The sequence below is a fragment of the Rhipicephalus microplus genome, chromosome 10 (genome assembly GCF_043290135.1).
Source record: "Rhipicephalus microplus isolate Deutch F79 chromosome 10, USDA_Rmic, whole genome shotgun sequence".
Taxonomy (NCBI): Eukaryota; Metazoa; Arthropoda; class Arachnida; order Ixodida; family Ixodidae; genus Rhipicephalus; species Rhipicephalus microplus.
Window position 1 is genome coordinate 23,898,146 of NC_134709.1, and position 72,089 is coordinate 23,970,234.

At 45.3% G+C, this 72,089-nt stretch overlaps 1 protein-coding gene across 1 annotated transcript; it reads left to right on the forward strand.

Annotated features, from left to right (window-relative positions):
- Positions 1-11,415: 11,415 nt before the first annotated feature.
- On the forward strand, positions 11,416-33,053 carry LOC142774638 (lysosomal protective protein-like). The gene is made up of 11 exons (XM_075875236.1): positions 11,416-11,556; positions 12,854-13,043; positions 14,277-14,439; positions 22,879-23,124; positions 26,602-26,693; positions 27,694-27,790; positions 29,190-29,363; positions 30,022-30,143; positions 31,240-31,399; positions 32,087-32,179; positions 32,911-33,053. Exons 2-11 carry the CDS (start codon positions 12,862-12,864, stop codon positions 32,992-32,994), a joined length of 1,413 nt encoding a protein of 470 aa, XP_075731351.1. The 5' UTR covers positions 11,416-11,556; positions 12,854-12,861; the 3' UTR covers positions 32,995-33,053.
- The last annotated feature ends 39,036 nt before the right edge of the window (positions 33,054-72,089 follow it).

Here is a 72,089-nt window from a genome sequence, read left to right on the forward strand (position 1 = left end):
CCAAGCGACTCTATAAAAGATAAAATTACCATAATAAAGACGGCTGATGGCCATGAAATCCACAATTGAGAACGTGTCTATTGCCGAAAAACAGCGCCTTCAAATACGTAGGCGACTAATACGACGTCGAAAACCACATTTGTGCAATGCTCGCTTTTTCGCGTAGAGCGCCTCTACAAAATCGCGAGAAAGCAGAACCCAAATGAGGTGGTATAAATCTGCTTCGCGTAACTCTTGACAATGTGGGCATCGAGGAAAGAAACCTCAGAATAAAAGACGCCCTCCATTCCTGGTATTGCAGTACGCCTGTAATTCACATGTGCAACAGAGCAATGATAGACGATTTCCGTTCGAAGCATACGCTCTTTTACGCTGATAATACAAACACTAATCATACTATGAATTATAAATTCGTCGTCTCTTGTTGAAATGCTACGTTTGGCTGAAAGTGAAGTCAGAATTTTCAGTGAAATCCGCCAAGTAAAAATTGGCGATCGAAGACTATCGAAATAAACACGCACCTGTACGACCAAGTCATATGCCTGATATACGTGAAAGGTCCCGAAGTCACGTAAATAAGCGATTGGAATTAGTGGGATATTTATAAAAATTCGGCTTGGATGGAACGGTGACCACTGTGGGGGGAGCTTTCATTTATTCCTATAGGCTATAATAGCACACTCGAAATGTCCATATAACCTTTTCTGAGAATGATGGCTGCGATTAAATGTGCGAAAAGCAAATATTCCCTTCAGTTAACTTGCTCATGGAAATATGAGAAAGCGTTTACTCAAGGAATCGTGAAAAGGATGCCTACCCAGAGATCTGCCTCTATGGCACAGGGTGTCTGATGACCGGCGGCGCTGCTAGGCAGAAGTAAATAAAATTTTTCTTGAAGCGCAACCCACTCATATGGATGCGAAATTTTTTTTTTCGCCAGTTCATGGGGCTAGTAGCCCTAAAAGAACCAGGTAACAGTGCGGAACTATACGGCAAGTATTCACGTTGAAAGACTGCTCATGCGAGCACACACATAAGAAGAGAAGACACCATAAAAGTCGATTGTAATACAACACGTCATTGGAAAGTAAGGATGAGTTGAACATTCTGCGTAATCACTATTTTTACTGTTACCTCAAGTGCTACACGTAAGTGCAGTCAACCACTTAAATTTATTTATTTAAAAGATGTTGCAGACCCAGTAAGGGTCCAAGCAAGAGGGGCAGAAGAACACAATGTAAACAGATATAAAAATAAAAAAGCGCTAACATTGAAAAGTTTAAATCAACCAATAACTGGGTATAAAATACATTGCGAAAATGAACAGCTTGAAGCAGAAAATAAGGCAACAGTTTAAATGCGCAACAATACTATAGGTGTAAATATGTTAGAGTAACAAGAGATTCCCAAAAAGGAACGACATCCAACAACTATAAAGCATCTATTGCGTTAGTGCTGCCTAAATTAGGTACAGATGAGTCTTTCCAATCAGCTATGGTACGGGGAAAAGGTATTTGAATAAGTTACTTTTCGAGAGGTACGGCATTAAATATTCTGTAGTTCTGTAAACCATTGGAGGCACTACTTCGTTCGTTGCCACGTTCTAAGGCTAATGTCAGTAGTATAGTTACTGTTTGCACTAAATACAACCATAAAAATAGCAGATGCATCTGGAATTTATAAGATTTGAATTTTATGTACACATGAAACAACGAACGACTGTTCCATAATTAAATATTTACACAGACTAATTAGATATATTCACCTGAACTAGAAGCAACCAAATTGACTTTGCTGTAATGTTGTTTGCAAATGCTTAGAATTGTTTGCACTGCTTCGAAATAAATCAGAAGACTATCACAATTTGTGCATGAAGAAGGTTAAAAAAAAAGTCAAAAACATTCTCACAAAATAGAGACAACATCACTACTACTGCATCAAGACTCCTTAGTAAGAAACAAATCATGAAAGAACGATGCGGCCGATGTCACCTTCAATTTCCCACAAAAAGTGCCAAGACACAAATTTTCATCATATCTGGTGAGTGCAATGTAGTTTGCAAACAGTAAAAAAAAAGTACGTCGTCCTCTGATATGGTCAGAGTTGAGATAGCAAGGTAGAAGAAATGCCCCGCCGTGGTGGTCTAGTGGCTAAGGTACTCGGCTGCTGACCCGCAGGGCGCGGGTTCGAATCCCGGCTGCGGCGGCTGCATTTTCGATGGAGGCGGAAATGTTGTAGGCCCGTGTGCTCAGATTTGGGTGCACGTTAAAGAACCCCAGGTGGTCTAAATTTTCGGAGCCCTCCACTACGGCGTCTCTCATAATCATATAGTGGTTTTGGGACGTTAAACCCCACATATCAATCATCAATCAAGGTAGAAGAAATGTCTCTGGAACTCCGCGACGTCACATGAACCATTTGGCGGGAAACTTAAAATGAGTGACCGAGATTCGCTCCTCGAATAGACATAATTGTGAAATCAATGGCGTAAGAGTTTCCAGAGTAGAATTTATCACTCTAAGTGCATTGATCATTTCACGTTAGTGACCCTTAATTTAAAACTCACGAGTGAATTTAAAGCTGTGCTATGAAACAGCATTATAACAGCCTACCGCCTGTTAAAACTATTAACAGCCTTACCACCTCTTATAACAGGCAGTTAGGCTTCCGCGTGTTCAATTTTACACCAGCCTGTTATCTAAGAAGTCCACCAAGCCTATCTAAATAAAGAACTGTATTAGGATTCTTTCCAATTTCCGAATGAAAAAAAAAAACGCTTAAGACTCCTTAAGGCCACATGACTTCCGCTAATGAGCCAAGTGGTAAAAGGTTTTTTTTAGATCGCTAGGACTTTGAAATACCATGGACAGACACTGTTTCAACTTTGTCTCGTTGGCACAACAGCTAAGGGACCAGCGCAGATATTGACGAGGACGAAAGGCGCGCAGCGAACAAATGCCGCGCAGACGACACACATCGTTTACTATGCATGTGCGCGGACAATTGTACCGATGACTTGACAAACCAAACAGGTGTCTGTGCAAATGCATAATAAACATTACTTTGAGTTTGTGGCGCATTTATTTACTGCGTGATTTTCGTCCTCATCAATATGTGCGCCGGTCCCCTCACCACGGTCAAAGTGAGGAGCACACAAAACGTGCCGTTTGTACACATGTCGGCGCCGCCATGACGTCACGTGTGGAACACTTTACCTGCGGGCGTCACGAAGCAAGTGATCTCTTTTTGAGCTGGCGGCTGACGAATAATCACTTGTGTACTACCATAACGCACCCAGTGACAGGACGAGACGAAGTGGCTTCGACTAAGCAAAATAAGAGAAAACAGCCGCACCGCAACTGTCTATTATATATGGCGCTGCAGTTTTCTCTTTTTCTAATTCCAATCCACTTCGTCTGGTTCTATGAATGAACAAAATCGAAGGGGAAACTCAAGGGCCGGACGTGCTATGTTAGGTACAGAAATAATTAGAACTAGCTGACTAAGTGTCCCGAAAAACTTTAAGGGCAACACGTATCTGAAGAGCCATGAATTAGAGGAATTGACTTGTGACACCTCGATTCTGATACATTACTATTAGCATTCCTGAGCCCCACAGTGTAACAAAAAACTCATTCTAACACAAGAAAACCTTGGCGAGTGTGAAGTTTTTATAAGGGTAGCCAATTTCAACTTCAGTGAGTACACTAACTAATAGTGTTTGCTACCGCTGCAGTGTGTCTTTGTGTATGCCGCTGCAGTGTATGACTATGTGTATGCCGCTGCAGTGTAAGTGGTCTCTAAAAGCTAGCAACAGTTTGAAGTGTGGTAACAGATCGGCAGAAATAAAACGGGTAAATTAACGTGTTTTAAAAAGTACCACGCGCACCAGCAAGTGTTAACCAAATCCGTGCGTCTACCATGGCGGGCAACGATAACCTCAGGGCGTAAGTGGCAGCTTATCAATGCAACGAGTCAGCAGCCAAGCCACTATATGCAGTGAGTGGTTGAATTGTGACAAGACCGTATTAACCCTTAAGAGAATAATTGCTGCGACAAGCTTTACGCAAGGTGGCCCTACGCGTTTAATGTGCTTACGGTGAAATGTTAAACTATAGTGCGCGAGCAGAGACTGTCAGCGCCGTACGACTGAGCCGAGTCGCAAACAGCGCGAGGGTAAGCGCATGCCCCCAAATTGTGTTCCACTAGGCCCTACAGCATGCGCAGACGAATACTTTGTCTTATTTTCTTTTCAGGAAATGAAAGTTGCAGCGATGCATCGAGGAAATGACATTGCAAGATACGCCCACGCACGAATTGACAAGATAAGCAGCAGAACGTGGTTCATCTGCTGCAGTGCGCTGGTAAGTAGGAAGAGCGTGACAGACGACGTGCCGAGCTGAGCGCAGTTTGTGGGTGTGCGCTTGTTCTCGTCCAATATCATTCGGTTCCGCCGTACTCGCTCAATCGGTAAGGATATGCATGGTCACCTGTACTATTGAAATACGAAAGGCACGCTTACTCGATGCAATGCCGGCAGCACGTCCGCACCAGACTCGGTCCGCGATGGCGCGGAAGGAACGCCAGAGCGGCATGGGGCCTGTCAGTACGCACTACGTCGACGCTCCTAGAACGAAAACTTGTTAGAAGATGAGAACACGTGTAAAAAATAAGTGTGGTCTTGCAAATAACGCTTGAGCACGAAGCCATGGCTGGTCGATGTGCACTCTTATGAAGCAGCTAAGTTGAAGCTACAAAAGAAGGGAAAGGAAGGGCAAAGGTTAACACTGCAAAGTGACCATGCAAACCGTGAAAAAGATTCCAGCTACAATGAGTGGTACCAACTCCAACACATGTGTTAGAAAAGGAAAACACCTGCGCTCCATCTGTAGGAGGTTTCCCCATCCCCCTCCAATGCGCAGGGTAGCAAACCGGCTGCCTATAGGCTGGTTGACCTGCCTGTCGTTGTTTTTCTCGTATTTTCCTTCATTTTTTCTTCTCAACGCGACGCATTGTGCAGATCACTGTGTTAGCTAGGTGCCGACAAAGTTCAAACGTTGCCATTTCCTCCAAGTGTGGGGACAAAACGACGCTAAACACCTACACGTCACATTGCGACCCTCGAAAACCAAGTTACGCCCCAGCAAAACAAATCTGACACGAAAGGATGGCCGCAAGTAATAAACGGGCATTCCCGGTCGGGTTCATCTCCCGTCATAGCTCACGGTAGGGCACGTAGGTAGCTTTGTTAGGCCTAAGCCCTGCCTGTGTCTGCACGAGTTAAACCCACGGTGTTGTTGTTCAAGGAACGTGCTCGCTGAAGTTCCAGGCCACCTTAAACTTTGGTTGAACTGGGAATCTATGGTGAGCGATGTTCGGTGAACAAGCTCCCAGACCTCACCGGCCTGTAAAAAGGGGCTTATCCAATTTTTTTTGACGCCGAAGACGAAGCTCGCAGTGGTCATCGAACACCAGGCGACATGGTTCGTGGTACGCAGCTTCATGAGTCCAGGCAAAGTCCACGCAAAGAAAAAAATCGAAAGGCTACTCGCTCATGCTAGAACTTTTGCACGCCCCGTGCCTGCAGCAAGCCTTCCCTTATGGCGCCAACGAACTGCCGTCTACGGAATGTTCTGCGTGACAGGCAGCGCATGAAAAAATGGAGACGTGCAGCCCAGCCCACATGTAACATTTCTAACGCCAATTCTCTGATATTCGCACATGCGCTGTGGCAGCCAAATCTCGTGGCGCCATTACGTCACGAAATTGTTCTTCGTAGTCTTATCACCGAGGTCTACGCGTGGCGTTTACTGCGAAGGCAAGAACCATCAACCGGCAGATAAAGAAAGCGCGGCCAATTTTCGCCTCATACAATAGCAAACGAATCAAGCCACGATCATCGGACAAGCGTTGCTAAATTGTGCTCCCGCTGTGGTCTCGCAACGGGTGATGCCGCCAAAAGCAGACGCGCTGTCTTTGTCGGCTGATGATGCTGTATGCAGCCGCCGCAGAGCACAGGCCACGCGCTCGCGCGTTCCCTTTCATAAAAATGGATACTGTAAAAAATCGCGATCTCCCGCTAAAGAGAACTGTACGTATAGGCGGAGCAGCAGGCGCTAACGCTTACACTGGCGCCAACGTTGACGCTGACGTTCATCACGGCGTCGCGCAAGAGGGAAAACTGGGGTGGCGCAAAGCACGCAGTGATGGACCAGTGTTTCATACTGGAACACTGATATTGGGCAGTCAGAGACAGAAGACTCCGATTGGACTTGGAGACCTGCACTCCACTTTTAGTTAACGCGCACGCTACAACTTTTTATTCAACAACGTAGACGAGAAATCTGCCACCGGAACTACCTTGGATGTCAAAATCCATTCTTCACTCTATATACGGGGTGGCCAGTGAACGCTTGTTCAGTGCGAGCAGTCCATGTTTTAGGTGCGAATGCATTTCTTAGTTAGGGTTTGTCAGGCGTCTGTCGGTGTCCGCGCTCCGGCAGGTGTTATCTCTTCACTCTCATTCCCTCTCCCATAGCAACAGCCGTGGGCGCACACGCTCATGCTCACCCCTAGCAACCAGTGGAGGGGATGCGGGCGGGGTAGCGGATAGTGAGGGGAGAGAAGGAGAGCGCTCTTGCGTGTGAGGGCGCTCGCATCGCGGAAGCGGGGTGAAGCCTTCGTGATCCCTATTCTTTCATCCACTTGCTCGTACGTGCATATATAAATGGAGTGAAGCGCGCGCCTCAGTCTCGACCGTTCGTTGCCCGATGAATGTGCAAATAATTGGTTACGGTAAAGATCCTCGTCTTGTCATTATTTTTCGCCATCGAAAACACTGCGCCGTGTATTCTCGGCGCAAGAAATGCATTTGCATTTCCTCACGATTCCCTTCGGGGAGGTGGTGGACATTTTTTTCTAATCAAGAAGCTTGCAAGCAGACGCCGCCTGCATCGGCACTGTGAGGTGAGTTATGGGAAGAGTAGGAGGCTATACATAGCCTTCATAGATTACGAGAAGGCGTTTGATTCAGTAGAAATATCAGCCGTCATGCAGACACTGCGAAATCAGGGCGCAGATGAAGTATATATAAACATTCTGGAAGAAATCTACAGGGGATCCACTGCTACCATAGTGCTTCATAAAGAAAGCAATAGAATACCAATCAAGAAGGGTGTAAGGCAGGGGGACACAATCTCCCCGATGCTATTTACCGCGTGCTTACAGGAGGTTTTCAGAAGCCTAGAATGGGAACAGTTCGGGAGAAGAGTTAATGGAGAGTACCTTAGTAACCTGTGCTTTGCCGATGACATTGCATTGCTGAGTAAGTCAGGGGACGAATTGCAACTCATGATTACGGAGTTGGACAAGGAGAGCAGAAAGGTGGGTCTTAAAATTAATCTCCAGAAAACGAAAGTAATGTACAACAACCTCGGCAAGGAGCAGCGCTTCGAGATAGGTAATAGTGCACTTGAAGTTGTAAAAGACTATGTCTACTTAGGGCAGGTAATAACCGCGGAGCCAAACCACGAGATTGAAGTAACTAGAAGAATAAGAATGGGGTGGAGCACATTTCGCAAGCACTCTTAAATTATGACAGGTAGATTGCCACTATCCCCTAAGAGGAAGGTATATAACAGCTGTATCTTGACGGTGCTTAGCTATGGAGCAGAAACCTGGAGACTTACAACGAGGGTTCAGCTTAAGTTGAGGACGACGCAGCGAGCGATGGAAAGGAAAATGGCAGGTGTAACCTTAAAAGACAAGAAGTGAGCGGAGTGGATTAGGGAACAAACGGGGGTTAAGGATATTATAGCTGAAATCAAGAAGAGGAAATGGACATGGGCTGGGCATGTAGCGCGTAGACAGGATAACCGCTGGTCATTAAGGGTAGCTGACTGGATTCCCAGAGAAGGCAAGCTGGTTAGGGGGAGACAGAAGGTTGGGTGGGCAGATGAGATTAAGAAGTTAGCGGGTATAAATTGGCAGCAGCAAGCACAGGACCGGGTTAACTGGCGGAACATGGAAGAGGCCTTTGTCCTGCAGTGGACGTAGTCAGGCTGATGATGATGATGATGATGATGATGATGAGGAGGAGGAGGAGGAGGAGGAGGAGGAGGAGGAGGAGGAGGAGAGAGACTGAGGGGACGCGCATGTGCAGTGGTGGTGTAAACGCCGTGGGGAAGAATGCATAGAGGAGAGGGTGAGGGGGAGCGAGCGCAGGTTAGCAGACGCTCCCTGCGCCAGCGTTGCGAGGCGAGGGGCATAGGAGAGAATATAGAGGGGAGGGGAGTATAGAGGGGAGGTGTTGGTTAACGCCACTGGGAGGGATGCTTAAAGGAAAGAAGGGAAGAGCGAGTGTGAGCAGGTGAAGGAAGGGTAAGAGCGCACTCAATACGAATACACAAAGAAAGGACACACACATACACACACATAGCGTATGTGTGTTCTTTCTTTGTGTATTCGTATTCAGTGCGCTCTTACCCTTCTTAAACGCGGAATACCAACATGCCCACCTTTCCACCTAGGTGGAAGGAGAGAAGTGAAGAAAGTTACTCGCAGCTGTTGGAGAGTGGGAAGGAGGAGAGGTGCGCATGCGTGGTGAGTGGGGACGCTGCTGACGCCACGGAACATAGGCCCGAGTAAGAGATGCTTCGCATATAAAACGGAATCGCACAGGACATGGCCCAGCCGGTGCGTGATTTTCGGGCTCGGAAAATGGCCAAAAGCGCCTAAACCAAGAGGGCGGAAACTCCCTATACCTCCCATGTATTCGCTCTCGGCTGCGGCGGCGCCGCGTTTACCACTGGCGGTTGCCGGACGTCTTACTAGAAATAAATCACAAACATAAAACTTTCTTCATGACGTCGCTGGTGACGCCTCGAGATTGAGGGAAAGGGTAAAAATTTAGAGTAGGAGGGCAGCTGTCAAGCCCTCCTTTCCCGTGCACTTCGCTATCAAGCGGAATGCGTTGGTGCCTTCTTACAGGTCCGCTGGAACTTTTTTTTTGATACAGAACGTGTAATAAATAGTTTATAATATTTTTACCGATAGAGCTCCGTCTTACTGCGAAATCAGGTACCTTAACTTTTGCCTCTTCAGAAAACATGAATAAAGTTTAAAAAGAAAAGATTAGCAAAATGGCCGCATTACCCAAGCGGCCAGCGTACCTGGTGATGGTTAGAGGAAGAATAGGCGTCTCATTTTTCCTCTAACCACCCCTAGGTCCACTGGCTGAAATTGGCCGAAACAGCAATTAAAATATCATCATCATCATCATCATCATCATCATCATCATCATCATCATCATCATCATCAGCCTGTCTATGTCCACTGCAGGACAAAGGCCTCTCCCATATTCCGCCAGTTAACTCAGACCTGTGCTTGCTTCTGCCAATTTATACCCGCAAACTTCTTAATCTCATCTGCCCACCTAACCTTCTGTCTCCCCCTAACCCGCTTGCCTTCTCTGGGAATCCAGTTAGTTACCCTTAATTACCAGCGGTTATCCTGTCTACGCGCTACATGCCCGGCCCACGCCCATTTCCTCTTCTTGATTTCAACTATGATATCCTTCACCTCCGTTTGTTCCCTAATCCACTCTGCTCTCTTCTTGTCTCTTAAGGTGACACCTACCATTTTTCTTTCCATTGCTCGCTGCGTCGTCCTCAATTTAAGCTGAACCCTCTTTGTAAGTCTCCAGGTCTCTGCTCCGTAGCTAAGTACCGGCAAGATGCAGCTGTTATAGACCTTCCTCTTGAGAGATAGGGGTAATCTACCTGTCATGATCTGAGAGTGCTTGCCAAGTGTGCTCCACCCCATTCTTATTCTTCTAGTTAGTTCAATCTCGTGGTTTGGCCCCATGGCTATTACCTGCCCTAAGTAGACATAGTCTTTTACAACTTAGTTTTTTCATGTTTTCTGAAGACGCGAAAGTTAAGGTGAGTGATTCCGCAGTAAGACGAAGCTTTGTCGGCCAAAATAAAATAAATTTTTTTATGCGTTCTGCAATTGAAATATAGCTGGATTATTTTTGCGTGATTTAGGTTTTACTGGAACGCCTTAACTAGAACATCGAAGTCAACAATTCCGCCATGTTTGAAAGCGGGAGAACATGGCACTCACTGCAGAATGCTTTTTTTCATTGCGGGCCACATGACTCCACATGATCGAGAATGCTAGGGCACCAAAAATGGTGGCTCTAATAGTAGCGAGAATCTTTAAAACTATAAAAACAAACGTGCATTTTAACGCACACGAGCTTCGAAGGGAATATAGAAGCTTTGTCGTCATCTACATGCCAAGCTCTCCTACACGCCAAGGTAATGCCAAGCTCTCTTCTCCGCCGTATACAATAAACCTACGACAGAAAGGCAATAAAAACCTTCATGAAATCTCTTCGCAATTTTTTTTACTCTTCTTTCTTGCTTGCGATACACGATATGCCCAGGATTTGCAACTAACGTAGCCGTGTGCAAGTTTACAACTAGATGGAATGGAATTGAAAAACTTTATTTCGGTCCTGCAGGACGCGCTTAGCGCGTAGCGGGCGTCTCCCACGTAGGGACCGACAGGGAGTACCTGGCGGCCGCTTCGTGGGCCTGCTGGATAACTTATTTTTTTCTCTTTCTAATTTTTTTTTACCTGTTCTTGACTTCGCACTGCCGAGAAATGACTCACTGGCAGATAGCGCGCTGAGCAAGACATTTGACGTCGCGGTAAACGCTGATACGCTGATATTTCCTTCTCGTCCTGCGTGCGGCATTGGCTGGAATCGGAGATAGGGAGCAAAATCAGGAGCACCCGCTTACGATAGCAGTTATGTGACCGCTCAGTTCCATTACGAGAACGTACAGTCACCGATTTCGTCATGACATGCGCAATTAGATATTTTAAACGGTTTCGGAGGGTGGCTGTGCAAGCACAAAGGAAAAAAAAAGTACGGACGCAGGGAATACTGCGGCGTGGAGAGTCTTAGGCAAGCTCAGCGATCGTAGGAGTGCGGTCGCCCATTCAGACAGCAGATTACCGTGTTATTTCAGCTTGTGCAAGCGTGCTATTCTGTTTTTATTTCGCTGATTGTTGATTTAAAACAGCTTTCGTTATTTTATTTCAGTTCGCTTCGGAGCATATCGGTTTGGAGTTGCCGAGGTACTATGGACCTGAACCTCTCCACTGCGTAACGAGGGAACAGAACAGACAGGCCAGCGCTAACGCTGGCACTTTTATGCGGCATTGCCCTATACTCCGGTTGAAGTTCAACGAGTGTAGGGTTGCATGCTGATGCACGCGATAGGGTTTCTCAGACACACGAGGTTTCCGTCTCAGCTGTCCTCCTTTCCAGCAAACCTATCGTTGTGTTCCCTCTTGTTGCGCTCAAGCAGCCATGTTATCGCCGCACCTCTAAAGACGCTTATCAATAAGAGCGTCGCGATTCGTGCAGCCTTGTACTAGTATCTTCGAGTGTGCTGTTTGCCGGCTGCGTCGCTCCTCATTCATTTGGCTACGGTTGCACGTCGGGGCTGCGCATATCGGCTGAGATACTTACCTGAGCAGGTAGTCCTCTTATTTACAAGCTTTCATGCCCTGGTTTCACAAAACCGTTTCCTGGCCCTTTTACAAGCTTTATTACTTGTAATTTTTATGAATAAGAATATGTATTTGGTATATATACATCACAAATTATTTTTTTTAGTTTGTTATCGCAAGTTTGCTTTAATGAACATTTACTTCTTGCCTTGCACTCGTTTTCTTGCACGATAATTCAATACTTTAAATTTTTTTTACTTCTGAAAAGCATCAATGTTTAAAGCTAAAATTGTCGAACGATGTCTATATGAAATGGCGTATATTTTCAATGCGGATGTTGCTTTTCCCGTTGTCTAAAGAGTAACGAAGATTTCATTGTGGATGTGTTACGAAATTTTTGTGGAATCATAATCGTTCTTGCAAGTTTAACGGGTCACGAAACGTTTCATTTTTTTAATGGCGTTCTGCGCCGAAAGGTGCTGACGAGATGACAAGTCGTCAAAAGTAATTCCTGCAATGTGGCCATTTTTCTTTCTGTCAATTCGGTATTACACAATCGCTGCTAAATCGACCATATAACGCCATTACAGCGGCAATATTGACAAGCTTATTCTCACCCGAGCCAAGGTTAAAAACAAGAGAAACGTAAGTTTTGCTTAAGCTTTCCTCGAACGAAGTCTAGGTGATAAGAAAATACAAACAAAACATGGTGCCCTTCTTTTCTTTTCAACCTCTTTTGTAGCTTACCTCTAGATAGCAGTGAACTTTTGCAAGTTTCACACAAACTTTTCATTTCGCACACACTGTTAAGGTAAAAGGAACTTGTCTTCAAATGAGCAGGTCGGTATGGTCTGGGTGAAGTTTTTTTTCTTTTCAAAACTTTGGTTCTGGCAATATCTGCTGCTCGAGCACTGCTTTCAATCTTGTGCATGTGCGTGTGCAGGGATCCCCGTAAATAGAGGGCGGGACGCAATTAACATTTGATCAATATCAGCGTCTCCACACACCTCCCACATGTGTAACATGTAGATTCAGGCCAATTTTTGTCTTTGTATTTGTTTCATTTTGATAATGACTGCTCGTTACAACTATGCAATGGTGCTGCAAACATGGCCGCTCAAGGTAATCCGCCTCAGATGCGAGTGATGGGGTTAAAACTACGCCGATATGATACGAGTTGTAAACGCTTGAACTGAGAGTATGGACAGTAATTATTAGACCCGGATTAAAATGTTAAAAAAGTTAAGGTTGTGCGTGATTGTCACACAGGCTGCCTTATTCTATATTTTTCTTTTTTTTTCTTTGCTCAATGGTGACGACGAAGCCACCAGGATGCAGCCGCTCATAGGGACCGTAGTTGTCCTCACAGTTGTCCTGGCCGTGCCAGTGGCGATCGCCCAAGGACCACCCGAGGACGAAGTGACGCACCTGCCGGGTTTGGCCAATCAAACAACGTCTTTCAAACAGTACTCGGGCTTTATTCAAGCGGGAGGAACGCGACGTCTGCACTACTGGTGAGAGAAACGGCAAAAAAAAAAAAGGTCCCCACCACTTGTGCCTTCAAGCTGACTATATTTGTCCGGCTTTAATGGCAGTTGTTTGGTCTGTTCTTCCAATTGAATGAATATAAGGCCCCTGTATTTCCTTTCGTTATATTGTAGTCACTTTACTAGGCTTTTATTCACAGTGACATATTCTATTGTATTTACTCGTGAGAAAATACGTATGTCACAAATTTATCACGCATCCAAAATCTTTAAAACCAAGCATTGAGAATAATAACGTTCAGTAGCTTCACGTCCAATACATCATCCTTACTCTGTTTACATGGAATTTCATCCGTTTAGAAGCTAAGTAAATATTTTCTCGCCATTCTTCTCTATAATTATGTCAATGGAATACTTCCCATTCCTTTACTACACTAAAGTCAGTTTACCCAGGTGTCACCTACTCGTTTTGCAAAGGCTATATAATAACTTCCTTTTACCCACACTCAGGACCAATTATGGCAGAATTAGCGTAAAATATTCGTCTAAGTAGATTCCTTGTAATGTTTAAAGAAGTCTTGCGGGGACACTTACTGAATTCTTAGTTGTGACTATTATACAGAGTATGTTATTGTATTGTTTTGTTCTTTTGTGCTTATCTGCATTTTTCGTACCTATGGCGCTTACCTGTATTTTATATATCTCAGTTTATTTTCCTCACCATGATAATGCTTAATATTATACTGAGTGATTGTTATTGCATTTCTTATTAGTTTCATTGTACTAATCTACACATTTCGTATATATTATACTCGCTATTATGTACTTATCTGTACATTTATACATTCTTATTTTTGTATTCTTATCACTGTTTACTGTTGCGTTGTAACTCAGATGAATGATTTTTCAGGATGTCTCAGGCACAGTCTCGTCACTTTGAGACCTCCTTCTGTATTTGTAATCATTACATAGAATTTATCCTTGTATTTCAATTTCAAATGAAATTTCAAATTTTATTCACACGAAATGTTGAGTAAGTAACAGCCACCTACATAACGTTCTTTTGACTTCAGTTCTTGTTTAACGTAATTAGCTTTAAAGAAAAGCTTGCCTTTCATACATCCTACTACAGTATCAACATTCCTTTCTTTTTTTCGCTTTCACGCTGTGATGCTCATTCTTGTATTCAAACGTTCCCTTTTCAATGACTCCGTTTTAGATGACATCCATTCGAAGTCCTCCTCACGTGTAACGTTTCAGGTTCATCGCTAGTGAAGGCAACCCCGAGACTGACCCGGTCATTCTATGGATGAACGGAGGGCCTGGTTGCAGCTCTCTGCTGGGACTGATGTCGGAGCAGGGACCTTTTCGAGCGGTCAGGAGGGGAACAAAACTCATTGTGAATCCCTACAGATGGAACAAGGCGAGTACGAAGCGAATCTGTGTGTTTAGCTGTTTATTTCGTCGTGGTACGTAACAAACTTTAGGAAACAGCGTCTATACATTGAAAAAAAAAACGCCAGGCCTGCATGCGTGGAAGGAGCACCACAGTCACAGCGAAAGCTAGAAAAGCGGCCTTCTAGAGCTTTTTCTAAACGGTCATTGGGTAACTACTTCAAGCACACTTGCTGATACCCACTAGGGCATTATTAATAAAATTTTTGGGTATTACGCCGACATTCAGTATGCTATTTTTCATTATTCTTTTGACAAGCGTGGTATCCACTAAAGACTTGCAAGTATTCTTTGCCAATTGTTCATGCAGTGGCTGACGATGAGAAAGTATGGCTGAAGTAGGTATGCACCCCAGTAATAAGGGAACAAGAAGAAGATTGTGTAATGTGTTATAGCATTGGACGACCAATTCGTTACGCTATTCGCATTGTGCGACAACTGGTTGTTCTTTCGCTCCTTTAAAATGCTTGATCAGTCGTATTAACATGACTGCTTTCCCGACATCAAGCCTGCCTAAGTCAAGTTTGCCAACAAGTCCCAAGCACCACAGTGGCTCAGTAGAAGAATACTGGGCTGGCACTCAGCGGATCCGGGTTTGAGCTCCAGTGTGTTATTGGTGCTAGGTTTTTTTTTTTCTAAACTAGCGCGATGTGACTACAGACAACAGCGGTGGGGGCGGCGGCGGACAACTGCGCGTGACCCGAGTTGTGATCTCATAACAGCTTTTGCTGTGTGTTTAGAAAAAAGTTCATTCTATTGTGGGACGCAACAAACCTATGGAACGAGCGTCTATACAACAAGCACAATAGCCAACAAATGGCAAAGCAGAACATACATGACACACTTAAACAATAGTGTCCTTAACCGTAGGGTGTCCCTAACCCATTTTGCTAAGGCATACATATATACACTACATATATACAGTAATCACAATATGGACAATGTACGTGATCATATATGTACAGAATGTACAAGACTTGGGGAAGATGTTAGTAAGTATATAGCACAGGTATCAAGATTCGTGAAATTTACCATTGACAGGGTTAGAATGAAGTGCATATGTACAAGAACTCACACCTATATGGGGTGCACACAAACACATATAAATAGTAAACACATACAGTGACATGCACTAATCAGACACTGACAGGTGACCTCCATCTGGCCTGGCTATAGGAACTAGGCCAGATGTAAGGCTAATCAATCACGTTTGTCAACTACGGACAGAAAGTGGCACAACCATTGTCGTAGAAATTCTTCCTCCCCAAGGAAGAACAATTCCTCTGACAGAAACAATAGAAGTTCAGAGTATAAGCGTTCCAGAATCAGAAAGAGAGCACGACGACGATGACCTGCCGCAACAGCCTCGCACCTATTACGCCACAAACAAAAAGCGCCCGCAGCTATTAGAAGGCGTGTAAAGCGACTACGCGAGCAGTGATCAGATGTGACAAAGCGTTTAACACCTAGGCCACATAAACTAGTGTTAACAGCCTTCGCAATGACACATTGCTGCAGCATATGATGGTTAGAGTGTGTGAGTACATGGTACTCTGCTGTGGGGGTGCATAAAGTTGTGCACTACTGAGTGCATGGAAATGCGTCCTAGAGACGTGCGCTGGTGACATAGTTTTTATATGCGTGATAGTGCAATAACTGATGGTATATCTCGATCAATGACTTGTCAGTGTGTCACAGGTCCCATTAATTCGGGAGGCGATCGCCGGGCTAATTCCAAGGGCCGAAGTATCGGCCCTCCGAACCGCACCACGAAAGCATGGACAATTTAGAAGTGGTCCTTTTTGGCGCGCCAGCGGACGCCGGCTGTGGCCCAAAGAACAAGTCAGAGCCGAGAGTTGATAAACAAACAAAATTATATTCTCAATAGTGGCAGATAGAAAATAATACACAAGCATGCACACTCCACAATAGATGAGTACAATATGTCACCAATCAAACAACGTACTACACAGCACAATCAGCCACACTCGAAACAACGGACACAGACAACAATACGCACTACAATGCAGTCGCATGCATTGAACAACCAAGACACTTAAAGACTAAAGAGATAGAAAACCTATTCAGTCCAAAGTTCTTGGAACAAAAGTCTGGATGATACTCTTCCGAGAATCACTCACTCAAAGTCCAGCGTTGTTGTCGTTCCGCTGCCCCCGAAGTTTCTCTTCCAGGAAACCTCGCCGAAGTTTCTCTTCCAGGAAACCTCGCGTCTTCAATTGGCCACTCTCCAAGCTTCAAACTTCTTCGCCGGAAACACGTCGGCTTCACACACGCAGCTGTGTCCACGCGTCTTCGCTCAATAGCGGTAAACACACACTCTTGCCTGTAGCTCGAGTCGTCACCCTTCAGGTGGAAATCATCTTCTTCTCCTGCTTTGTCTCCACGGACAAAACCTTCGCCGACTACACGGAGGAAACCCTACGCGCTCTGGCGCTACTTCCGTCTTCTCCTGATCTCTCGTCTCGGCTGCTCGATTAAATACCTTCCGCGCGAGATTCCAGAAAGTTCTCATCATTTCGTCGGCGCGATGCGCAGCGAAGGCTGGGGGAAAGGTCGAGACGATACGAGGGCCGTCCCCGACGGATGACTCAACCCGGCATCACCACGCCCCTTTCCATCTAGAAATTTCGAGTGCTTGCTCGGCCGCCGATGTGAGGAGGTTCGTCGGTGAATCCACGCTTCCGAGGGGCGAGGGACGCGCGCCCGGGGGAGGGGGTTTCTGGATGCTTGTTTTCTTTCTTTTTTTTCTCGTTGACCTCTCGGCGCTTCCTCGCGAGAATTTGGCGGCGCGCCCTTTTTTAGCGCTCGTTTTGTGACACAGTGATCATTTGTGTCCAATGTGATAAGCTGAACTTTTATCTAGATTACGCGTCATCCTACGTTGTCGTTGCCCAAATGGGAACGCAGTACCAGAATTGTTGCTGGTAGCCACCTAAATTTCGCTCTGACAAGCACGTGCATATAAGTGAAAAAGCACAAAGGAAGGAAAGTTAGGAGAGAACAATGTGTGATTCTAAAGAAATAAACAACCCACCACGGTGGTCCATTATAGTTGTTATGGAGTTTCACTGCGAACCCACATGTCGCGGTATGGTATAACGACCTCTGTGGCGGCCTTTTCGATGGAGGCGAAAAAGCTTGAGGCCACTGTACTTACATTTAGGCGCACAATAAAGAACCCCGCTTGGTCTAAATTTCCAGAGTTCTCCACTACGGAATCCCTCGTAATGGTTATAAGACGTTAAACCCCGACAAATACTATTGACCAGTCAAGATCTTTGAAGATGTAGCGTGTACCTACGCTGGTGGATTGGCCCAGAACCGGATAATTTTCATGAAAGACGCAACTATAGCCTTAAAAGAAAGCTTACATTGCATACGCCCTACTATACTATCAACATTCCTTTATTTTTTTTGTTTTCACGCTGTGATGATCCTTCTTGTATTCGAACGTCACATTTTCAACGACTTCGTTTTGGATGTGATCCAGTTAGAAACGTTGCTTGTTGGGAGATTTGGAACAAGTCAATCATAATGTAGTGCAGCGCATAAAGCAGACAACAAACGAGCGAGGGGACAAGGACACGTCCCCTCCTTATTTGTTGTCTGCTTTTTTTGCGCTGCACTACATTATGATTAGGCTAGAAAGAAGTACTACAGGAACAAACACGCCAAGCTTCCTTTGCCTCCGTTTTAACGCGATAGCGTGAAGGAGATCATATCGCAGACATTCTGTTGCCGATGTCAGTGGCTGTGAGTGAGAAATGAGTGTTTCTGTGAGCGATAAATTGATTGTGTAAGAATTTAGCGCAACCTTGACTCTCGCGAGCACTCACACAAGCACTCACACATCCACCCGGGTAACACACATACCGATAGTGGGGACTTCGTTGATTCATGAAAAGATTTATGATGTAGTTGGCACTAAGCGACTGTGTTTTCAATGTGCATTATATAGGATAGTTCTAAACGCACAGTTTACGCGTGCAGACGTTCGTTTCTAAGCGCCATGGTTGAAACCAAGACCTGCTCCTGACCTGCCCAGAGAGCCCCTCTCCAGCGCCCACGTTCTAGTTCATATCTTCTGCCACCAGGGCTGTAACCTAGGAGCGGCGTGGCGCTAGCCAGCACCTGTTCGCTGAGTTGACTTTCAGCGTTTGTGGTCATATTTTGGCCAACAGAGAACTTATAGTACCTATTTATTATACACAAAAAATAATTCAGGAATAAATCTACTAAAGATACTTCAGAATATTTTAGCAATTAAAAGGACGTGACACCACATAGGTTGTCCTACATCATGTAAGTCTACGAGTTCCCACGTTTGTCAACCAGTGTGCAATAAACAGTTAGGCGCACACAACAGCTTACTTGACCCACCACCTAAGTAAAGAAATAGTCCCATATATGTCAGCTGTTCACCACAAAATGCAGGCATTTTTACCCCAGTGCCGTAAAAACAACCATAAAATTCAACTACCAATGGTGAGTGGTTGAACGAGAGCGGGTACATGCGCTTCCATAGGAACCCTGTTATCTAGGCAGGTCAGGAGTACAGTAGGTCGTGGTTGAGACATGCTTCGAGCAGGGGTGGTTCTAGTCCTTTCGTTTTAGGAGGGGTGGTCACTTGAAGCAACACCGGAGAGGGGGCGTGCTCCGGACTTTTTGTTTTTGGCAGAACTAAAACACCATCATACACTCTTAAAAAAAGGGCAGTGATATTTACTAACTTTGAGGTAGTAAATTGTTGTCCCCACATTCACTACCTAAGCAGTAACTGCAGGTAGTATACTACAGAGGTCTACTACCCTAGGAGCAACCAGAGGTAGTAAATGTCTGTGGTCTACTACCTGCAGTTACTACTGATGTAGTAAATGTTGTGACAACAATTTAACAACCTCGAAGTTAGTAAGTAGCACTGCCTTTTTTTTAAGAGTGTAGCATTTATACTGTTAATTTGTGCTCACAGTGGTCTCACACATGTGTCTGAACTGGTGATAGGAGGCGGACTACAAGCATTGAAGTGTGGGGGGCGGGGGGTGCCGACACATTATCTGAGGGGTAGGGGTGATCGCCCCTATCCCCCCTCTTGATCCACCATTGGCTCCGAGAAGCAAAGCTGCGCTAGTGATTGAGAACTCACACGATGCGCATGGGCCACTGTTACGTCATTACGTCATCACGTCATTACGTCATCACTTTCTACTCTTGAACGCGAAGCTCAAGTGTCCCATGTTTTTCGCGATAGAGCGATGACTCCTGATTTTTCTTTTTTTTGCTATTTCTTTCCCCAATGAAACAGCTAAAAAGAGAGAGAAGGGGGATTTCAACAAACGTGTGGCGAAGTCCTGTAACTTCTGCACCGCAGTGGGGGTTAGAAGGTAGAGCGTCTGCATTCATGTACAGGGTTCGATGAGCTCAGACATGTTTTTGCAAAAGTTGCAAAATGAAGGTTCACCTTTACCTTCTTCGAGAAGCACCCTGTCCTAGTCGAGCCCACACTGACCAGTTTTTTTTTTCTTATTAGCACCCGGTAGTGGTGCGACCCATCTTGCAAAGTCGGTCCTTCTAAGTTCATTCACCTACACTGATGGATTGATTTTGTTAACGTCGTTCTCACAGCATATCGGGGGTACACACAGCTTATAGTGGGTATGGTGGCAATGTAATACATAGAGAGAACAACAAACTTCATAGGATTCAGTCGCAGGAGCACCTCAACATTTAACAGTGTCTCAAAGTTAGGAGCAGCACAGAATAAGTGGTCAAAAAGTATGCGTAAAAATAACTCGGTAATAAAGTAATAAAGCTTAGATACTAAGCTTTAAAAAGAAGGTGTACTATATGCCTAAGGTAACATAAAATATTTTATTACAAACACTTAAGCTAATAATACAATTGTGTTAACAGAAAACAGCCTGAATTCGCAAGAATGACTACGCAAGGACAATTATTTGACGAATGAAAAAAAAAACTTCATCAGATAGGGCAATTGCTACAGGCCACCCAATGAATTACATTCACGTAATTTTTATGAACTGCTTCCCCCTCCTTTTTTCTTACCATCGAACCTCCGTCGTATCCTCTTGTGAGTTGGAGAAATTAGCCTATTTCCCAACTTCAAACGGCTCTCTTTTGCAGCTTTGGTGGCGAAACCTTTGAGAGAGACAATATACTGCATCTGCGCTTTGCTCCCTTTTCATAGAGAGGGTTCCTCTTTATCTACCGTTCCTTCGATATAGTGAGATTGATTGATGTCTTGGGTTTAAAGTCCCAAAGCCACCAGATCATGAGAGACGCCGTAGTAAAGAAATCCGTAAATTTCGACCACCTGTGGTTCTTTAACATGCACTGATATCTGAGCACACGGGCCTACAGCATTTTCGCCTCCATTGAAAATGCAGCCGCTGCAGTCGCGATTCGATCCCGTGACCTGCGGGTCAGCAGCCGAGTACCTTATCCACCGCGGCGGGGTGACATAGTGAGAGTTTAGCCGATGCTTTACAGTAACTGCCCCAGATTTGCGCTTGATGACCCCTTTAGTGGACACAAAACAATGCCTTTAGAGATAACCATTCATTGTTCCCGAAGCATGCTCTGTTGAAGGTTTATCCGCATTCTAGAGATATATAGTATTGTTCTCCAGTGAATGGAGAAATGATGAAGCGCAACCTATTTGTAATACAGGATGGCCCGGATAACTTGAACAAAGATCGAAAAAACTTGCCGAACCTTATCTACGTGAATGGCGTTATGAGCACGCACCCACATATCGTGAAGAGGAAGTAACACTACATTTGTGCATGAACGACAGCAAGGGGCCGGTTTGAAGGAATGTTTTTTTGTATTTGCTTAATATTGAGACACAGCCCAATGAATCGGAGAAAAGCAAGGAAAATATATTAAGTTGCTTCAGCTGTATTGAAGTGATTATAAGAGAAATGAAAATCAATTACAACCTACGTACAAACAAGTTTGACATTTGTTCCCGAGTCTACAACTTTAAAGTAAAAAAAGTCACACTTCTCGTGTACAGCTTCCAGCTTAACTAGTCCGGATTTTCTCTACCTGACTTCTCTTTTATGGAAAGAAACTTGCGCTGACCAATTTGTCGAGTGATCAAACAAATACATTTAGCCACTTCTACCTTGGTGCTTGCGTACCCTAAGTTTTTATTTGCATTTTTATTTTTTATTTCCTGAATTTTATTACCACGCAAACAAATGTGCCGTACTCGCTGGTATTCCGCATCTCTGTTAAACTCAAATGCGTCACGTATGAAAAAATAAATAAATTACGCACTGCTGCTATATTGTCTGCTGGTCGTGGCGTCGGTGAAGGCCACAGTCGGCGTGTCAAAGATGAAACTCTTTATTTGGCCGAACTCGGGGCCGGGAAACTGAAGGTCATACTATAGCAATTCACACTGGCACCGAGAGCGGCGAACAGAGCGTCGGCCGATGATCAACTGACAAGGGGTGACGCAATTAGGCATTTATGCATGTGCCGTTGAATATTCCAGCGTTATCGCTAACGGGCACAAGGGGTGACGCGATTAGGCATTTATGTATGTGCCATTGAATATTCCAGCGTTATTGCTAACAGCCACGTAAGCTTCAGAAGAATCTGAAATGTTCGCGTTGTGCGCGTAATCGCATCGGGCGTTTCTAAGATTATCTCGATGGTGCTTAGTTAATTGGTATGATTGCGCAAGGCAGCACTTACACATGACGTATAATGAGACGATAACAAACTTGAGAAAGGAGCGTGGCAGGAATTTTAAGCGTGAACGGATAGATAGACAGCAGGGGCGACGCCAGGGGAGGGGTCTGTAATGGGGAGGGGGGTCATGAAAATTTTTACCTGCCCCCTTTGCACCCTACCTGGCAACAGAGCAAGCATAGTCAAAACACAACACTTAAGTCCCCACTTCCTGCCCTCACCCCTTCTATCCTTAAGTAGCTCGTCGTAGCCCCCCCCCCCCCCCAGTAAAATAAAGGTAGCGCCACCTTTGAGAGAGACAATAGACTGCATTTGCGCTTTGCTCGCTTTTCATAGAGAGGGTTCCTCTGACAAAAAAAGAAAAACATGGTCACGTGTCCTGTCTCATCTTTTCAGTCACTTGCAATAAAGTAATTTGCCTGTCCCACTTCCATGCTGCATCAAATTTTGTCGACAAAATCACTTTTCCTCTGGAACTAGGTCTAAATCACACCGAAATGGTGAAAAAGTATCTTTGAATATGTTATGTTCCACGCCATTACAATAGACGACATGCTCGCTTTTGTACACTGCGGTTTTCTGTGATGTTGTTTTTACTTCGATTGATGCGACCTTGTTCCATCTTAATCACATATGTCATTATAGAGTGGGTTGATTTCTCCAGATCGCGAACATCATCTTTCTGGAAGCGCCCGCCGGCGTCGGTTTCTCTTACGATCCGAGCGGAGACTACTCGACCAACGATGATCAGACGGCGGACGACAACTACCTGGCCCTCCAGGACTTCTTCTCGAAGTTCCCCAGTCTCAAGAACAACGACTTCTATATCGCGGGCGAGAGCTACGGAGGCATCTACGTGCCCATGTTGACGCAGCGAGTGCTCAAGAATCCAAAGGGCATCCAGCTCAAGGTAAGCGTAATATGAAACGTTTATAAGGGCAGGAGGTTGGGCCGTACTCGGTGAAGACTCATCTCGTCTACGGGGACGTGGCTTTCGCAAGTTCGTGCCACTCAGCTTCAGGGGTGTAGCCAAAATCTAGTTCGGAGGGGGGGGGGGGGGGTCGACTATATTTTATGCACGTTCGCTAGTGCGTGTGTGTGTGGGTGTGTACGCAAGTAATTTTGAAAAATTTTGGGTCGAAAGTGAACCCCCCCACCCCTTCCTCTCCAAATGTTTTCACTACTTTGTTAAAGGTGGTCTCATTTCTAGTTGAGCTTTTGCTTGCTCGCCGTGCTAACGTGGTTAGAAAAACATACACTTGAATAGTGCGAAGGGTAGAGGTACATTTAGGTTACGTAGCGTACGTTTCGAAGTACCATTTCAGGAATTTTTTGTTTGTAGAACTGACACTGAGCGTTTGGTTCACGGTTGCAAGCGGATCAACGCACGTCAGGTGCTCCATGTCTCGGTCTGAAAACAAGCCCGAACAAAATGGGGTGCTGCCTAAGGAATGAAAAGTGCATCTTGCAAAGTTATTCACATATATATATAAGCTTAATTTTACCCACCACTTCCCGTTAGATTTCTAGTCGAAAAAAATAGAGCTACATTTCTTTGAGTAATGGAAATAAAGAAACTACTATTAACTGCTATTTATTAGTATGCTAGTAGTCAAGCTTTTTGGTTCTGTGACTTCCGCAGCACTGCCGTCAAATGTCCGCGAGTGTAGTCGTTGGCGACTCGTTATGAACAAAGCCAAGGCGGGCAAGCGTGAATGCAAGAGACCAGACGAACGTCGCGGCCTTAAACGCAGATAGTTTTCTATTGCCATGTCAGTTTCTTTTTTTTTTGTGTACCATTGACACACTCGAAGTCGTGGGGGATGGTTTTCCGAACTAATCCCCGTATTCTAGAACGTCCCTTCGCTCAACGCTTCTTCTTCACTTGATAAAGCCGATGGGAGCGCCGTCTCTTGGCACGGCAAGTCACTGCAAATCAGCGATAAGCTGCGGCGACTATTGAGTAGCGCAGCGTCATTTTCAGCCGAGCGGTGGCGCAGTGCACAACTCTGTCAAATGAAGGGTGGAAGTCGATTCGAGGAGCGTTTGTGAATACGGGGGTTAGTTTTCCGAGTGGCTGTCACAATTCACGAAGCACTTGCAATACTTTTCTTGAGAAGTTAGGGACATACTTCAGTTGGATGATTATTACATCAGTTAGGTGCGTGTTATCGGTGCGCTGTTTGCAACGATTGTACGGGGCCGGACAATTTATCGATACACGAGTGTCATGTAAGTATCTTGAAGATACTGTGAGCATCGACATGCAAAATCCATTTGTCTCTCAGTAGTGAAATACTTTTACGATGTGTCGATCACATTGTTGCACAGTGCAAGACAGGGGTATCTCGTGAACTTTTTGCTTGAAATGAGCAGACGTCTTTAAAGAGGGAGAGAAGACTTCTCGTAGCGCTAGCTACACTAGCCGAGCCAAAGCAATTTCGCGTGTGCGTACAAGAGCCGAGCCGTGTTGCTCATGTGTGAGGAGCAGTGACTGCGCCCGCCTCACCGGTGTGCACAGTCCAGAGGAGTGACGTCATAGCCGTGGCAGACGCGTCGTCATCGTACGCCGTGGCTCTTGCATCTCGAGCCACGCTGCTCTCTTAAGTCGCGTCTGCCACAATTCCACCGGACTTATGTCCCGAAAATGCGGCGGCGCTATATTGGTAGGCAAAAGACGCTTTTCCTACCACAGTTTCTGCTGGGTTTTCAATGGTGCATGTGGTGTTCTCAGTCAAGCAGCGAGAAAAAAAAATAGTAAGCCGACGAGCTGCGTCGCGGTTGGATGTGAGTCGCGTCTCACAACTTAATTTTATTTGTTGGCGCAGCACATCGTAGCCCTCAGCGCTTATGGCTTTCGCAACGCTTATGGCGTCTCACAACGTTGTTTTGTTGGCGCACATCGCAGCCCTCAGCTAGAGTTATATATATGCTACCTTTGGCTACCTAAAGGTAGCGTATACAGCAACTCTACCCTCAGCGCTTATGGCGGAAGTTACGTGTGGACGTCGCTATAATTTTACCCTTAATGTCGACGACGGCCTACCTATGTTTACAAACATGGAATGGGTCTATAGCGGGATGTTTGCCCGTATGATATAGCCATAAAGAAGGAAAGTGAAATTGCTGCTCAGCGGCGCAGGAGAGCGGAGAAGCTCAATTTGTCGGATCCCGAAGGATTTGCCTGGCAATCAGCGGTTGAGTGTGCGAAGAGCGAACAGAAGAAGGCTACTACACGTGCTGCGTATGCACCGGAGCAAAGGCAGGAACGTCTATAGCAAAGCGGCGTTGGCGGGAGGTCGATTGACAGACTATACGGTGAAGCTTAGTGGAAGCGTCAGTGAGACTCGAACCTTCGACTTCGTTAACAACTAATTTGTATATGTGGTTGACGTACGTGAAAGACTGTGGCACATGAAAAACTTGACGCTGGTAAGTAATGCCATGCGTGAAATGTTGAGTTTATTGGCGCCTCTGCAGCTCACGCTACTTATATCCTGGCATAGCCAAGCTAATCCACTGCTAGATTTTTTTCCCTATTCCAAGGAAAGGTGCGCTGCCGTTCGTCGACACAGTGAGGGCAAAGTATGGTTTCACGCACTCAAGCAAGGGTCCATGCGGTGATGTGCCCGACACCACTGACGACGAAACCGCAGGAGCTAGGTTGTCATTCTCGGCCGACGAAAGTAGCTGTTTGTCATTGTGGGTGCCACAATCCCGAATTTTTTTGTGGCGCGAAGCCGCTTCTGAAGCTTGCGAGTATTATAGTGAGGCCGAGCGGATGATACGTAAATTACAGCCTAATTGAGAAGCCTTATTATTGTTTCAGTGCTATTCACGCAATAATATACTACAAACCTAACATATCTACGCATTAAAAAAAATGCTGCTTTTAGCTAGACATGCCAGCGATATGCTTGTCTCGGAACATTGAATGCACTGGATCTTTAATCACAGTCTTGTCGGCACCTGATAGATGCATCACAGAGCATCAGTATCGTCGAATAAAACGAAGAACACATTTCAGTATCTGTAGTTTGGTTCCCTTAACTGTATTCTGGGATACTGTCCGTGGTTTTGCAAAATAATAATAATAATAACTCCAAAGTATCCTGTTCAATCAAAATCAACTATATCTCAGTATGTCTGTTTTATGCTTACAGCACAGGTATTTCGGTATTAAACACTCTTCCGCGCACCGGTGTTCAGACCCACATATATATAAAAAAATTTTTTTTAAAAAATCAGGCGTTATGTACTGAGTTGCAGTACTCAAATAAAAATGAGACTAATAAATTTGAAACTTTCAAAAGCTTTAGCGAAATGTGAATAAAGTTAGGGAGCATTACCAGCGCGCTACAATTTAATGTACCCGTTTTTTATCAAGGGTTACGCCGTTGGCAACGGCGCTCTTGACCTGAACATCTTGGGCAACGCCTTGGTCTTCTTCGGATACTACCATGGACTCTACGGACTAAGGTAAAAACAGGCATATACATAGTTATTATTTTTTTTTGCAGGCCACAGGTACAGGAGGCGTGGTTACCATTCCGCTGCATGAACAGTTGAAAAATTGATACAATATTTGAGATCGATTTGGATGAGCGTCAGAGTTAAGTGCGTAATGCCAATATGAGCAGAATAATCCGACACAATCGTGTTACATTTTGTTCGAATATTTTAGTGCACTTATTTTGTAGCATATTTCTCTTAAAAAAGTTGCCGTGCGTGCAACTTATTATATTTCGTGACAAATATTCCATCAATTGCATTTCGCCATCGCCTTCACAGCATGTTTGATTGAAAAGCTCCCGGAATTTCTAAAAACCAAAACTCGTTGATTGAATCATTATATACGCATTGAGGATGCATAGCTTCAGGATATTTGGATTTCAATGACAATTTATAGGTTTGTATGATGTGTTGTGATTGCGATCAGCCGGTAATTGTTATATATTTTAGTATTAAACTGCTGTTTCCATTTGTTACTTTGTTTCTGCCTCGAAAACTGGGGTCATTGACTTAGTCAAACGTTGTCGCCTTTTCATGATCTTCAGCATTGTGCGAATGCTGAAATAGGTTTTATTTGGTTTTATTTAAAAACAGACTACGTAAAAGCTAGCCTTGCTTGTTGATCAAGGTTAAATTATTCAACAGGAATTGCTTGCAACAGACAGTTTCAATTAGGAAGGGTTCCTGTGTATTGCTTAACCAAAGCTACTATGTAGCAAGAGCGCTCACAAACGCTGTTATATCGCTTTCACGACTTCAACAAACGTTTTAATCTTTACTAGTGTTCGTCGAAAAGGCAATATGCCACTCCGGAGTAGTGAATTCACTAATCAAATTTTAGTTGCGTTTAGCGTCGTCCAGCAGTCCACGAGTAGTAGGTGTGTTGTCGACGAAAGCTCATTTGCTCTTCGCTGCGATTGGGTGAATTTCGCTTTGTTTAACGTTTCGGTTTGTTATTGTGTTTCAGTCTTTGGACCAGGCTGACGAGTAACTGCTGCCACGGAAGCGTCTCCCAGCAGTCGTGCGACTTTGTGGAACGTGAGACGCTGGAGTGCGAGGCAGCGGTGAGCAAGTCTCATTTGCGTCTATGACGTATGTGAGCCTTATCAGCGTGAACACGTCAGCGCTTCACAAATATAATCCAGCCTCGTTATAACGAACACTGATATATAGTATAACTGCTTATAGCGAAATAATGGTAACATTGATTTGTCACGCTTCATTTTAGTTACATTAATTCCTGTTATCATAGAACCAAAAACGTGAGAGCGGGCGTAATATCGGCTATAACGAAGAAAAGTTTGGTTGTGAATTGCCTGCCCGCATTCATTTGGCCTTTTATGCCAAATATTGAGTTTAAAGCCAGGCGGAAACTATGTTTTTTTCTTTTTTTGAAGTGCACATGTGTTTATGAATTGCTGTAAAAAGCCCTCACACGCAGAACACAACTTTCATCAAGTAAATGTGAACGGAAGTTTGTTTCGTCAAACGAACTTTGTTTTGTTGTAATTTGGCTTACTCATACTTTATTGTATTTGATTTGAACAGCCACAATTAGACAGGTAAGGATTATGTCCTTTATAGGTGGGTTTGAAGCTCTGAATAATGCGATACGTACCTACGATGCTTGCGGGAGCCAGGCTGCCAACTTTTTTGCTCCGTTTTAACTTCAATAATACAACAAATATCGGTTATAACAGACTGATCGATCGTTTTGACTAAAATCGACGTAGTTTTGAACCCTAGGTGCCATGATTTGCTGTGAACACTGCGGCATGTGAAGCAAGACGGGCGCCATGGTTTGGGTAGAGGCTTGTTGCCGCTTATCACCACAATATTTTCTTGTTATGATTGCGAACGATAAACCAGCCGGTGGCACATGTTGTTCAGCTACCATCTTGTAATAGTACTAGAATACAGAGAGTGTGAGCATTAGCGCTTAACGAGGAAATAGCAGTTATTTCGGCAGGCCAATAGGGAGCATGGTGCAGTGTCAGGGAAAGGGAAGCGGGAAACAAAGGGGAAAGTAGAAGGAAGAAACATAGCTGAAACATGGAAGGATAAGGAGCCGGGGTCTCGTCTATTCATGAACGAGACCGGAGGTGAAGTCAGTGTCCAACAAGTCGTGTGTGCCTAACGGTAGATGGCGATTCCTACCGTTATAAGCACTACATCATATTTTGCAACGTTCTATCCGTGACGGAAGTGCGTCAGTGGGGCCGTGGTAAATCTCGGCATAAAACACTTGCGTGCTAAAAGCTAATTTGCTACTCCACAGTTAGATCTCAGTTGCTCCAGAAGCTGCACCAGGATGGCTTCCATCAATTACGTCACTACATACATTCCACAATTTGCTTTAAGCAACCATGTCCCAGGAAATTCACTATTGGCAATCAACATCAATGTTGCGAAAAGGAATCTAGGTAGGCTTTAATTGATTATTTTTTCCTCCGCTTGTTTCAGGTCCAGGATGCCTTGGAGGTCATATACGACGAGCATCTGAACGTGTACAACCTGTACGACAAGTGCGAAGACGAAAGCGGCAGAAGGCTTCTTGGTTCCCGGGCAAGTCCCTCGTCTCGCTACCACCGGTCGAGACAGCTGATTGCGCACAGCGTCAACGTCACACGTGACCTGGTACGTACTCATACAGCTCCAGTGCCAGGCATTGCCTTAACATGCCCAAACAGCTATAGCACCCAGCAATTTTGTTACACCTATAGCAGAGAAGTTTTAATTCAAACAATAATATCAGTTAACATGACCACATGGCCTCTTAATGGCCTCTTAGCAAAGTTGCCGCGTGAACAAGACAGGGAACAAACTTTGGGCTAGTTTGTTGCGTTCATTGAACATAACGCTGCTAAGACAGGGTCCACAGAAAGACCAAGCTCCCCTCCTGTCTTCCGCCAGTGGTGCCTCTGTCATCAGCGCTATGGCTTCATTGAACGCACTCACTGAAATGTCAGATAAGAAGAATGGTTCTTATAAAGGGGTTGGCTTAGATATTGATAATAAATGTACGGGTCATACGTCAGAAAACCACAATATGATTGTGTGAGGAAGCTGAGTGTGATAGGATCTGTAAATTTAAAGAAGCTGATGTTATTCGACACGCACCTAAAGTTAATTACAAGGGCAACTAGCATTTCGCATCAATCAAAATGCGGCCGCTACGGCTAGGATTTTATCCCGCAGAATTTGGGGCCAGCAGTCGAGGCGGATGCGATTACTTTATCACAGTTTACATGGCCAGTCATTGCCCATTCGGAAAGTGCAACAATTTCTCTTTCAGGACAACTTGAGCTCCACTCCAGCATGCATTGATAGCGAGAATGTCAAACGTTATCTTACACGAGAAGACGTGAAAGTAGCGCTGCACGTCGAGAACTCAACGCTGGAATGGGATGAGTGCAGGTGGGTCCAGCTTATTGAAATGCTTGGCGGAATGGGACGCACAACGCCTACTTGTGAATGAACAGCTTTCATGGTCGCTCGTTACGTATGCCCTCTACCTGTCTAATGAAGTAGATGCCCCTTAATGATGCCTGGGGTCCAGTACTTAACTCTTATAGTCAAAAGGACGAAATTTTACACTGCCTACAAAAGATTAAAGTAAACCACACACGGCAGATTGTGCAAGAATACTTGATTTGAATAATGTAGCGAGTTCATATTGGGAGTATAGCTTTAATAATTGCTGTGATAGGATAGCTAATAGCAGCCCCCATGTCATAATAAGGGGGGGGGGACAATTCTCCAACTTCAAATCAGACGTGCTCCTAAGCAGCGTTTTCTTGTGAGTATGAATAAAAACTTACCATGGTATATCTTCGTGGACACATGAACTTCACAATATGTACTGCAATATAGGCAAACCGGTAGATGCATCATGGAGGTGACGTGACACTATCCTAACGTAAACCAGCGTATCGTGGGTAACGTCGTGGGGCTGGAAGCAACGTCACCATCCTCGAGCGCCAGAATATTTAGCCTATGTATGCTCACGGAAAATAGGATAGACAGAAGATAAAGTGTAGGACAACGTGCGGAGAACCATTATTACCTCTCAGCGATTTGGTTCAATATGGGATTTCGCGAAGCTTCCGTTCCACGTTGAATCGGTTTTTTCCTGTCGCATCTTCGAAGCTGAGTGACTGCATTTAGGCGAATAAGTTTAGCAGAATATATGGAAGGTTTCAAATTAGGATAATGTTTTATGATATTTAACTTCCCGAAACCACGATATGATTACAAGAGAAGCCGTAGTAGTAGGTGCCGGAAACTTCAACCAACTGGGGTTCTTTAACGTGCACCTAAATCCACGCACACGGGTCTTCAGCATCTTCGCCTCCATCGAAAATGCAGCCGCCGCGGCCGGCATTCGATCCAGCAACATTCGGGTTAGCAGTCCTATTATTATAACCACTAGATTGCCGTAGCGAGGCTGTAGTGAGGCTTCAAATGCAAGACGAAGACTAACTTCGCCGTTTGTGTTATTTTAAATCTACAGTAACGTCCTGAATTACTCAACGCAATACCGGTCAATGAAGAATGTCGTGAAAGAGCTCGCGGATTCCCAACAACTGAAGACCCTCATCTACAACGGCGACGTCGACATGGCTTGCAACTTTCTAGGAGACGAATGGTTTGTCAACACATTGGGGTATAAGGTAAGAAGTACAGGAGAATAGACTTCTACGTGTGGATTAACGTGGTGCTACCGTAATTCATATGCTGCATATTTATGCGTGTTGTGGTAAAGTAAACGCGGGGAATTATAAAAGAACGCACTGATGGTTGAACCAGTGTTTTGACAGGTGAACTTGTCTGGCAGCAAGTGGATGCTTAGCAGCATTTTTATGAATGACTATCACTCTTTGCAAGCCTCGGATTTGGAAGAAAAGAACAGCAAGTATGTGCGCAAAAAGAAAAAAAAAGAAACACTAAATTGGGCTATTGTAAATATAGAGGCTGTCATGTCAAATTTAGTGGCAGATCAGTGCAGTACATTACGTAGCAAATGAGAAGTGAGGAACCGAAGGCAAGCGAAGTACTGAATGTATTCATTAGATAATATTCTTATGACTTCTAAACTCCGCTTTTTCCTAACCTTCTGTTGTTTTTCTTCAGAGTTGTATTAATGGGTAGAATGGTATTGGAATTCACCTGTAGACTTGAAAGGTCTTAAAAGCCAATTTGTTCGATCGCTTGGCTAGACGACCTGCGTTGCTGTAACCTTCAGATGACTTATCGTGTAACCCTCACTTGCAAGATTAAATCGATATGATGAAGCCTGTTTTTCAGGCATTAAAATGAATATTTCAATACCGTCATTTTTTTTCCAAATTGTGTTTCAGCCAAAGTCAACGTACAAGCTCTGGAAGCACAAAGATCAAGTGGCAGGATTTTTTCAGACGTATGAAAAGAACATAACTTTCGTGACGATCAAGGTTGGTGCCCGTTTTGATGTTGCACGCGGTCTCTTGTATGTCGCTTTGCACCTCGATTCTCACAAACCACAAATGAACCTTTGCATACGTCATCGCAGTAACTCATAATGAGCCCCTTATTATTAAGGTGTATCCAGAAATAGCTAACACATCCTAATTGTCAACAGATGCTGACAAAACCAAAATGAATCGTGGGCAGTAAAGCTCACCAAGATGAGTGGCTCATCGGCCCTCATGTAATCTACAAAGAACATTAGAAAAACACTATGTCAGCACAGCCAGTCAATTTTAGAGGGACATTATAGCAAAAGAGTCCCCCCCCCCCCCCCGCTACGCCATAGATTCTAACGTCATCTCCTAGGCCTATGTATTTTCTAACCAGTAAAATGTTCCTTTTTAAGAAGCCAGAAACTTAACGAGCCAAGTACATAAATTTCGTTGAGCATTGTTGCCAAAATACGAAACAACTGTAATACGTGGCAACTCCATCAGAAATTCGGGGAGGTAATTGAAAAGCAAACTTTTGATATTAATTTTCTCACCTAATAGTAAATACATGGTTGTAAAAGTAACGCTACTCGAGTTTTCAGAGTTTAATTTATCAGCCTGAACTAATTTATTTCTCCACCTAGTGTCCTTTCAAACACCTGCCAACCGCAAGAGAACTGGATCTGACAGCGCATTTCCCAGATGTTTTATCTCAGTATGCTGTGTACTGGTTCGTTATGCAGGGAGCCGGTCACATGGTACCAGAGGACAAGCCCGCACAAGCCTTACAGATGATCAGTAACTTCATCACCGACACACCCTTCTGATCACGTCTCGATACATCCGGGTTATTGTGCTGAATAAATTCATCCGAAATGCCTGATAATTTATGACGTGTTTCATGGTGAAACTGATTTGTTTCAAAATGCTCGCACGGCAGGCTTATTAAAATAAATGATGGTGGAAACACGGGTCGTCGTGCTTAGCTTTTTTGCGTGTTTATATTAGCCCCGGGTTTTTATCGATGGATCAGTACCAACGAGCTCTCATTAAACACTTCTAATACAAAAGGACGGCATCATATTCATCAAAAGCCACTGCTCATCACAGGCCCTCTCAAAAGATGAATAAAATAAATTACCCATAACGAAATGCTACTTTGGAGAGCAGTAAAAGCGTCAGAAAAGTGGCTACAAGATAGAACATTACGAACGGCATGTGATGATGTTGATGATAATCTATATGCTTCAGAGATAAATTTTTATAAAGAAACAAGGGCTGGTGTGTCTCTTGTCCAAACACACACAACAAATCCGACAGATCCCACATATCTTGGGAATGGATGTTATACGTGACAACGAGAAAAAGTAAAGTGCTCTGAAGTAAACCCCTTTCGTCGCCAAAAGAGACGTCCCATTTACGGAAACGAGGGGCGCCGATGACACACGGCACCCGACACAGCAACTGTCGCTGCCAACGCGGTGCTAGTGACGTCATGCGGGCGTTCGAAAGCACGCCTTGCCGGTTCAAAAAGGAGATGCGGGATATGATTTAGCTAAAAGGATTTTTGACGGAAACTAATTATTTTGCTTGTCATCAGTAATTGCGCCCAAACGCCTTTCCGGAAGATGTACCCTTGCCTAAAGGATAGTGCTCCCGTGTGTCAAGGGTATTATGTGAAGATTGCGGATTGAAGGCGACTGTGTAGCAATTTTTCCATTGAGCTTAACATTAAGACTTGGCGCTACATATATGTAGTAATGCATGCATATACACATGTTTAACAGCCACATATGTTTCATATAATCACTTTTTCACAGATGCGTGACGATGCCAACAGCAACATGGATGTTAGCAACACCAGAAGTGGTAAGCTGATACGAAGCGCTGGTGCTAATGATGATGGTTGCCATGACCCTGGTCACTGCTATGCATAAATCAACTTTAGCGGATGGCACCTAACCGTAATTGACAATAACCCGATGGGACGGCTGTATCATAGGAGCATAGGTCCGTGAACTGATTCATGAATCGATGCAATATGCTCACACAGACTCGAATGCAGCTGTGAGTAAGTCTGAGAGAATTCGGGTGAGTAATATTTTGGTGAGTTTGAGTCCGAAAATATTTTCGTGAGTGTGAGTCTGAGATAGTCCGAGAAAGCGAGTGAGCGCAACAACTTCATTTGGTTCATAATGGACGCGTGTTAACTCGGCTTCACCTGGCTAGGTCCTCTCGGAAATGGCCAGGCTGAACCTCACTGCCCTCGCGCGGGCATTTTGGACAGCCAAAAGTCAAAGTTTGAAAAGTCAGGTTTTGGACCTTAATGAGCTTGTTTATTTCCTTTTGGTGGTGTGGGGGTTTTGGACAGTGACTAGCCCGACAACCCTTGAGGGAAGTGGTGGAGACAAACCAGCAACTATCTTTACTACGCCGAAATTCAGCCGAAACTGCTCTCCCTGCCAGCGGCTGCCACGAGCCACGCGCGATCGTCATCTTCGAACGCTTACCACCGAGCACCCCCATACTGCCCCCTCCTCTCGAATAACCCGGGGGAGACGTAAGAGGGCTACGTCACACAGGCAATTCTGCGGCCGCCCGAAGACAAAGGCGCACCAGACTCGCTAAGGTTGACGAACGCAGTCAGGTTGATGACGGAAAACCGCTGCCGTTGCGACGAAAACGAAAACAGTTGACGTTTCGAAACCGCGCTGACGTTGTTGACGTGGGGCCGTAGTCGTAGAAGACGTCTCGCTGCATCCTGTTTTACCGTAGCAGTCATCCGCACCATTCGCGTCGGGGCGAAGACCGCTTTTTCACGTGGTAGTCGTCGTACACTAGTGACCTCGGCAGCCATGGTGGCGTGACGTCCGCATTGAAGGCTTGGCTGCCTGTGATTTTGGTGGTGGCTTTGCCTTTACGGCTGGGCTGCTGCCTGGTGAAGTGCGAGATGGAATCACTAGAGTGTGCTCACCTGCCATCGTTTTTAGAACCCTGTGCTCTAGCCCCATCCATGCCTGTCTTTAGCATTTCTTGTCCCACCAATTCTACGATCTCCGCTTGCTGCTTCTGACCCTTGAAGGGCCTCTCGAGCTCGCCACTGTAAGTGGGTCCTGACGCTTGGCAGATGCCATTTTCTGTGGTCACCGCGTTGCATTCGTCATCGGTGCGATCAGCCTGACCACAACCTTCTTCGCTGTAGTCGTGCGTATACCACTAACCGTCTCGTCATGCCCTGCGCGGTTGTCCGTCACGTGATCCTCTTTTCTATCGCCTTCGGCACACTTTTGGCCCGCACTATTGGCCTTATCCATGTCATGAACGACCTGTGCATAGTCGGCGTCTACGCATTTCATCTCTTCGTCCCACTCGGCGTCTTGCGGCGTGCCGTCACCCTCCTTGTAATACTCGACTTCACCGTTGCTGGCTGCTTCTCAGTTTTCAGCTGCTTCTCGCTTCGCGCCGTCTTAGCATCCGGCGTCCCCCTTAATGACCTCCTCTTCTTCATCCCGAGACTAGATGGTCTCTTCCAAGTCCTGTCACTCCTCGATAACTTCACCATCATGCTTCCACATTTCCTCGTCGCTGTACTGGTACTCTTTGGCCTTTCCTTCGCCCTCCTGAGAGTCTACGGTCTCTTCCACCAAGATCTCCGTGTACTCCTCACCGTTCCCATTCTCCGCGCCTTCGTCAGCCCACTCTTCGTCGTCCTCTGGAGCCGCCTCGTCACCCGCTTCCACTGCGTCGCCGCAGCACTGGCCACGTTCCCGTTGGCGTTATTCTCAGTCTGGGCAGGCATGGAGTGCTCCCCCACAGCCGCGCTAGTACTGTTCTCGGCATCCACCTTGCGGTTCTCGCTCGTGATGGCGAGCGGCACATTTCTTCCCGGGACTTCCGGACCTCGCTCCGGGTGACTGCACCCTCGATCATCATTGGCGGACCATGCATCACTGCCGCGTCGCTTGTCGTCTCGTGATGTCACCCCTCAGGACGAGCTCACCACGCCCTGCATGACCTGTGCGGGTGGCGTGGTGCCAATGTATGAAGCGACGTACCTAAAGGCTACGTTATAACGCCATAGCTCGTCGGGGGTTATAGTCCCGGAGAGAGAAAAGCTGGGGAGGGTCTCAACCGGTTGTTGGAGCCGAAACAGTTTGCAGGTTCCAAAGATAAATATATCCAAGAAGGCCCGCTTCAGTTGCCAGAGCTCCTCGTAGGTGATATCGCCTTCCAAGAAACTGAAATCGCGTGCCGGTGGGAACCATAGAACGGATATTGGGGAAATTATCTTGTGGCGCGGTCCTTCCCATTGGATGCCAATTGGGGTGGTGCCGGGCGGCGGCTAACGCAATAACACCTCAGGGAAAAGACATGGATAAACCGGCAATCATATTTACTACGCGGAAGCTCAGCCACCACTGCCCGCTGCCAGCGGCTGCCGCAAGCCACGAGCACCCGCTATATAGTCATTGCCTTTCTTTACGAGTGCTCATCGACAAGCGCTCCCATAGTGGAAAGATTGACTGGCAGGACTGCTCTATATATAGGAGAGAAGATGAAAATGAGCGCATGGGGACCTTAGATAAAGATGATGTTCAGGCATTAGATGCATAGCCAGTGAAGCTGTTGTGAATAATGAAAAGGCAGGTGTAGGAATCGCCTCTGGTCACCTCGGCTGGTCATTCTCAGTGAGGCTGCCAGATTTCACTCGTGTGTTTAAAGCTGATCTTATGGCTATTATTTCGGCGCGTCGAAAAGTGCTCTCAAACGAAATCAGTGCAATCATCATTACATATTCTCTCACTATGTATGCAGCTCTTACAGCTTTGGAACAATCAAAAGCCCTATCGACTATGCTAGTACTGCCAAAACTGAACTCCTGATATTAGTACGTGTCTCAGGCCACTGGAATAGAGTTAAATGAACTGGCCGATTCCTGAGCCTGAAGTTTGATTGATTGTCCTATGATTTCGGTACTCCCAGAATTAGAATACATAACATCCATCAGATATATATAATTAGCGATTTGTAAAAATATGATGGAGAGTATTACTAAATAGATAGGCTATGAGCACCTTAATTTCCTTGGAAACCTGAGCGGAGCCAGTGTAGAAAGTTTGAAGTTAGTTAAAACACATTTTAGTGCCGTGTTCCCCCATTAAACATTTATTTACGGAGAGGTGGTCTGGCAATATCTCCCCTGTGCTAATTTTGCGAAGAAATAGAAACTATTGAGCATTATTTTGCACCGTGTCGGAACTACTCATTGTTCAGGAAAAGACTTGTAGTCATGCCTATATCTTGGGGCATTGCCACAAAAACGTCTTTGATGCAGTATGTAACTTTATTCAAGAAACTAGACGCACTCCAGCGTAACGTCTGCTTCAATATTGTCACGTTTCTCACGACAAACTTGACACAATGGGCTCGTTGAGTCGACTAGCGAAGCAGCAGCTCAGATAGATCGTCTTTGTCCTCTTTCACTCATCGATCTCACCCAAGCAAACCATGTTGCAATAGTGCCCCCCCTCCACCCTTTGAAAGCATCGACTCGATGCTCGTAAAGAAAAAAAAATGAAGGCCTACACATGCAGATATAGAGAAACAAAAGAGGGAGAGTGCCAGTACTCGCAGCGCAAATGAGAAAGTTTCGTCAACGATTGCGCGAAGCGCAAAAAGAAAAGGCATAAAAACACAGGAGAACACAAACAGCAGCAGCAACGCAAAGTCACGGCATGTCGTAGCACGTGAAACCACAAGGATTACTGTGTGAAGTAGGGCTTCAGCCGAACGACATGCACGGTTTCGGGCCGAAGCTGTCGACGGGAAGACGCTGCGCCGTCCGGAAATACCTCGTAGGTAACATCTGTGACACGTCTAAAAACCTTGTATGGTCCAAAATGACGGCTTAGGGGTTTTTCGGATAAGCCTGGTCGCCGGACAGGGGTCCACACCCACACTCCGTCCCCAGGGTGGTAGGTGACGTTTCGATGGCGGAGGTTGTAACATCGTGCGTCTGCATCTCGTTGGTGACTGGTGTTTATGCGAGCTAGCTGACGAGCTTCTCCGGCGTATTGAGTGTATTGCTCAGCGTCTTGAGCAAGTTCATTGCTTTGGCCGCACGGAAGCATAGCATCGAGCATGGTCCGCCCCTTGCGTCCGTAAACAAGTCGGAAAGGCGGAAATCGTCACGTTTGTTTCTTGGGGTGCCGTATTGTAAGCAAACGTGATGTATGGAAGAATCTCGTCTCAGGTGTTGTGTTGTACGTCCACGTACATTGACAGCATGTCCGCTATGGTTTTGTTAAGCCTCTGTGTCAGTCCGTTGGATTGCAGGTGATAAACCTTTGTTTTTCGATGACCTGTGCAGCTCAATTTAAAAATGTTCATCATTCGTGCTGTAAACGACGTCCCTCTGTCCGTAATCACGCATGGCGGGGCACCATGCCGTAGGACGATTTGGTGCAAGAAGAACTGCGCGACTTCAGAGGCCGTGCCACGGGGTAACGCTTTTGTTTCACCATAAGGAGTAAGATAATCTACCGCAACTATAATTCATTTGTTCCCAGAGGACGACAAAGGGAAGGGCCCGAGAAGGTCCATTCCCACGAGGTCAAACGGTGTCCGTGGTGGTGCGATCGGCTGGAGCAGGCCCGTGGGTCTCACAGGCGGAGTCTTGCGGCGCTGGCACTCACGGCAGCCTTTCACATATCGATGTACACTAATTGATAGTCGCGGCCAGTAATACTGTTGGCGTACTCTGGCGAGAGTTCGCGAATAGCCCAAATGTCCTGACGTGGGCTCGTCGTGGCACGCAAGGAGGATCTCATCACGCATGTCGGTAGGAACAACGAGTAGGAAGGCTTTGTCGCTACCATGGGCGTTTTTCTTGTAAGGAATGCCTGTTCTTAGACAAAAAGAGGACAGTTCGCGAGCAATGTGTTGAAGGACCTGAGAGTTGCGGCCTTCCAGGGAATCAATGACTGTGTGTAATTCGTCGTCTGCCCGCTGTCTTTGTCCTTTTTCACCCATCGATCTCACCCAAGCAAACCATGTGGCAATATACATTGGTCAGCGGCCGTTCACCGAGAAGTAGTGCATGCGTGCTCATTTTCTTTCCCGGGAAAGCAATGGCTGTGCTCTTTTTTGGTGAAAGGTGCATGCCTCGGGGTGCTAGATATGTGGAGATGTTCTGTGAAGCTTTTCGAAGTCGCTGTTTGGTGATGTATCGTGACCTTGAAGCGCTTCAGATACAGATGTCAATTCCTCGAGTATTAAACATCGAGGAAGTTCTCTACACCTCGAGGAAGTTCTCAATCCATTTGTTAGGTTCCCTCCTAGGTCAAGATCGTCCATGGTTGCGAGAATGGTACGATGAAAAACCGAGTCGAAAGCTGCCTTGATGTGAAGGAATACGGCTGTCGGGATTCAACCTGCGGAGAGGTCCTTTTCAAGGGAAGATATAAGTGCGATGACATTGTCGATAGGCGACCTGTCTTAGCGGAACCCGTTCATTTCTCTCGAAACTTCGTTGCGGCTTTCTAGGAACCATACCAATCGTTTGTGAATCATTCGCTCCATGAGTTTGCCAACGCAACTCAGTAGGGCGACAAGCCGAAAAGAGGTGCAGCTTGTTGGCTGGTTACCAGCTTTAAATGGGCACCATTTTTGCCAGCTTCCACTCAGCAGGGACCACTCCAGACATCCACGAGGAATTATAATATATTAAGAGTGGTAGGCAGGACGCGTGGGCTAGCTTTGCAATGGTTTCATAGGTTACTTCGTCATCGCCGGGTGATGTGCACCTGTTTGACTGACCGATAGCATTGTTCAGTTCCTCAATTGTAAAAGGTATGTCTAGCACTGGCACTGCCACCCGTGAGTTGCCAGGCTGGTTACCTGCAGATGAGGTCCAAAGCATTGAATTTGTTGATAGTAGTGTGCAATATCCTTCTGAGAGCTCTTTGAGGGAATTTCGTTCGTGCAGGGAGAGTGCGGCGAAAGGGTGAAGCTGCTGGAGTGGCATGCGCATGCCTCTAAAAACCTGCCATATTTTAGACACAGGTTGGTGGGCATCTAATGTTGAGCAAAAGTCACGCCATCTTTGCCAGCTACGTTTATCCAGGTAGCGCCGAATATGACGCTGTGTCCGTCGGCAGGCTCGGAGGTCTTCTAAACTCTTTGTGCGCAGAACTTTCCGTTCAGCTCGCCTGCGAACAGCACACAGTCCTTCAAAATCCTAATCATCTGATGGAAATCTGTTGTTTTTAGTTGAAACGAGTGCATTGTTTTAGGCAATGAGCCATCTTAGCGAGTAATTCACCATCCTTTGCAGCGGCAGTCATTTCCTTTCCTGCTGCGTCTTTGTGCGCATTCCAATCTGTGGATGTCATGACGGTTCTCCTTGATGTCATACTTGCGCTGGCTCATATCATGATTGGGTAGTGATCACTCCCACGCGTTTCCAAGTTGGTGCACCAGTCAAAGTTGCGAGCGACTGAACTTGTTACGAAGGCCACGTTGATCCTGCTGGTAGTCGTGGTGCCTCGTAGGTAGGTGATGCTGCCGTCATTTAGAGGTTCAATTGAGTGTTTTGTGAACAGCTCTGTAAGCTTAGCTTCTCGAGAACAAGTGTGTGAGCTGCCTCATATTTCATTGTGGGCACTGAAGTCTCCACAAATGATGTGTGGGGAAGGTGTTCTTTAAATCAAGTGTTCAAGTCTTGAAGCGTTGAAAGGCCTGCCTGGTTCCAGGTATACTCCGATGAGAGTGTATTCCTGTTTACCAAGTATTGTTATGGCGCACATAAATTCGTTGTCGTACTGGGGTGGGATGTCCATCACGGAGGCTGGAATGCCCTTACGAAAGCCTCGAAAGGCCTGCCTGGTTCCAGGTATACTCCGATGAGAGTGTATTCCTGTTTACCTATTATTGTTATGGCACACGGATACTCGTTGTCGTAGTGGGGCGGGATGTCTATCGTGGAGGCTGGAATGTCTTTAGGAGAGCCGATGAGTAGTCTGCTGATACCGTCAGGTCGCTTTGAGTGATGAAAACAGTATCCGTTGATTCTAAAATTTGGGTAGAAACGTGATTCAGAAATGACGATGAATGGGAATCGGTATTCTCGCACCAGTCACCGGAAGTCTGAGAGTTTCGACCGAAGGCCGCGAGCTTTCCACTGGAATATGGTGCATGTGCGGAAGATATTGTGAATGGTCAGTTCAGGTGAAGATGTCATTGGAGGAGCCCTGCGAGGGACAACGCCCCTGCGGAGCGTAAGACGTCGACACCAGCGGTTCCATTGTAAGAATTGCTTCTACCTCTGGGATATTTCTTGACGAAGGATTTGCGCGGACAAGGGCTTTGAGAGCTGCGAACAGCATCGGGATCAGAATGCTTGCAAAATCTTGGTCTGTGTTTCCGTGTTGTTGCCTTTCGCAGATTTCCCTGTCGTGTTGCGGTAGCTGAGACTCGTGACGGCTGTACTCGACCGATGAGTCTTGTGAGACGCTTTGTGGTGGTTTTGAAAGGTGCGATGTGCCAGTCGGTTTCCCACGTTTCTTTTTCGTCACATCAGCGTACGTGTCGTAAGGTGCCTTTCGGCTTTGTGATGATCTTTCCTGGAAGAAGTCTTTCATATTCGTGAATACAACTTCTGGATTAGGCGGTGGTTCATTGCACCTTGGTGGTTTCCCTTGTGCTTGCTCCGACGAGCGTGCAAGTGTAGCAGCCTTCTTTTTAATGCATCCTCCATACGAAACAGGGTGGGGCACTCCGCAGCTAGCACATTTAGGTTGTGCTCTTGAGGTACACTCTTTGTGCGAATGAGGACCAGCACAGACTTTGCAGCGCACCGGGCCATTGCAATGTCTCGATATATGACCATGCCTCGGGCATTTATAACACTGTGTAGCTGCCCGGACGTACTCGGCCACCGGGTAGCTACAGAACGCAAGCGTAACTCGTTTAGGTAGTGGTGAATCCTTGGTGAATTGCAAAATAACGGATCGACGACGTACCTCTTTCACCTTGCCGCCATCATCGGGTGTGTAGGTGGTGAGTCTCCTTGCCGACACGACGCCCTGATCACGTAGATAGTCTTGTAAGTCTTCATTTGAGTAACTCAGCAGGACATCTTGTATTTTCCCATAGTTTGCTGTGTAAGAGTATGGGACCCGAGCTTACACGGGTACCCCTGCTAATTCAGTCACTGTTTGTAGACGGTTGGCGACCGGCAGGGTCGACACTGTGGCCATCAGGCTTCCGTTTTTGTTGTAGCAAAGGTTAAGAACTTTTCTTGAGCCGACGTTACAACGGCTGATACGACAGTGTTAGGGTTGGCTTTCCATAAGCTTCCTCCATCCGTGGTAGGCCTGAAGAAAACAGGAACGCCAGTACCCCCCCCCCCCCCCTTCCTTTTTTTTTCTTGTAGGATACAACTGTGTAGATTGCCTGGTCCAAATCCTCTGCATTTTCATTTGAAGGATTAAAGCCGTCTTGTTTGTCCCGTTGTCTCTTAATCGCAAGGCCATAACCTGTAGTTCCTTCTACAGAGGCTCCAGGAGTAGTAGTTGCCGTCGCTTCCATAGATGCGGTGTCGAGTGCATCTGGCGGCGATATTCCGTGACGTGGCGGGCAAGGCACAGGCCGTCTAGAAGTACGTCTGACGTGCTTTTCTGGGTGGGCGGGGACCTCCAGGTCAGCACGGTGTGAGTACAAAGCACAAAAGAGTAATACAAACTGTTAGACTGGAAAAATAGCGAAAAATTACGAACTGATTCAACACAGGCAGTGCTTCAGAACATCGTCGTCTTCTTCCCCTGATTCGTCTGCACTAGAAACTGTTTGCCATAAAGGTATCTGTGAAATCTTTGTATTGCTCAGACCAAAGCTAATCATTTTCTCTCAATAGTGGAATAATGCGTTGGGTGCCTTGACCTTCATCTATAAGAGTACCTGTCAGTAGAGTCATTCCACGCCAACTGTTCAAACTAGGGCGCTCGCCAAAAATCAATTACAATAAAACAGTTTGAGAAAACTACACACATTAAGACATTCGTTTTGAAAGTATTTTTCCACGATATTTTTAGCGGCAAAAACTTTTTGCACCCATGACCACCATTCGAAAGTTCATGAAATGGTGGAAAAACAAATTACAAAAAATTGCCTTTAAATTGAACGTTTCGCGCGTTCTTTCAAAACTTGCTTTTTTAGTTTTTATGGCAACTTGCTTTCATTATAAAATGGTTGCTTATTGAACGTTTTTCATACTTTATAGAGTAAACAAATCAGAGTAAAATTGTAGTGTTTCACTTTTTGAGAATTTCGATACAAAACGCAACCATTGATAGAATCCATAAAATACTTCTATCAAACTCTACATAAAATTTACTATTTGCAAATATATTTGTTTAGCCAGAGTGCGGTGCATATATGAACCATATGGTAATCCAAAAAAAGGAGGAGAAAAGCATTTACGATTGAGAACCATAGCGACACTGTTTATAGAAAGTTCTATCGAAGTCATTCTTTTTTGAATGCACGTTAAAGAACCCCAGGTGGTCACAATTTCCGGACGCCTCCACTACGGCGTCTCTCATTAACATATGCTGGTTTCGGGACGTTAAACCACACGCATCAAATAATCATTTTTGTTTTAGTGTAGAAAAAAAGTCACAGTTTCACAGCAAGGGCGAAGCAATGAATGCGATAGCAACAACTTGGAATGTCACGATAAGAATGGCCAGCAGATCGAAACGTGCAGCGTAGTGCTCACGCGCAAATGAGGTGCGAAAACAACACACACGGGACAAGAGCAGCCATTCTACTAGCTTCACATATGCCAAATTTGGTGTTGCGAGACGCAAATGGAAGACAAAGGCATATGACTGGTGCAAACATGATGATAATGACGTGCGTGTTATGTAAGAACAAGACTACATGTTACGCTCATAGCGCACTCGCGGCCGCTTTGCTGGCTCCTCATATACCAAATTTGGTTCCACTTGACGTGAATGCTTTCTCTCTCTCCCTCCACCACAGACAGACAGACAGACAGACAGACAGACAGACAGACAGACAGACAGACAGACAGACAGACAGACAGACAGACAGACAGATAGATAGATAGATAGATAGATAGGTAGATAGATAGATAGATAGATAGATACATAGATAGATAGATAGATAGATAGATAGATAGATAGATAGATAGATAGATAGATAGATAGATAGATAGATAGATAGACAGATAGACAGACAGACAGACAGACAGACAGACAGACAGACAGACAGACAGATAGATAGATAGATAGATAGATAGATAGATAGATAGATAGATAGATAGATAGATAGATAGATAGATAGATAGATAGATAGATAGATAGACAGACAGACAGACAGACAGACAGACAGACAGACAGACAGACAGACAGACAGACAGACAGACAGGCAGGCAGGCAGGCAGGCAGGCAGGCAGACAGACAGACAGACAGACAGACAGACAGACAGACAGACAGACAGACAGACAGACAGATAGATAGATAGATAGATAGATAGATAGATAGATAGATAGATAGATAGATAGATAGATAGATAGATACATAGATAGATAGATAGATAGATAGATAGATAGATAGATTAAAAATTACAACTTTAAGAGAATAGCCTCCCTTCTTCGAAATTAAAAAGGTATCCCTCCTTGCCGAAAAAAATTTCTGGATACGGTCATGTGTTTGCATATCAATTTTAGGCCGACACTGCTGCTATTTTAGTGCATACAATACTCGTCTCCAACGTTGCATAGCCCGTAGTTTATCGCTCCTAGGTGGTGAAATCGTAAGTGATGTCTGGAAAATGGTGTATATGAGCGAAAAAGCTTATGGGACAGGTGATGTCAAAGCAATACGGAAGCCCTTCGCGGTGGTCTAGTAATTATGGTTCTCAGGCGCTTCCCCAGCTAAACAACTGAAATGCAGTGGCCATGTTTGGATGGTGACTATAGGCTACAGCAAGTGCTTTTATAAATTTATCTCAATGTCGATATTTCCGGAGCTCTCCACTACAGAGTCCCCTGTTATTCTAGCGTAAACTATGCACGTAAAATTCCGAAATTCTTAACATCACTTCAACCAAATCACTTCGTAAGATACGACATACTGTTAGTTATGCGATTTCGTTCCTGTATCGTTATTCACTTTTGTGAAAATCCACAAAACAGGGTTGACCAAATTCATAAATAAATAAGCATAATTTGTCACGCGGCATTCTGATTTATTATGTGTCTACTTTAACAGCCTCCTTCTAGGTGGCATAAATTTAAATCTTTCTTTTCAACTTATATAAACGGTCAGAAAAACATGAAAGTATAAATTGAGAAAAGTCATATAATTCAAAAGATCGGTATAAAGTTAAGTGTTCAGAGCCCCTCTCGCGGGCTGCAGTTGAAAGAAACTTTATTGAAACAATTTGAGTGCAATTAAATGAAGCGCATTATTCCTGTTTGTCGATTGATACAGTATCCAAGACTGCATGCCTATCAATGAAAAAATTAAATGTAGAAATAACAGCCCAGCGAAAATGAAGGTAGAAAACAGCTTCATGTCGTCATTTATCAATGTTCGGAATGAGCGGTGTCTGCTTCAGATTCTTCAACCAGTTTCACAAACTTTCGTTACCCCGCAACATGCCGGATAAGGCGCGCACTCGTCTACAAGCGAAGCTTTGCACTTCGAATCCTCGTACGTTGGGCACCTGTAGGAAATTAAACAAGAACCAGAGCAGAGCTCGTCTGAAAGCAGGCATCAATGACAAGATCATATTAACAATAAGTAGGACGTACGAAATTTTTGAGTTTAGGTATCAAGATAATCATTCAATAGCTGTTCGCATCAACAAACCTCCCAGTTCGAGCTTCATTGAGCTCATGGGACTGTATTGCTATCTTTTCAATGAAAATAAGTTATCTTACATAAAATCAAGTAAGCTCCTAGCGTAGCAGTATGGTACTGAGGTGCTGCCGTGAACTTTTGACCTAACTTTAAGAAAAGTAATTAGGTATTCGAGCATAGCGTAATGCTGGTGTAGTATTGAAAGGCCCTACAAATATTTCATTGAAATTAATATTTTGAAAGCTTTAGCTGTTATTATCTCCCAGTAATAGCCACTTAAAATTGCGATGTCGTGCGCCCTTACAACCACGGGGAAGTTCTTTGCCGCCGCAGCACAGAATGGTAACAACTTATCTGAAGCCTTGTAAGTATTCAAATCGGTAACTGGACCTTGTGGCCAACAATTTTAAGCTTGAGCCCCTCTCGTGCTGCACTACTACTGAAGAAAAAAAAAGAAATTGAGCGTTTTAGAGTCCTCCTATCCGGCTAGAAGTCCTATGTGCAGTAACGTAGTTGAACGTCGAACACTTGGGCATCTGTGGTTGCTGATCATCGAACCAAGGGCCATGTCATGCTAATCATGCGACATTTTCGTGCCGTCAAATGGTACTGACACCAATTCGCGAACTGTGTTTTATGAGCATCTATCTATCTATCTATCTATCTATCTATCTATCTATCTATCTATCTATCTATCTATCTATCTATCTATCTATCTATCTATCTATCTATCTATCTATCTATCTATCTATCTATCTATCTATCTATCTATCTATCTATCTATCTATCTATCTATCTATCTATCTACCTATCTATCCATCTATCTATCTATCTATCTATCTATCTATCTATCTATCTATCTATCTATCTATCTATCTATCTATCTATCTATCTATCTGTCACGACGTCGAAACAGAGGTCTTGCGGCAGAAACTGAGACGCCAGAAGCAGGTAGGTTCTTTTAATAGAACGCGCAAAACGAGTTCTTCTTTTTCATCCATTTCGTTGTACTTCATGGCACATGCACAACTGTCATTGTCTTTCTTTTCGAAAAGCACGTGACATTTGCCTCCCTCCGAAAGAGGCATCGTCCCGATGCGCAACCTAGGCGCTCTACCAGGCGTATGAAGTGGTCGCGTCAACTGGATAAATACGGTTTCATACGGACGACGTGTACGACTTCGGGTAAATGATTTCGACGCTTAGAACTACAGTCAGTGTCGGGAACAACTTCATAGTTCACGTCGTTCAAGCGTCGCGCGACGCTGTATGGGCCAAAGTATCGTCTTAGAAGTTTTTCCGACAGTCCACGTCGACGTATCGGAATCCAGACCCAGACCTTGTCGCCTGGTGTGTAGCTAATAAACTTGTGTCGGGGGTCGTACCGTTGTGCATCTTGATGCTGTTGATGACAGATGCGCACACGCGCGAGCTGTCTGGCTTCCTCGGCGCGCTGAGTGAACTCTTCGGCGTCCACATGGATGTCGTCACACTCATGCGGCAACATGGCGTCCAACGTTGTCGTGACTTCGCGACCATAGATCAGACTGAACGGCGTCACTCCAGTGGTTTCTTGTCGAGCGGTATTATAGGCAAAGGTCACGTACGGCAATATCTGATCCCAGTTTTTATGTTCCGTGTCAACGTACATGCTGATCATGTCTGTGAGGGTCCTATTGAGGCGCTCTGTCAGTCCGTTTGTCTGCGGATGGTAAGCAGTTGTTCTCCGGTGAGCTGTACCGCTGAGTCTGAGAACCGACTCCAAAAGTTCTGCGGTGAAGGCAGGTCCTCTGTCTGTGATCACTGCTGTCGGAGCGCCATGCCGAAGGACGATGTTTTCGATGAAGAACTGAGCGGCCTCTGCTGCTGTGCCGCGCTGCATAGCTTTAGTCTCCGCATAACGGGAGAGGTAATCGGTGGCCACGATTATCCATCTGTTACCTGTTGTGGAAGTTGGAAAGGGGCCCAGGAAATCCATTCCAATCTGGGTGAACGGCTTCGCTGGTGCTAGGACTGGATGTAAAAGACCGGCTGGCTTGCTAGGAGGTGCTTTGCGTCTTTGGCAGTCGGTGCAAGTTCGCACGTGATGGTTAACATCAGCGGGTAACTTTGGCCAGTAGTACTTGCATCGCAGTCGGCACAATGTTCGGGTGTAGCCTAGATGACCAGAAGTTGCTTCATCATGGCACGCTTCCATTATTTCTTTTCGAAGAGAGGCAGGCACGACGAGCAAGTGCGGGTTGCCGGTTGGTGAGAAGTTTTTCTTATAGAGAACATCGTTTCGCAAGCAAAAAGATGGCAGTCCTCTGGCAAATAACCGCGGCACGTCCTTACGGCGTCCTTCTAAATATTCAATGAGTGGTAACAGCTCGGGGTCACTGCGCTGCTCCTGTGCAATAGTGGCCGTGTTGACGACTCCCAAGAATGCCGCGTCGATGTTTTCGTCATCACGAGCGACAGTCTCCACTGGCGACCGTGAGAGACAGTCGGCGTCGGTGTGCCGCTTCCCAGATTTATAGACGATGGTCATGTCGAACTCTTGAAGTCTTAGGCTCCAGCGCGCCAAACGGCCAGATGGATCTTTAAGGTTGGTGAGCCAGCACAAAGAGTGATGGTCGCTAACAACCTTGAAGGAGCGGCCGTACAAATATGGACGAAATTTGATGACCGCCCACACCACGGCGAGACACTCCTTCTCGGTAGTCGAGTAGTTCTCCTCCGTGCGAGAGAGAGTTCTGCTGGCGTAGGCTATTACTCTTTCACAGCCGTCTTGCCACTGCACCAGAACGGCACCCAGACCTACATTGCTGGCGTCAGTGTGAAGTGCTGTAGGGGCTTCCTGGTCGAAGTGCGCGAGGACTGGAGGTGTTTGCAGGCGTTGTCGTAGTTCATTGAACGCCATTTGCTGTTGTTCACCCCAAAAGAAGGGGACGTCCTCACGTGTGAGTCGTGTCAATGGCGCCGCAATAGACGAAAAGTCTTCAATAAATCGCCGGTAATAGGCACACAACCCTAAAAAGCGTCTCAAGGCCTTTTTGTCGCATGGTGCAGGAAATTGCGCTACGGCGTCTATTTTGGCCGGGTCAGGTCGAACACCCTCGTGACTGACGACGTGGCCTAGGAAGCTGAGTTCGTTAAAACCAAAATGACATTTTTCCGGTTTTAAAGTAAGGCCGGCCGAACGTATGGCTTGAAGGACGGTGAATAAACGGCTGAGATGTTCCTCGAATGTTGCTGAGAATACAATAACATCGTCCAGATAGACCAAGCATGTTTGCCACTTCAGGCCTGATAGTACGGTGTCCATGAGACGCTGAAAAGTGGCTGGCGCCGAGCACAAACCAAAAGGAAGCACCTTAAATTCATATAGACCATCGGGCGTCACGAAGGCCGTTTTTTCACGATCCCTCTCGTCGACTTCTATCTGCCAGTAGCCGCTTCGGAGGTCCATTGAAGAGAAATAGCGCGCATGACGCAGCCGATCGAGTGAATCGTCTATGCGGGGCAGTCGATAGACGTCTTTCTTCGTGACTTGGTTCAACTTGCGATAATCAATACAGAAGCGCAAGCTGCCGTCTTTTTTTTAACCAAAACCACGGGGGACGCCCAAGGACTTTTCGAAGGTTGTATGACGTCATCCGCGAGCATCTTGTGTACTTGCTTCTGAATCTCCTCGCGCTCTTTCGGAGACACACGGTAGGGGTTTTGCCGAATCGGTCGCGTGTTGTCTTCAGTAATGATGCGGTGCTTGGTCAATGGTGTTTGCTGTACCTTTGACGTACGCGAAAAGCAGTCTTCGAATTGGTGTATAAGTTCAAGCAGGCGCTTCCTATCAGAGGGCGGCAGCGTAGAGCAGATGTCCACCGACAAAGTTGTCGAGGCGGGGACAGCCGCGTCATCTGGTTGCAAGGTAAAACAATCCCCGGCTTGGTCTACATCGTCGTAGTAGGCAATTGCGGTACCCTTCTGGATTTGACGGCGCTCGTTGCTGAAGTTTGTGAGGAGCACTTCTGCCTGTCCACCAGTAAGCGCCAGGACGCCCCTCGCGATGGAAATGCCTTGCGTGAACAAAAGAGTGACTATGTGCTCCGCTATCACATCTTTATAGCAAGGACACCCACTGGACACCGACACAAGGCAGCAGGATCTCGGTGGGAGTGTCACATCGTCGGCTATTCGCAAACGGCCGCGCGGTTCTTCACTGCTGTTGTCGGCATAAGGATGAGCGCAAAACGTCACCATACGTTGAGGGATGTTGATAACAGCGCCATGATCTTGACGAAAATCCATGCCCAAAATTAACTCTTTACAGCAGTCTGGCAACAGGACGAAAGTGGCCACGAAGCTAGAATCTCTGATGCGAAGTCTTGTGGTGCATTTACCCGTGGGTGTCATCAGCTGACCACCAGCACTCCTTATGTGCGGCCCTGTCCACGGAGTCTTGACCTTTCTGAGGCGGTCTGCGAGCTCTTGTCGCATGATTGAGAAGTCGGCGCCAGTGTCGACCAGTGCTGTAACGTGATGTCCGTCAATGAGAACGCTCAGATCGGCACGTACAACTTCATCAGCATTATTATTCGTCGTCGTATTCATCGTCGTTGTCGTCATACCTTCTTGCGATGATTGGGGGAACTTTTCAGTGTGTCGACGATTGGCAACCTTGCCCCCCGAGGTCGCATCAGTTAGTTTCCCCGGCGCGGGCTTGGCGAACGGCCTCTGGTGACGTCCGCGTAGCTCTGAGGGAAGTCACGGTGATGCGCAGGTGATGGAGATCGCCAGCGACGCGGTGGGGTTGCTTGAGCAGGCGATAGTTGATCGGCATCGTGGGCACGACGGTCTTCAGAGCGGAAAGAAGCGGGACGAGAAAAGTTCCCGAACCCAGAATCGCCGTGACGGCAATAGCGGGCAATGTGACCAGGTTCTCCGCAGCGGTAGCAAATAGGTCGACGGTCGACCATGCGCCACAAGTCAGTTCGGCGAACTGGTGGTCGTCTCGTAGAATCTCGTTGCCACCAAGGTACGGCAGTGGGTCGTGGCTGGAAGGGCGTCGCCACAAATGTCGGTGGAGGACGACGGACCACATCAGCGTAGCTCGCTGGATGTGGCTCAGGATTTGGCGTGGGTGGTGTAATGGCTTGCCTCAACTCCTGGCGGACGATTTCGGCAACAGATGCGACTGGCGGTTGGGCAGGGGGAACGCTGAGGGCCCGAAGTTCCTCACGCAGTATTTCTCTAATCATTTGTCGCAGGGAACTTTCGCATACGGCAGTGTTCTGAGCTGCAGCACTTACTGCCGTGTGGTTCTGCAGGCGGTCAAAGTGTCGGCGTCGTTGTTGCAGTGCGCGCTCGATGACTGTTGCCTCTCTTATGAATTCATCTACAGTTGTAGGTGGATTTCGTACGAGGCCCGCAAACACTTGTTCCTTAACACCCTGCATTAGGTGACGCACCTTCTTCGACTCGGGCATGTCAGGGTCAGCTCGTCGAAACAGACGGATCATACCCTCTGCGTACATGGCGGCTGTTTCATTGGGTTTTTAGACACGTGCCTCAATCACTTGCTGTGCGCGATCCCGTCGGTCCGAGTTCAAAAATGTAGCCAGGAGCTTTCGACGGAAGTCTTCCCAAGATTGGAATGTAGCTTCGCGGTTCTCATACCACGTGCGAGCGCTATCTTCCAGTGCGAAATATGCACGGCCAAGTTTGTGCTGTTCGCTCCAGTGGTTGGATACAGCGACCCGTTCGAACTGTTCGAGCCAGTCCTCGACATCCTCGTACTCTTCCCCACGGAAAACTTCAGGGACGCGAGGATGTTCAAGAGTTAGCTGCGAGGGAAGAGTGGTCTGCGATGGCGGGATAACCGTGGATGTCGTAGGAGCTGCCATGCTGGAAAGAGGCGGAACAGGTGCGGACTCTGGACTTAGGCCTAGTAGGCGCCGACTGAATCGGTGCACTGGAGTCGTGACGAGGGGCTGAGTCTCTGGACTAGATGAACGGGTCCGAGCAAGACTGTCCTGCATCAGGTTGTAGGCTCCAGCAGCTCCACCAGTGTCACGACGTCGAAACAGAGGTCTTGCGGCAGAAACTGAGACGCCAGAAGCAGGTAGGTTCTTTTAATAGAAGGCGCGAAACGAGTTCTTCTTTTTCATCCATTTCGTTGTACTTCATGGCACATGCACAACTGTCATTGTCTTTCTTTTCGAAAAGCACGTGACATATCTATCTATCTATCTATCTATCTATCTATCTATCTATCTATCTATCTATCTATCTATCTATCTATCTATCTATCTATCTATCTATCTATCTATCTATCTATCTATCTATCTATATGCCTACATCTGGGTGCTCTCGAGATCAAACCCTTAACTTGCGGTGAACCATATAAGTTCGGGAAGGTAAGACGGTTTGACGAATATGACTCTCTGGTCATGGCAACAATAATGCACAATCCCGTCGCGTACGTCATCGAACTTTTTCCTCCAAATGTATGGCACATAGCCGCGGGCGGTATGTGCCACTGCTTACTGACAGTTCAATTCTACCTAGGAACGACGAGAAAAGACATAAGTATTTTCGAAAAAAAAACTCACGGCATATCTCTAAAGTGAATAATGATAAGTGGGCGAAGCAATGGAATCGTTCGGTGCTACCGTAAATAACACATTACATTGGCCACTCACCCATGTAAATGAGTGGCAAGTGGTGTATATTCAAGGCTTATTGGTCATAACTGGCATGTTGTGCTGAGTTGTGAATTTCGTTTTGTCTTCCTGATTACTGCTTTGCGGTATCGAATGTGACCTGAAGTTGGCAAATACGAGGTCTGGGTATATTCCCCTGGTTGTTGTTGTTGGTTGTTTTCAGTCATACGAAATGCGTCTTATATATAGCATATCGAGACGTTATCTACTGCACAAACCAGCTGTCGTCCGTGATCATCATCTTAATAATCTTAACCATAATCAGAGTCAGCATCCTCGTCATCGTCGCGACGTAATGTGGGTATATTGGATATTTGCTGTGCTGTGATGGCAGAAAGAGTATGTGTGCTCTGCATTGCGCTTTTTCTTTATTGCCATCCGCATCATTGTCAGTCGCGGATATATGGTGCACAACGCTAACACCGAAGTCCAACGAATAAACCTCAGCCATTTGGAAATTCGCTCCTTAAAAGCTGACATAGGCAGCGTTGACTCGACGAATGCAAAGAATAAACGTCAATGTCTCAGCAGGAATCAAAGCCATCATTTTGCGGGGCAATCGAGAATTCTACCACGGATCCACGCATAGTCTTCGAACTACTTTCAAATAAGCCCCGATGTTCGTGAAATGTCAATCGTGGTTGCAGTGTTTGCCTTTTAATATATATATATATATATATATATATATATATATATATATATATATATATATATATATATATATATATATATATATATATATATATATATATATATATATATATATATATTATTTACAGAAAGGTGGAGACGACGGCCTGAGCTACAGTTTTTTCTGGCGTTGTCGTATGATACTGCCGTTAGGCGTCATTCGTTGAAACTGATTTACGTAGTGTCCAGGGCTACCATCTTCGCTACAACCAGCGCTTCACATAGATATCAGCTTACCGATTCCTGCGTTGCTAGTATCCATGTTGCTGTTGGGCAAAGTTACGCAACTGTAAACTATATAATGCAGCTGTTGAACGTACGTCTGTGCGAGCATCACTACATATATCTTTTGCGCAACTTCCTAACGCTTCACTCAATAAAAAAAATACAACACAGTCAATCCGCATGCTCCGCATAACATCAGTTACAAAGGTACCTGGGATCTGCCAAGTTTTTTTTGTAGAGTTATTTCCATTAAATCATTATTATTCATATTGGGTTTCTCACTGAAGCATCCTCAGAGATTATATGATGAGGTGTTAGGAGAATGTCTTTGCAGTTTACGTGGTGGCTTTGAAGCACGTGCATTCCACAAAAGCCTCGCGCTTAGTGTCACCGCTGCAAATGATGTTTAATTTCCACACAAAATGCTAAACGAGGGCATCAGCAGTATTGTTTTTAATATTGGCACTTACGCGAAAGCGTCATAGTAGAACATTTTTTAAGTATTTGCATTTCAAAAGAACAGTTTGAAAACGTTCCGCCGCCCGCTAGTAGTCAACTTACTTTTCTCCCACATGTCTCTATAGCTTGTACCCAATTGCAATAGTGGAGTCAGTTCATTATGTTTATAGCTTCATTGATTATGAAAGCCGGCTACTTACGTCTGCGTTACGAGTATTCCCTTCTTGCAAATGTGCTTCACGCACGGATGTCTCAAGTTCTTTTTTTCTCCATCGTGCATCAGCCTGCCGTCCTGTGTAAGGCACATATCTGCATTTCAAGAGTTAGATCAATGGTATAAATATTGATACCAGTCTTTTTCAGAGCCTAGAACTTAAAGCCTTGCGTTGCGCTGAGTACTGCGAACAGGAGTTGTTGTTGTTGTTTCCCTGTGCAAATGGCTCGTACCCAAAGGAGGGGATTGGCCGATTATAAGGTGAATTTGCCCTATACTTTCAGCATTGCGTCATTCCTACAAAACTTTTGTAACTTAATCAGGAGTTCTCAACATCATGAACCGCTGCGCGTTCTCTTCTTCTTTTTCAACTTCTGCTTATCTCCCGCAACACGTGCGCCAATTGCTTCACCGTGCAATATAAAAACTATAATTGGCGAGTCTTTTACGTGAATAGAAATTACGTTACATCTCGTAGTAAGTGATCACGAGCCGGAAATTGTGTAACGTCATTACGGATCTAAAACGCACCTAAGATCGCCTAACAACCAGTCAGGACACCTAAATCAGGTAACATCACGTAAAAATTAGTCACGGGACAAGTAATGTCGTAACAGTCACGGGACATAAGTCACAGCGTCAAGTAACAAGTTCACATAAAATATCTAGCCAAGTATAGCCTTAGTGCGCTTCTGGAAAAATTTTGGAACCTCTACAGCAAAAGCTTAGAATTACTGGCAAAACTCTGCTATACTTCTCATACTAGCTCCACTGATGCTTCCAGCCTTGCGCCATTAGTGCAAGCTACGCTTTTTTTTTTGTTTGAAGCCGAATACTTACAAGACCAAAATGAGCAAAAAGCGCTGTACAATTTTACTTTGCAGGAAACGCCAGCGATTGCCTGAGTAGATTCTCTCCAAGTAAATCCTTGTGGAGGGGCAGGCACATTTCAGATTTAGTAACGACGTGTTTAGCCACAAGTCTTTTCTCTTCCTTAACTCAGTTTAGTTATCGCAACATTCGACGCAAGAAATAAAATTTCTTGTCGCTTGGGAAGTGCCAGACAAAAAGAACGTGTGTTGAATAGTGATAGTGGGATTCCGAATCAAGGAAGTAATCACTGTCAATCGCTGATAATATTTGGCGGGATGAAATGTCGCTGCTCAGTTAGTGTAATTAATACTTTCAGCAAATTCTCAGTGCAAATCAGTGCAACTGACAGAAGGGGACAGAATATAAGGCACCCATCATAATCATGTACCAACACGCCCAATCCTACAGGCTTCTTAGATTCTCACTACTTCACTCTACCAATCATTGTCATTACAATACTGAAGTATCATGTGGACCCAGAGTGCTACTACATATTTTCGTAATATTTCCAACCAAATACTTTTTTTCAGACACTGCACAGCCATAGCCACAAATACTTCACCACTAAAGTGCGACAAGACTTCGGAAAATTACACACTGCGTTAGTCAAAACTTTGATGTTTTTCGACATTTGCTCAGAAACTTATTTTACTATACTATAGGTGAACGGTGAACATTACAGAATGTGGACATGCGCACATAATGTTTCCTCTCATCAGCGACAAATATTTGATGTCGTAACTGATAGGAAATATGTGACAAAAATATCTGATGTATCAACTAGTTTCAAAAAACAACTTCTGGCTATATGCAACAGGCATGCATCACAACATTCTGGTGAAATTATTGTCGCACTGCAAACCACGTTTTTTTTTTTTACACTGGTACCCGATGTGTTTTCGAAAGGTGACGTTCACTTGTCCTGGCCGCCAAAAGCATTGCAGTCTGATAATTTATTATTAGTAAACTATCACATTCTGTGCCTCCTACGTATAACTGGGCTTCATTTTCAACAACTAAATTTTTGTGAGATATTATTTTTACGCTTTCTTCCATTCCTTTATGGCAGAACGCTGCTGCTATCCGAGATATGCCGTCATTAACAAATGTCCTCTAGGGTGCCTCGATGCGCGCGCCCCCGCTTAGGCTGGAGTCACGCTTTGAAGGGATCCTCGCCGCCAAAGCTGGTTCTCGGGAAGTACAGACGCCATTTTCTTGTTTTGCGTTCGCGCCGACCATCCCCCTAGACGCGCAAAGCAGCTTTCGTCCCACTGTCTCACAGCGGAATGCCTGCGTGCTGCGTTTTGTAATGCACTCTCAAAGCGAAATTGGCTATAACGTTTTTTTTCATTTTCTAAAGGACAAAAAAAAACGACTCCTGTAAACTGAAAATTAAGCGGCACAAGCGATCACCATGAAACTGTTTTTGTATATGTGAGTAGGCGTGCCTTGGCAGCTGCGCAAAATTTATTCATGGACATATTCTTGGACACAAACTTATTCATAGACAGGGTGTGCTCACCACTGTTTCTATGACGCATACTTGCAATTTTAAGTGCTTAGACTAGAGACACTGTGCTGCTTTTGAGAAGCGTGAGGCTTTCTGATATTTCATCATTGCAAGCGAACGTGGCGTCTGAAAGAGGTTAACGACACCGAACACTCGGTGCATTTACAGCTCTTGTATTTTTTTTCACTTGAGATTAGGATTGTACGAGTAGTGAAATTTCATTTATAAGGGCATTCCGATTGAACAGTGCAGTATAATGGTCAACTATATCGAATACGAAATATTTCATTGAAAACTAAACGAAAGCGCAATAATAATAATAATAATAATAATATAATAATAATAATAATAATAATAATAATAATAATAATAATAATAATAATAATAATAATAATAATAATAATAATAATAATAATAATAATAATAATAATAATAATAATAACAATAACAATAACAACAATAATAATAATAATAATAATAATAATAATAATAATAATAATAATAATAATAATAATAATAATAATAATAATAATAATAATAATAATAATAATAATAATAATAATAATAATAATAATAATAATAATAATAATAATAATAATAGAGTTTGAACGTCTCAAACCCATCATATGATTATGAGAGACGCTGTAGTGGAGGGCTTCGACAATCTGACCACCTAACGTTTTTCAACGTGCAACTAAATCTAAACACACGGGCCTCAAAGCATTTATCGCCTCCATCGAAAATGTGGCATTCAATCCCGCGACCTGCGGGTCAGCAGCCGAGTATATTAGCCACTAGAGATCACTGTGGCGGGTAAACTAAAGTACAAAGAAATGAAATCTGCTCATGACCTGGAGACTGTAAGGCGGTGACTGCTACCGCAAGGCCACAGTGGTAAACATGGTTCATCTTACCAGCGCTCGTCTTACTTGCCCTCTTTCTCCATGTCTTACCATACACTGTAAACACTCTCGTGGAATACAAATGAGCTCGTACAAACATTGCTTCGGTAATTATGAGCCTGATCACCAGTGCTCTGGGCCCAAAAATCTTCGGGTGCCTCCAAAGCAGTGTTCTAATTGCGCGCTGGAAAGATACGAGTTTATCTACGGCAGTAGTGAATGTATAGCGTGAGTCGAATTATTCGGAACATCAAATACTAGCTATTCGAAAATCGACTGAAAAATTTCAGAGAGGCATCTGTCTATTTGAATTCTAAACTCGAATAATAATAATAATAATAAGTGGTGTTTTAGTCGCAAAACCAAGATATGGTTACGAGAGGCGCCGTAGTGGAGGTCTCCGAAAAGTTTGAACCATAGAGTTTCCTAATATACACTAGAGGGAAGTCTGGCGCTATAGTGTCTATGGGAGCTGCAACACACGGCACTTCAGCGAGCAAGGGAATGATGGGTAGTACTTAGATTTGTCTAATTTTCGTACTTCTGGCCTGCTTCTGGCTCCATGTGTGTTCGCGTGGCTTAAAGCTGTTTTTTTTCACGAAAACATAAGTTAGCAAATGTTCACCGTTTGTGCTTCACAACCTTATTCTTTTAGGCTTACCATTTCGAATCAAGTCACTAAGTTGAAAAGGGTTTGTTTTTTTCTTTCAAAACAAAACCGAAACACGTGAATAAACGAAGCCGCAAGCCCGATTCGCCACCTGCAAGTACGAAGACTAGGCAAATGTGTCTACTACCCATCATTTCGATGGTCGCTTATCGATTGCAGCGCCAGAGTACCCTCTAGTTGATTTTAGGAAACTCTATGGTTTGAACATCTTGTGTTCCTTAACATGCGCTGGTATGGCACAGTACAGAGGCTTCTACAATTACTCCTCAATCTATATTTATTTATTTATTTATTTACAGGTACCTCAAAGACCCCAATGAGTGGGGTTTTACATGAGGGGTGTTGAAGCACGAAAATTGCACAACTGAACAACAAACACAAAAAAGGAAAAAAAAATATGAGACCGCTGCGGCCAAGGTTGAACCCGCTGTCAAGTTTGGCCTGGAAATTCGTCTGGGCAGACGCCTTTGTGCGTAAGCCGATCCCCTGGGAAGGCTCTCGATACCTTCGGCGGCCAGTCTGACAGACGCTGTCGAAGATTTGAGCAATTATCCAGACCAAGCAGCAAGCAAAGGCGAGTTCCCGTCCTTCAAATGCGGACCCTTTTGTCGTCCCTTCAAGCAGCAGCGTGCCTGATGACCTCGGTGATTCATCTGGCCACGGGGAAGCTGGGAAGTTGTTGTGACCAGAGCCAGAGCTGACAGGAGAGCGGCGCTTCTTTTTAATCCCCAATCACCAAGCCGACCGGCCGGCTGCCTATGCTCGTCAGGCATTGTACGTGCTAGCCGGAGGACAAGACGTCGTGTCGCCAAGACGCCGTTAACCGTTCGAGAGAGGCCAACAAAGACAGCAACTTCCTGGAAGAGACTAAGAGACTGCGGCGGCCACCGCAAATCACCCCGCTAATGAAGCGAACAAATCGGCGGACCCTTTGAAGTATGCTGCCAGGATCGTGGGGACTCTCGACTAGCGGCACACACACGACGAGGAAGAGCCCTGCTGGCGCCACCTTGCAGTGCAGTGTTCACGTGGACCGTGCATGCTTGGCCCCTTACCTGTTGTGCATGTGTGATTGGTGCTCCACTCGGAGAGGAGGAGCCCGACAGGGCTTAAAAAGACGCCGCAGAGTGCTGGACGTCGCTCTGAACTAAGTAACGTTCAACCACCACGCTCGTGGTTTGGGAAACCACTAACGTTTCCTTTCTGTAAATATGTGTAAATAGTGCCATAAACATGTTTTGTTTCTCGTATCCTCCATACTTCCTTCCTTCGACCTTAACAACTGGTGGCAGCGGTGGGATGCCATCATTCCTTCGACCTTAACAACTGGTGGCAGCGGTGGGATGCCATCATCCTTACTTCCTCCCTTCAACATCTTACAACTGGTTGGCAGCGGTGAGATGAACTTCATGACATGGTGCTGTGCTGTGGTGAGTGCTTGGTCTTTGCTTTGACTTTCCAGGCTTCAATTGTGTGAGTTTATTAGAAGCTGGATTGTGTGTGAATTAGGGAGATTACCTTCTGTGAGTTTTGAGTTGTACGGATCACCTAATTATGTGTGAAATGCAGGACCAAAATACAACGGCAATCATGTCGTGGAAGGCAATGCTAAGAGATGAACTTTTGGCTGTGAGTAAGCATCTAGGCATTGAAGTAGAGGAAGGAATGGGCAGGACAGCGATTGTGAAGCTGATCTCGCAAAAAGCCAGTGAGGGCGAGATTAAAAACGCAGTAGAAATTTTTGAAAAACAGGAAATGGAGGAACGGAAAAGAGAGGAATGCGAAAGAGAGGCACGGGAAAGGGATAGAAAAGAGCGTGATCGAGCACGCGCCTTGGTGCTCGAACAACTGGAACGTAAAAACGAGGCAATGAGACGGAAAATTCAGCCATCCGTAAGTGTAGCGCACGAGAAGTGCGAGGTGCAACCCAGAGCTTCAGAGAAGGCTAGCACGTTTAATGACAGCAGCAGGTTCGACGATGAACCAAATCTGAGTGCTGCGAAAGGAGCTGCGTTGAGTAGAGAGGCCGACGAAGGAGAGAGCAAGTGTGACGAGGTGCTGTGCCAGTCAACTGTTAGCGAAACAGCGAGGATAGCTGTAGAAAAGCTGGTACAGGCCTCAACTGTGTTTGTCGCAACGGTGGATCTTGCAAATGAGGTCGAAGACATCAATAACACCGGAGAAAGCTCAGAAAAAGCAGCGAAAGCAGAGAGTGAGAAGAACAGTGCGGTTGTAGACAGCTCCCATGAATGCGAGCGAGATTTTTCTGTGAGAAACAGTGGCATTGTTCTTCAGTGTGTTACGCTGTCCGCCAGTCTAGAATGTGAAACAGATGTTTCTTTAGAAAATCATTTAGACTGCGCGGGCAAGACAGATAACAAATGCTGTGAGAGAGTGAGCGAGTTTGAGATGCAAGCGGGAGGCTCAGACGAGTCGCAGGAAGCGGCGCAGGCAAAAGAGACGTCGCAAAGCTGCGAGAAAGACGAACAGTACCACGCGTGTAAAAGAAGGCGCAAAACCTGTCAACGTAGCGAATAAGAGCTTTGCAGCAGCGTCAAAACTGCGTTGCATGCGTCCGAGCCGCCGGACGAAAAAAAAAAAAGAAAGCGGGAATGCAAAAAGGAGGGAGCAAGCATCGAGGAGACAGAAAAGAGAGTGGCTCATTGGCCAGTTCGCCGGGGAGGCCTTTGTGTCGTGCAGCAAAATGCCAGCGGCGAAACGGTAGGCCGTGGCGCAAGTCCTCGCGACGGTATGCGCGGTGGATGTTTAGAGCTTTTCATGGAAAAGAGTGGCGACGTGGTCCTAGAAGAAAGGCCACAATAGCTAAACACCGCTCAGGAGCTAGACCAAAAAGGACACCGTCACTATTTCCCTTGCATTGCTCGGGTTCCCTCCGCCATATTGACAGAAGTCAGCCGAAATCGCAAATGAGGCGTAACGCTGCCGTTCAGCGGGTAGCACGTGCACGTTGTTGCCTCGGGCGTCCTCGCAATCCGGCAAGACCGCGACCGCCGCGTGTGCGATTGAGATGAGGGACAGCTGTAAGCTGGAGAGTCGGACAAAGGAATTTTCTTAGAAGCATGTTTCTTTGCTTATTTTTGGCTTTAAAGTAGTATTCTTTTGGCATCTCCCCGGCTAGGTCGTGTAGCGGCAGTTTTCCCTTCTAGAGTTTCTAAGGGCATTGTAAGTGGTTTTAGTTGAGTTACAGGGAAATGGCCTATGGTTAGGTGTGCGATTGGTGTGCTAACGGTCTTTGGATGAGAGTATGATGTCGTGCTAGAGCGCACAGCAAAGTCTCGTGCGTTCTTTAAAAACATGGGCTGACATGATACTACATTCAACAAATTGGAAAACAAAGTATTGCTTACCAGGTACCTCAGGTTTTAAATACCCTTGCAGATCAATTGAATTTTAGGGCTAGTAGTGCGACTTTCAAGAAACAAATAAAGAACTTATTCATAACCACCGGTCTACACTATTAAAACTATGTAATGGAGTCTTATGCCTCTGCAAGTGCTGAAATTGTTTATACACTGATATGTCAATTATACGAGTGTATACCGCGGAATTCATTGTATCCGCATGCATCTTATGTCTGTTTTTGAGTTGTTTCATTGATATTGTTTAGTTGTAAATTATAACGAGAGTGACCTCAAATTCTTAAAATGTGTCATGTAAACTTCTTATGCTATTTATGTTTGAATTTTGTGTTTACAATTTCAGGTTGCTTGAAAGCAATGTATTGAATATATATATTGTTTAAGCTTTGCACTGTCACGGACTGCGGAGGGACAAGGGCCTTTGTCAGGCTCTTCGCCTTTAGCCCTTTGCCCCTGCAGTGAGCTCTGTATCTGGCTTACTGTAAATAAAAATACTACTACTACTACTACTACTACTAAATAAGCGTGTTGGTACACGAGTTGCATTTCCCCTAATTATTTTAGTAGGTGCTCAGGGATCAGGTGAATTCTTTCGCTGAGCGTTATGTTATATCGAACGTTGAGATTAGAGATGCGTTTAAATATTTACACAGTTCGATATATTGAGAGCATTGCGTTCACCAAATTCTGAGGCTAGAAATACATTTTACTGATGTATAAAAACGCAGTTCGATCTGATGTGTGAGAAAGATTTGTTGGCGTCAGAGTGACATAAAAGTAGGTACTCTCGACTACGCCTTGTAAGTTTGTAATGAGAGAATAGAAAATGCGCCCAGATACCTTTTGTAGGTTCAGGCTGCATCTGTGTGGAATTTAAGTAGTTGTGTTTCATGAAATTAGTCATGAAGTTAAATGTGAGTTACAACTTAGTAGTGCGGATGGTAGGAGAAAGCTAGTTTTGTAAAAATTGGATTACTGTTATATGGGGCCAAATTGTGTTTGCCTTTGTGTGCTTTTTTTACACGGCGATTTGTTCCATCTTTGGTAAGCATCTCCACATCCTTGATTGTTGTAACTTTGGCGGCACCAAATTGTCTCAAAATTTTAGCGTACAGGTTTTCCTTTTTGTTTTGAGAAGCCTGGAGGGTTTTAAGCGGGTCCAAGGTGCTTGACTTCGGCATGGCATTGTGTTGTGTGGTTGGCCTTGCTGTTGTCGACCATTGTGAGGTGGTTTGGGAGTCGGTTTTGAGTTCGCAGCTGGAGGGAGAAAGCCAGGCCATCGTCCTCGTCACCAACCATTCTCTTCGTGCCCAGCGGTTGGGGGCGCTGGCCAGCCGAGATTTTCCGGGCGGCGGAGGACTTGTTAAGTTTGGCCTGGAAATTCGTCCTGGCAGACGCCTTTGTGCGTAAGCCGATCCCCTGGGAAGGCTCTCAATCTCTTTGGCGCCCAGTCTGACAGACGCTGTCGAAGATTTGAGCAATTATCCAGACCAAGCAGCAAGCAAAGGCGATTTCCCGTCCTTCAAATGCGGACCCTTTTGTCGTCCCTTCAAGCAGCAGCGTGCCTGATGACCTCGGTGATTCATCTGGCGATGGGGAAGCTGTTGTGACCGGAGCCAGAGCTGACAGGAGAGCGGCGCTCCTTTTTAATCCCCAATCACCAAGCCGACCAGCCGGCTGCCTATGCTCGTCAGGCATTGCACGTGCTAGCCGGATGACGAGACGTCGTGTCGCTAAGACGCCGTTAACCGTTCGAGAGAGGCCAACAAAGACAGCAACTTCCTGGAAGAGACCAAGAGACCGCGGCGGCCACCGCAAATCACCCCGCTAATGAAGCGAACAAATCGGCGGACCCTTTGAAGTATGCTGCCAGGATCGTGGGGACTCTCGACTAGCGGAACACACACGACGAGGAAGAGCCCTGCTGGTGCCACCTTGCAGTGCAGTGTTGACGTAGACCGTGCATGCTTGTCCCCCTCACCTGTTGTGCATGTGTGATTGGTGCTCCACTCGGAGAGGAGAAGCCCGACAGGGCTTAAAACAACGCCGCAGAGTGCTGGACGTCGCTCTGAACTATGTAACGTTCAACCACCACACTCGTGGTTTGGGAAACCACTAACTTTTCCTTTCTGTAACTATGTGTAAATAGTGCCATAAACTTGTTTTGTTTTCGTATCCTCCAGCGACCTTCCTTCTGACTCTTACACTGCCCCCTTTGCGACGGCAGCCGAGCACCGTAGTCACTGTTCAACCGTGGTGGACTAAACTCGAACATTCACACACCCCTTCTTGATATTGTTACGCATGCCTGGAAAGAAAACGAAGATGGTCGAACAGGCTGGTTCCTAATGGGGAAAGAAAGATGTTTCTGTTGAGCCATGCAAACGCACGCCGTCGATCATCTTCACAGTGGCGTTGTGAAAAGCTCCCCCTTCCCACCCACACACGCACAAAGTGACCTATGTGGTAAATCGTCTTACACCGTGACAGCAGATTCACGGAGGCAATATTGTGATGCTATGCTGACAAAAGTTGCGGTCTCTCGAGACAGGTATACCACACTTCAAATCTTTTCGAGTGGCGAGCTATTTCATACATTTTTTGTTAACGTCGTACAGGTATTCTCAAAATTATAGTTTTTTGAACAGCTGCTGTTGTTAAGAGCACCAAAAACAACCACCATCCCTGAAAACACACCCTGTCTCTACATTAATGTAGGCTTTTTCCTAATTGAGTGGTGTTCATTAGTAAACTGAGTGAATGCTTGACTGGGAAGTTTCAATGGGGTAAATCTATAATTACAATATTGTCCCTATAAACTATAATTACAATATTTAAAGCACCGTCCCGGCGCTTTAAAGGTTGTTATCTGACGCATTCTTGTAGGGCTTGATCCGCGAGACCATATCACTGGGCCGCATTGTAGATGATGATAGGCAGATGGGGCTGATCTCGTAGGTGACAGGTGTTACCTGACGCAATATACGGTAGGGTCCCGTGTAATGAGACAGAAGTTTTTCGGATAGGCCCAGCCAACGATGAGGGGACCAGAGTAAAACGAGGGTACCGGGAGGGAAAGGTACGTCTTTATGTTCCGCATCGTACCGACGGCATTGGTTAATTTGAGACGCCATCAGCCGAGCGCGAGCAAGCTGGTGGGCATGATCGGCTTGCGCAATCGCGTCGCGGGCATACTCGCTGGTGGACAAGGTGTGAGCTGAGATGACTGTGTCCAGTGGTAAAGTCGGCTCTCTTCCGTACAATAAGTAGAACGGCGAAAAGCCCGCTGTGTCGTGACGGGATGAATTATACGCGAAAGTTGCGTAGGGTAAGGCAAGGTCCCAGTCTCGGTGGTTGGGCGACACGTACATAGCGAGCATATTTGTTAAAGTGCGGGTAAATCGTTCCGTGAGGCCGTTTGTTTGAGGGTGGTAAGCGGTTGTCAGTGTGTGTTGCGTGGAACAAGAACGCAGATTGTCAGCGATGACTTGGGATAGAAATGTACGGCCACAATCTGTGAGAAGCTGTCTCGGAGCACAGTGAATCAATATAACGCCCCGTAACAAGAAGTCAGCGACGTCGGTTGCACAGCTGGTCGGTAGAGCTCACGTAATAGTGTAGCGTGTAACGTAGTCTGTAATAACGGCTATCCATTTGTTTCCCAATGTTGATGTGGGAAAAGGACCAAGCAGGTCTAATCCAACACGCTAAAATGGTTCCGCTGGTATGTCAATTGGTTGAAGATGGCCAGCGGGTAGCAGCGACGGTGTTTTACGACGTTGGCATAGGTCACACGTGGCAACGTATCGGCGTACCGAACGAGCAAGGCCTAGCCAGAAGAAGCGGCGCCGGACGCGCTCGTACGTGCGGGATACGCCAAGGTGTCCAGCCATGGGAGCGTCGTGAAGTTCGGTGAGAACCCAGCGGCGCAAATGCTTAGGCACAACAATGAGAAGGTCGGGCCCGTCTGGTCGGAAATTGCGACGGTATAACACACCCTTTTGAATGACAAAGTAGCGGACGGAAGCATCATTTGTGGAGGATTCTATACGGCTGATGATGTCAAGCAGCTCTGGATCACGCTTCTGTTCTTCCCCAATATTAAGGAAGTTGGACACTGACAAGATAAAGTTCTCCGTGGGCTCGTCAGTGTCCTCAGGATCGTCGACAGGGTACCGGGAGAGGCAATCGGCGTCACGTTGTAGGTGGCCAGATTTGTAGACCACCGAATAGGAAAACTCTTGCAGGCGCCGAGCCCAGCGACCAAGGCGGCCTGATGGATCTTTCAGAGAGTTGAGCCAGCAGAGTGCGTGATGGTCGGTAACTACCAAAAATGGGCGTCCGTATAGATAAGGTCGAAATTTCGCCACCGCCCATACAAGAGCCAAGCACTCACGCTCTGTTATCGAATAGTTACGTTCAGGGACGGATAGGAGGCGGCTGGCATATGCAATAACGCAATCATGGCCATGTTTTTTCTGAGCCAACACTGCACCAATGCCATGCCCACTTGCAACTGTACGGATTTCCGTAGGGGCAGCAGGGTTGAAGTGTGCCAGAATCGGAGGGGTAGTGAGAAGAGCGACGAGAGTCGAGAACGCAGAAGCCTCTTCGGAGCCCCATGAAAACGGGACTTCTTTCTTGAGGAGCTGCGTAAGCTACCTCGCTATGTGCGCAAAATTTTTCACGAAGCGTCGGAAGTAGGAGCATAGTCCGATAAAGCTGCGTACATCCTTCACAGATCGTGGTACAGGAAAGTTTTAGACGGCGCTGATTTTTGCCGGGTCTGGTTGTACACCGTTGGCGTCTACTAAATGGCCAAGCACTGCGACTTGATGGCGTCCAAAGTGACATTCGAACGAGTTGAGCTGCAGACCAGCGCGACGGAAGATTCCCAGGATGGCTGAGAGGCGCTCATTACCCAGCACCTCCACCAAATATGTTACGGGAAGGAGGCTGACTCAGACGGGTAGTCACCGATGTATTTACAGCCGGTTAGGCGAGCAGCGCCAGCCACACAGATTAGCTCGTGCCAGTCTATCTGCTTTGTCTTATTCAGCTCCATGCACTGGCACGTAGCAATATTATCCTTATGAAATGAATGTCCTTACGAAGCATCAGCAAATTCCCGAAATAAAAAACAAAGTATTCTGATCATTTGTGTTCTTGTATCTATATTCCTGTGTCTGTATTCCGGAATACTTTTCTTTTCAAAAATCTTCCAAAGTATGCGTATTTTAGGCTGTCAACGCATGTATTCGAATCTGTATCCTTGTTTGTTTTCCTCGGTATCTATGCCCAGCCATTCCATACGCTAAAAAATGCCTCGCATGCAAAAAGAATTGTATAGGGTAAAGTAAGGAATTTTTTTCTGTCACGTGGGGCACTTCCCGAAAATTAGTTTGCAACACTGTATTGACGGCCCTAAATAGGATGTTCTGAGTTATAAGACCGCAAAATAATCAGTAACTGGCCAAATTCTTGGGACATATGAATTGGTTCCACAGACAGCTTGTCCCGAAATTGACGTGAACATAATAAGCCTAATTTTTTTTCACACTTCCGAGCATAAAAAAGTCAATTTGTACATTCTGTAGGCTGTTGACTACCACCTGGTTGGTACGCCGTTTTTGACAACTGTTGGGTCACTCTGCGATTTTCATAGTCTCCGTCAACTGCAGCCTAATCTTTTGGAATGTGAGCGTTCTTTGTACCCATGTTCACATCATCTTCAAAAAAAAAAGAATTAAGAAAAAATTCGGTCAGTTGTGCGTCAACCTGCCTCATTCGTTAGGTGGCACATAAAAGCTTGCCAGTTCTTCATTATGGTGAAACACTACTGGACCCTGTTTTCATTCCTTAATCTCGGGGCAGAACTTTTTCACCTACTGTATGAACTCTTACTATTTGTTGATCAGCCTTAACTCCCTGGAAACACTTGCTGATTTGTTTCAATAGAATAAAATACTCTTTTCATTCCTCATTGATTTCTACGACCTTTCTTTCCTCGGTGTTTCCGTTTTGCCGAAAAAGCAGGTGAGCGTTGTGCCATTTTAGGTGACAGTTGTAAATATGTTGCCTCCCTATTTCCCCTGTGTCCAAGTGTGATAAATAATAATAATAATAATAATAATAATAATAATAATAATAATAATAATAATAATAATAATAATAATAATAATAATAATAATACTAATAATAATAATAATAATAATAATAATAATAATAATAATAATATTAATAATAATAATAATAATAATAATAATAATACACCAGGCTGTGTCCAGAAAACCTTTATTACTCATGTGGTGAAATTTTCCTACATTTATACTGAACTTTAACTTTTAGAGCCAAAAGTATTGGCTGCGAATGTTGGTAAGAAGTAAGACATAAATAATGCACGCATGTTATATTCCACCTTAATGATTGCCATCTGATGGCATCCTCATTTACTACAAAAAGTAGCTACACCACAGCAGGCCGGATATGGCTCTGTCTTGTTGGCAAAAGAACCTTCACATCTGTCGTCATTGGCTCCATCACACCTAATAAAACGTAAAGATCATCATTAGTTCTCCTTTACGCACATTGTATCTGAACTCCCCATGTTTTGCCTCACACACTAACAATATCCATTTCGAAAAAACACCCGATAAAGAATCTCAATATTATGGCCTTATTCTTCTGAGCAGTAAGATCTCAGGTTTGAAGCCAAAAAAAAAAACCTTCCGACTGTTCCTAGAATCTAAATGTTTGGAATGGTGAAAAAATTCTTGAAGTTATCCTGCTTGGCATCCGTCACATCAATGTATCTTTTCGGGATGACAAATACAAACGTCATTGTGAAAAACTAGAGCGGTTCATCGCCTCCTGTTGGCACAAGCGATAAGCGTTTTGTTTTACTTTTTGTTTTGTTGTATTTTTTACATTTTTTCTTTCTCTTGCTTTTTTTCGCGTCGAACTGTTGCTACCACTCCCCCTCAGTAATGCCTCTTGTCCTGAGAGGAATAATAAAATGAAACAAATGATGATTGATTGATATGTGGGGTTTAACGTCCCAAAACCACCATATGATTATGAGAGACGCCGTAGTGGAGGGCTCCGGAAATTTCGACCACCTGGGGTTTTTTAACGAAACAAATGAAATAAACACTTCCATGTAAAAAAAAATCGGCAGATCCTATGTACCGAGAATCGAGGTTATGCGAAGCATGCGGAGGGAAGGTGACCATGTTGCATATTTTTATTCAGCGACACGTCATGAAGTGACGCTAAATATATGTACAAATCTTGCATGCACCAACATATGTTGAAAAATTAGAGATGTTTATATAACCAGTTGTTTGTACTAGCACAACGATGCCAACTAGAACATTCGTATTAGCCACACCAGAAGCTCATATAAAGCGCTGATGCTCACGAGGATGCTGACCCTGGACAGTGCTACACAAATTAACTTCAGCGCATGGCAACTAACCACAATTGACGTTAAGCCGACGGGACTAATGCATGAAAGGAGCACATGTGTATTTTTTATAAAATTGTGTAGGCAACACTGCAACCACTATTCAAGCTTCACGAAAATTCGCGTCTTTTTGAAAAGTGGTTCCGAGACGTGGCGTAGCTTTGTCGTAAAATGCTTCATTGCCACGCAGAATGCTTGTGCTCGATTCCATCTGGAACCTTTACATTTATTCTTTGCATTCATCGAGGGGACACTGCCGATATCGGGTACATCTTAAACTTGCCCATGTGTGTTCTCGTCGTTTCTAAGTAGATACGAAGAGTCAGTCACATGCGGCGCATACCCGCATACCAGCGGCACGTACCAGCCCATGGATATCTACCATTGTCTGGCGGGAAGTGTTTGACGGGGTACGCGACGGGATTGTAACACTATTCATGTCTTCACCAGCGCGTCATATTCGTCAAACAATCTCACCCTTACATGCTAATTTTGGTTCACGCCAACTCAAAGGGGTGACCATGAGAGCAGCCTAACGTAAGTGGCTAGATAGATAGATAGATAGATAGATAGATAGATAGATAGATAGATAGATAGATAGATAGATAGATAGATAGATAGATAGATAGATAGATAGATAGATAGATAGATAGATAGACAGATAGATAGATAGATAGATAGATAGATAGATAGATAGATAGATAGATAGATAGATAGATAGATAGATAGATAGATAGATAGATAGATAGATAGATAGATAGATAGATAGATACGCTCAAAGTCGCCGAAGTTCGCTAAGAGATGCTTCGCATTAAGAAACAAATAGGTCAAGCTTGTACAGTCGCGCGCAATGTGAAGAATGTATTGTCAGTGTCGACCTACGCACACCTTGAGCTGTACACCCTCTCTCTCTATTTTCATCCCTACATTCGTTGCGATCAAGTGTATTCTTCGCGGGCTCTTATCTCCGCGGGTGATTACAACACTGCTGCAAAATATTTGGTAAAGCTGGTGCTTGGCATTGCTTCGTTCACTTCGATGAGAGGCTGGGTCATGAGGTGACTTGAATGACGCGCAGTAGCTTTTTTCTTGGGGGGGGGGGGGGCATGCGGGCTCTTCAAGGTGCAGGATAGCTACTAACGAGAATAACCAGGAGGACTCTTTGACAGGTGGTATAGACAGATACGATTCCAAAGTGGCACCAATGTCTAAGAATCGTAGAGTCCCGGGCGGAAATCAACGTAGCCAGGAGGGCCAAGCCAATTTAGACGTAGGGTATATTAACATGCAGGGTGGCAAGAACATGCTGAAGTGGGAAGAGATAGAAGAACAGCTAGTGGAGGAGAGGCCGATGCTATATAATTTTGTAGAAACACATCTTAGGGACATGAACCAACCACCTAACAATCCAGACTACGCATTGGAATATTGTAATAGAACAGAATGCAGCAGAAAGGGTGATGGCATTGGGCATTCGTTCTTAAAAGTACAGACTGGCAAATGGTCAAGCAGGAGTGCAAAGAACATTTACGGCTAAAAGGGGAAGTGGCAAGGCAAATAATCCTCCTGGGTTTTGTATACTTGTGGAAAGGGGAAAAAACCAGAGAGGAAAACCAACAAATGATGCAGTGCATAGAAAATGACTTCGACGAACTAGGAGAAGAGAGTGAGGTAATTATATTAGGAGATATGAATAGATATACTGCCCAATAGGCAGAATTCTAATGAATATGTGTGAAAGGCATGATTTAATCATTTGCAACAGCACCGAGAAATCCGAAGGGCAGATAACATGGGAGGTGGGAAGGCTGCATTCGGGGATAGATCACACAATAATGTCACATAGTATGTATGATCGGCTAAGAATGATGAATATAGATGAATGTGGGTCCAGAAGCTTAGGTAGGGATCACAAACGTATCAAGATGATTTTTGGAAGAAAAATGAAATTGTAAAGGTGGCATTACGAGCAACCACGGTAATATTTATTCAGATAGGCAAATAGAAATATCAACTAAAGATATTGAGAAAATAATCACCGGGGATACTAAAACAGAGTGGGCGTACACAAGTCTAACTCAATTCTTTGAGTTAGAGATTGCTAAGGTACGAGTCAAATTAACCGGGAAAAGCAGTCACAAACTCAAGATCTGGGGGGTTGAGAAAGTTAAGAGAGCCATAGTAAGACGTCAGGGAGCCTCCAGGGAACACAGATATGCTAAATAGAAGGGCGAACCGGAAGATGTTATAAAAATGGAAAAAGTATTTTAGCGGTAGAAGGAAAGCATCCGATTTGATCAGTGACAACATTAGAAGAAAGGGGCTCAATAGATGGCGAAAGTAACAAAAAGAATAGCAGGGCAGCTGCAAAGTTTTGGAACCTTCTCAATTCTCTGAGTAATAAGACAAGCCTGAAGCAGAGGTTTATAAATGCAGATCAAGGGGTCAGACTAGAAGCGGATGAGGCAATGAAATATATAATAACAATGATGACAGAAAAATTGAAACACCAAGAAAACGCTGCATGCACCGTACCAGATGAGGATGGACCAATTAGCTCAGTGGCTCCACTGGGACAACGAGAGTGGGAAATGGCAGAGAAAAGGGTTCCAAACAGCACATCAACAGGCCCTGACGACATACCAATCATGCTAATGAAGAAACTGGGACCAAACTTGAAGCAAACTTTGAGATAGGCAGCGAGCAAAGCAATAATAATTGGTGAAGCCCCCAAAGGGTGGAAACTAAGCGGGATGAGCAAGATCTATAAAGGAAAGGGTGACAATTAAAGCCAGTATACACAACTACCGCCTCATAACAGTGACATCAATAGTTTACAGGCTGGTGATACAGATAATGATAGAAAGACTACACACATTGGTGGAAAATGAGGGGGTGCTGGGATAACTACAAAATGGGTTCCTTAAACGAAGGAGGT

Coding starts and splice junctions, on each gene's coding strand:
- LOC142774638 (XM_075875236.1), top strand. CDS start 12,862: ATGCAGCCGCTCATAGGGACCGTAGTTGTCCTCACAGTTGTCCTGGCC. Junction 27,791..29,189: donor CGCTGGAGTGCGAGGCAGCG/GTGAGCAAGTCT, acceptor CGCTTGTTTCAG/GTCCAGGATGCCTTGGAGGT. Junction 30,144..31,239: donor CTGGAATGGGATGAGTGCAG/GTGGGTCCAGCT, acceptor TTAAATCTACAG/TAACGTCCTGAATTACTCAA.